General features: G+C 40.1%; 2 protein-coding genes across 3 annotated transcripts; both read right to left on the bottom strand.

Moving 5' to 3' along the window:
• Positions 1 to 36,924: 36,924 nt before the first annotated feature.
• Smpdl3a (sphingomyelin phosphodiesterase acid like 3A) lies at positions 36,925 to 56,032 on the bottom strand. The gene is made up of 8 exons (XM_048425117.3): positions 55,726 to 56,032; positions 49,858 to 50,071; positions 48,469 to 48,613; positions 44,684 to 44,780; positions 41,641 to 41,810; positions 41,124 to 41,304; positions 39,317 to 39,441; positions 36,925 to 37,510 (listed from the first exon to the last, which is right to left on the bottom strand). The coding sequence occupies exons 1-8, from the start codon at positions 55,826 to 55,828 to the stop codon at positions 37,193 to 37,195; spliced, it is 1,353 nt and encodes a 450-aa protein (XP_048281074.1). The 5' UTR covers positions 55,829 to 56,032; the 3' UTR covers positions 36,925 to 37,192.
• A 5,978-nt stretch (positions 56,033 to 62,010) lies between these two features.
• Fabp7 (fatty acid binding protein 7) lies at positions 62,011 to 65,994 on the bottom strand. Of its 2 annotated transcripts, none has more exons than XM_048425315.3 (4): positions 65,821 to 65,990; positions 65,237 to 65,409; positions 64,540 to 64,641; positions 62,011 to 62,351 (listed from the first exon to the last, which is right to left on the bottom strand). In XM_048425315.3, the coding sequence occupies exons 1-4, from the start codon at positions 65,891 to 65,893 to the stop codon at positions 62,301 to 62,303; spliced, it is 399 nt and encodes a 132-aa protein (XP_048281272.3). In that variant the 5' UTR covers positions 65,894 to 65,990; the 3' UTR covers positions 62,011 to 62,300. The 2 variants fall into 2 exon arrangements, with proteins under 2 accessions (XP_048281272.3, XP_085546162.2); XM_085690036.2 differs by lacking the exon at positions 62,011 to 62,351 and adding an exon at positions 62,807 to 63,115 and having other exon boundaries at positions 65,821 to 65,994.
• Between the last annotated feature and the right edge of the window lie 6,095 nt (positions 65,995 to 72,089).

Here is a 72,089-nt window from a genome sequence, read left to right as displayed (position 1 = left end):
ACTAAGTAAATGTGTTCTGCTCTTCTCCCATGAACCTGTCTTTTGTTAGAGGAGATTTGACTCTTATACCTTTGTGCTCCTACATCCTCCCACACATTAAGTTGACATAGAGAGTTACACTTCTAAATTTAACTAACTGCAAAACATGAATTCTGGCATATACTCAATTTGACATTGTAGCATAGAAAATATTTTCCTGGATTCTCTTAGATCACTGGATGAGACTGAACATAAAACTGACAAGGATTAGTTAGGATAAAAAAGCTTAAAATTTTACTTTGTCATAAAAGAAATGGGCATTCATGTAAGTAGTTATTCTTGGTAGTCAATAATTTGAAAACTTACCACTTTTGAATGATTAGATCCAGTAAGCTGAAATAGGGACAACTGATATAAAAATCCTTGACTTTTTCTTAACTTTTGTCAAAAGTCCAGGATTCTTTCACTGTGCCTTCTGGAGCAAATAAGTTATTTTTTTCCTATGACATACTGTTTTAGTTTTATCTCTGTTGTTCTATCAAACCCTGTCATCAAAAGTAACTTGAGGAAGAGAGGGTTTATTGCATTTCATAGGTTGTAGTCTACCATTGAGGGAAGCCAAGGCAGAAATTCAAGGGAATAGCTTGAAGCAATATTGATGTGGAATTCCTTTCTTTATGCTATGAATACGATTGGTTAATGAATAAAGAAACCTATAGCAGGGCAGAACTTAGGTAGGTGGGGAAAACTGAACTGAATGCTGGGAGAAAGGTGATGGAGTCAGGGAGAAGCCATGGAGCTGCTACCAGAGACAGATGTGCTGAAACTTTGCTGGTAGGCCACAATCTGGTGGTGATGCACAGATTAACGGAGATGGGTTAAATTAAGATGTAAGAGTTAACCAATAAGAAGCTAAAGCTAATGGGCTAAGCAGTGATTTAGATAATATGATTTCTGTGTGATTATTTCAAAGCTAAGCAACTAGAAACTGGCAAGCGGCCTCCTACTACAAAATACCACTTATTGGCTTGCTCCCAGGCTCAACTTCAGGTACAGACTAAGAATGGTGATGCTCACACTGGCCTGGGTCCTTCTAGATTAATTAGCAATCAAAAGAAAAGAAAGGAAAAGGAGGAGAACAAAGGATACTGTCTTAGTTAGGGCTTCTTTGATTGCAAGGAAACACCATAACCTAAAATGAAGTGGGAGACAAAAGGGTTTGTTCAGCTTACAGTTCCACAGTTCTGTCCATCATCAGAGAAAGTAAGGACAAGGACTGGGCGGGAACCTAGAGGCAGGAGCAGTGCTAGTTATTGAATTGCTCTCCTTGCTTTCTTATAGAACCCAGAACTACCAGACCATGCAAGGCACCACCCACAATGGTGCCTTCCCCTATTGATCACTAACTGAGAATTAAATGCCTGACAAGTGGGTCTCATGGAGGCATTTCCTCAACTAAGGCCACTTCCACTCTGATAACTCTAGCTTGTGTCAAGTGCACACAAAACCAGCCAGTACAACCACAGATATACCAACAATACAATCCTCAGTTGCCCCAGGAGGCAGTTCCCCAGTTGAGGCTCTCTCTTCCCAAGAGTATCAACTTGATAACCAAGATTACCCATTATACAAACACAGTCAATGGGATTCTACATTAGGTACCAGAAACTGTGGTAAAGGAAAAATATTTCTTTACTCACCTACCACTAGGTTTAATAGAAAACATATTAACAAGAGAAAAGCATAGAGATGTACCTAAAATTGTTCCCATGACATGGAGCATTAAAAAATTAAAAACTCAAAGAAACAAGTAAACCTGTGAAGTTCTTAGTCAGTTTTTAAAAAATTGCAGAAATATGATTAGACAGAAGGGACATAATATAATAATAAATTGGAAAGACTTAGCAAGACTTCCTTTAGAACCTCTGTGTGATCTGCATCTTCCAAGATGAGAACTCTTTTCTGAGTGTAGAGAGGCGACTTCTGGTGTGAGCTTTTGTGACCTGCATCTTCCCTGCATTAGGGTCATGCCCCTCGGACTCCTGTTACTTTCTCACATGTGAAAGTATAGAGGGCAGCATGTTCTAAACCTTATCAACATTTTAAAATAAATCTGTGAGAAAAAAAACTCTTGTAAATGTATATGACGTCTAGTGGATCTATAATTTGTTAACTGGACTAGCATGATCATGGTAATCCCTTATCCTGTAGATTTTCTATGAGGATGCGCCCTTCGGAAAGCTCTTGTGCAGATGGAAGGACAGCTATGAAACAATGTCTTCTTCTAGTTCATGCACTGTTGCTGTGCTGCTGGCTCACCTCCCTGGCCCAGATCCACGGTCCAGGTCACAGTTGCCTCAATGACTCTAGATCCTGTTCAGCTTTTTCCATCCCTGGGACAAGCATGCCTTTTGCTTTATAAAACTAAATATCAGCTTTTTCTGTGGAACTTCTCTACCGTTGAGCTTGGGGAAGCACTAACTGACCTCAATTTATCCGTTCTGGCCTAAACTCATGTTTGCGGGATTCATCATTTTCTAGTACTTTTAATTTTACATTCATTTCTAGACATCAGCACCAAACACAAAACATCCACTTCACACAGAGATTGCTGAACAGAATTCCAAAGGTCGATGCATTATAGTTCCCTTGATTTATAAAATAGACATAAAGGTGGGTGGAATAATAGATGACCCAGTGTTTCTGTATTTCTGTATGGAACTGTGAACACCATAATGAATTGACACCATTATTGATTTTTAAAAAAAAACTTTTTATTGATTCTTTGTGGATTTCACATCATGCCCCCCAATCCCATTCATCTCTTTGTCCCTTCATATCTACCCTCTGCCCTTGAAGCCTGCCCACCAAAACAAAATAAAGTATAATTTAAAAGAAAAATCTCATTGTGGTTGCTATAATGTGACACTGTGAGTCACATAATATACCCTTTAGTCCATACATTTTTACTTGAAAGTGTTCATTTCAATGAATCATTGGTCTGGTTTGAGGCTTAGGCTTCTGTTACACTATAAATATTGGGTCCTCACTAGGCCTCCTCTTGGATATCCTGTTATTGCCTTTTGTCATGGAGATCCTGCAGCTTTGGATCTGTGGAACTGGCCCCATCACATCCTCCAGAACTTCATAGGTATTGGGGTTGGCTAATTAGTAGTCCTTGTTCTGGGCCTGGGTGGTAGGAAGGTTAATCAGTCTGCCAGCTCTCCTTCATCCTCACCATCAGGGTGAGTTGGCCAACAACATCCAAGGATGGAGGGTACCTCTCCCTCAACCATGGTACCACATGGAAGATGAGGAGTAGAAACCAGCTCTCCCGCTCTCATGCCCTTGGGGCAGCTCACCTGCCCACCACCAGCACCAGCACCAGCCCTCTTCCCACTCCATTACAGAGTCAGCTCTACTGTGCTGCCCAGGTAAGATATAGGGCCCACTCTCCCGAGTACTGCAGCTGGTGAGGGATAAGACCATCTCTCCTTAGTAATGCTGCCAGTGAGGGGAGGGGCCAGCTCTGTCCAATCCTATCCACACAGATCCACACAGGAGCCTCCTACATAAACATAGACCACAGCAACAACTGGGTCTCGGACACAGGCATGGCCCTTGGCAGAATCAGGCCAGGATGCCAGTAGGTCTCCCGTGTGGCAAGAAGGGGACATCAGTCCATTCATTAACACCTTTGCCTCTTCAGATCTCTCTCTCTCTCCACAGGCCATAAACCATTCTGCCTGTCTTTCTCTCCCATTCCCTACCATGTATTTGTTCATCATAATGGTGCCTTATGGTGCCAGGCAGGGCCATGGTTTTTTCTACTTGGCCAGGGCATCTGTACCAGGAGGATTACTGGGTGTCCTTCACTCACCTGATCCTCCAATATTGATTTTTGAAATGGCGTTGGTTTAGTTTACAGGTAGAATGATTAAGATGTAGAGCTTGGGGGGAAACCAGTATGCTATTGGAAGCATAACCTTAAAAGGGATTATGAAACCCTGTTTTGTTTCCCAGGTATCAAGTGAACTGCTTGTTCCAGTATTCATTCCTACTCTGATAGACTTCCTTTCCATGCTCAAAGCTACAGGGCTAACTAGTCATGGCTGGGACTGCTACAACTGTGTACTGACCTTGATTTCCTCCTTTGACAGGATGATTCTTTCTTTTATTTGTTAAAGTAATTTAAAAGCTTACTAACACCTAAATCTCCTTTGTGTATCTCCATATCAATGTGTGTACACACATATATGTACATAGTTTGTGTGTGTGTGTGTGCGCACACACACGTGCACAAACATCTGAAAGCCTGAGAGCTATGTTAGTATTGTTCTTCACTTAATTTTTCTGAGATAGAGTCTTTCATTGAAACTGGAGCTTATCAACTTGGCTAGACATGTTTCCAGCAAGGTTCAGAGACCCATCAATCCCTATTTTACCACAGCTGAAATTATAAATACATTTTGTTTTACCCAACTTTTTCATTTGTGCAAGGGATGCAAATTCAGGTCATCTTGCTTGTGGGAAATGTACTGTACCAACTAAACCATCTCTCTACCCTTATTTCTTTTTTAAGCAAGTGGGAATGTTACTTAATTTCCTATGTTTATGAGTTATGCAACTTTAACTCAAGCACATTACATGACTAAATATTACCACCCAAAACTTCAACAGAAATAGGTACATAAATCATTCTTATAGTCTGTGAGTGTATTTGTTACTCTACTGTGATAAGATACTAAGATCCAAAGTAACTTATGAACAAAAAAGTTTACTTTCTGTTTCAAGAGGGTGAGTCCATAATGGGAGGGGAGGCAGGACAGCAGGAAGCTGAGGGACAAATCCTCAACCACAATCACAGAGCAGAAAGAGGACTAGAAGGGTGAGAATATAAACTCTCAGAGCTGACCCGTGGTGATTTACTTCCTCCCACAAGGCTGCACCTCCTCATTAACTCTCCAAACAGTGCTCTCTGCTGAGGAGTAAGTGCTCAGCTATGTGCTCTTGAATCTCTCATTTAATCACCACTGTGACATGAATATTCTAAGTACTAGTCATGACATGGATATTTTTCTTACTACCTTTTTCTTTTTTCCCTTTTTATACCTTTTTCAATAGTAAGCAACTGAACAACATTATAAAAATATATTGTTATTAGATATCACATGGTTGCCAGTTTCTGCTGATACACTAAAATTCTCTCGAGTAAGGTACTTATTCGTTATTCTGACTTATGTGTCAGTGAGGCAAATAGAAGTCAGCTTTGTCCTAGGTTGGGCCAGTCAGGGATAACTGTGCTGTTTTCTCCACCATCCCCTCAGAGATGCTGCTTGTTCTGCTCTACTAATTGCACAGGCTGGTGATTTATTAGAGAGCAAGTGAGAACATGGAAGGCCTGGGGAAGAGCGTCCCTCTTACTCAAGTCTCATAGTTATGGCAACTCACAAAGTAAACTTAGAAGCAAAGGTTGAGAAACTGATTTCTAATTTATAATAAAGAATATTTATTCGATCCTTGCCCTACTTCCAAATATAGAACTAAAACTCATGGAATTTCCAAAGTAGCATGAGACTATGAATGTGAAAGAGTATCTTTTATTATTTATAAGTTTCTTTCAAACGTAACTGAGTTTATGTCAATGTGCTGACATTTGGAAAGTCTCAGAGGAAGGGAGCTGGTTAGAGGATCAGAAGTTTCAGGAAGAGAGAAGGATTAGAGGTTGGCTTTTCATAGTGAATCCCCAATAACTTAATAGAAAGTTATGAAGTCTCCATAGTCCCTGGAGAAGATGAAGTTCAGGGAGCCGGCTGGTGCGCATGTGCTGGGAATGTGGCACATCTCCAGGTGCTCTGGTTCTCCTCCCCAATCTTGCTTGCCCTATACAATTCTACCATCTCATTGTTTCTAAGTTGCAATGTTTTGTGATCTGCTAGTTCCTCATCATGCTTGTCTTCAGGTTCAGTCATCCTCCCAGGAAACATACTAAACGGAAAATTTAAATATTTCAGAAAATTCCAAATACCAAAGTCCTATTAAAAAATCATAAACTTTAAATTTGATTCCAATCTGAGTAATGGTGAACTCCAAGGTCACTCTGCTCTGCATACAAAATAATAAATCATACCTCTGTCCAGTTTCTCCACTCCGTATACACTTTTCGCCCTTTAATCAAGAATTACGGTCAGTGAATCCAAAGTCCAAAACAGCACAAAATGAAAACAACTTTATTTAGGAACACAAATATTTCAGTTCGGGTGTTGGGAGGTTATGGGTTCAGCTATCTCTGAATCAGTATTCAGAAGAAGACAAGAAAACCGTGAGAAACTCTGGGAGACATTAAGGGTTGAGAAGGCTCAAAAATAATAAGACTGATAGAAGATAAAGAAGGGAATGGTCCAGGTGTAGAGATGACCAAAGCTTTTAGGCAACAGCAAAATGATAAGTAAATCTCCCATGTTTATGTTTCCTGACTTGATGTCAAACACATCTTTTAATGGTGTTTTGTCAGCCTTCCCTTTTCCTTCTGCAGAAGCAGTAGACGTAATCAGAGAGACATAGAGTCACATTGCATCATCCCAAGGAAGGTATGTGGCTAATGTCTATTTAGCCTAGTTCATAAATCAAATTTAATTATATGGACAGTAATAAATATAGTACATTTTACTATCTCAGTTTTGAGTATCAACTGGGGACTCTTGGAATGTGAACACTGTGGATATAGGGAGATCATTATAGACTATAGTACAGTCAGTAAACTATTTCCTTGTGTTCTGTGAGTTCTGCTAGCAAACCTGAAGGTCCCAAGATGTGTTAGGTAACGAGTTCAGGGAGCAAAATGCTCCCTGTATAAGCATGAAGACATGACTTGAGAATCCCAGCACCCATACGAAAAGAAACAAAACAAAACAAACAAACAAAAACAGATTTGGTAGTGTGGGTCTGTAAGCCAGAGCAGGGGGCCAGAGACAGTCAGATTGCAGGTGGCTTATCAGCTAGTCATTCTAGCCAAGGAGTCAGCTCAGGATCAGTAAACTTTCTCTCAAATCCTAAGGTGGAGTGAGATGATCTATATCAGCCCCGTATCTGCACATTGACATCCACTGTATCTACATACACACGTGTGGGTATCTCTTCTCACTCTCTCTTACACACACACACACACACACACACACACACACACACACCGCAGAGCCCCTGACTTACTGCTGTTCTGCTTGAACCACTGATGTGGAACTGTGATTCACAAAAAAAAAAAAAAAAAAAAAAAAAACAAAACAGTAGCAGATTGCTGGTCCCTAACCTCTTTGACCTACTGACATGTTTGTGCTGTGTCTTCATTTAGGTGATCATAGAACACCCAACTAGCGTTGATAGAGACACAGAAAAGAAAGCCCATGGCAGATCTCAGAAGTTCAGTGCTGAGGAGTGAGATTTTCCAGTTTCTTAAAACACTTTATTTCTTAGGCAAGGAAAACTATGAAGCTTCCAAGGAAAGAGGGCAGAGTCAGATCCAATCATGTGTTTTATTGAGGTGTCTCTTAAGGATGTGATAGTACGATAGGGTTTCTGTCAACTAAGCACACATATTATAAATACATCCTATTGGAAGAGTAAGCAAAAGTGGAAAGTGATTTTATATCCATTTCCTTTTTCTGGGTACAGATTGTAACATGAGGGGCCGGCTTGTTGGGGTTTCCGTCCCGCCCGGTACCCCAACAGCCGGCAAATCCCAAAGAGAAATTACACACAGGACTCCATAAGGTTATAAACTGATTGGCTCATTAGGTCAGGCTTCTTGTTAACTCTTATAACTTATATTAACCCATTATTCTCATCTATGTTAGCCATAATGGCTCCGTACCTTTCTCAGCTGGGCAAGTTACATGCTGCCTCTTCAGTGATCTGCGCAGGAGTGGCTGAGAGAGCTTCTGCTTCCAGAATACTCCCAGTCTCTTTGCTCCACCCCTACTTCCTGTCTGGCTTTCCCGCCTATACTGCCTGCCTGGCCAATCAGCGTTTTATTAAAATATGATTGACAGAATACAGATAATTCTCCCTCATCAACAGATTCCAAAGAAAAACATTATTTGTGGACGTTGTAAATGAATAAAAACTGCTTTAGTGTAGAAATGCTAATCTATTCCTTGAATTGCTTTCAAACTGATTGCAAAAATCCCACAGTGTTCTATCACCAAAAATATTTTTAATGATCATTACATTGTCTTTAAAAAGTGAAAGTAGATGCTACCTGGCTTATAGAAGAATTTGCTTTCCAATCATTGAAGGTATTCAGTTTTTCAACACTAAATTTTCTTTTCAGTTTATATGTAATGAATTTTTTTTTTTACCCAATAGGTCAAAAAAAAAAAAGCTTGAAATGATACTGAATGGTTGAGAACATTGTCATGTTTTTGTAAAAATAGGAGAAAATACAAACCCAGAAAACTGTCTTCATCTTTTTCTGGGCATGAAGTCATCCTGTCTTCAAGACTTAATTGCTGTCATCACGTAATTCTAGATATAGGATAAATATTTAGAATTTTTGTGAGGCCCTTTCACCTTCATTCAGGCAAACTAACATCATACTTCATATGCCAAGGTTCACAACATTTCTCAAACTTTTGAGCAAGGCCACAGGTTTTTGTTCATTATTTTTGTCTCTGGAGACAGAAGCCAGGACTGCCTACATGCTGTGTAAGTGCAGTACTACCGAGGAACAAGCCCAGCCTCACAGATCCTTACTCCCAGTTTCACGAGAGGGAGATTCAAGTAATTTTCCCCATCTTAAGGAGCTCCTTCATTTTCACCAAGGCCAGATCTCCGAACCTTTCCTTCCCTAAATATAGTTGTTGCAACTCAGTATATAATTTTAAATTCAGAATGCTTCAAAGAGAAGTGCAGCCAAAGGGAAACATGCATATAGTCGCTATGACAGTAAAAGAGGCACAGTAGGCAGGTTTTAAATCTGCTTTAAAATTCTGCGCTCAAAAGCAGTGTAAAAAAATATCCCGTTGTAAAGAGCATGTCTCTTTTGATCATAATGACTTCCTAAGAACAAGAAGCACCAGGAAAGGATGAGAATCGCAGTTCACTGTTGTTACATAAACACTTTTTGTAGCAGTGCTGGGTGCATTCTTTTATTATAATCTCCTAGCTTTAATCAGTCTTCAAACTGCTGAGAATGTTGAAAACACTGTATGTGATTAATTCTGCATAAAATGGTACGCAAAACAGCAAACGCGTAAACAAAGAAAACGTAGTAGTTCTTCCTCTTCCAAGCTTCAAAAGATAGCTGGTAGAGTGCTCACCAAGCATGCATGAATTGGGGGATCTCTGCAACTGCCAAGGCCAACAGAGTAGTGATCAAAGAAAGTAGTTTGGTTCAACATGACTAAGTAGCCAGTGTTGGTTAAAATTTAGAGAATCTGACTCCACATAGTTTATATAGGCTTATTTAAGCACAGCACAATAGGGTGAAAAAAAGTCCTGGTGGCAATCAACTCAATCCTGTGTGCTCAATAAAGTTAATGACTTAATTATATTGAAACTCTTTGTAAAGTACATGTGATGTCTTCCATAAAAGTGGGTTTTACAGATTGTCAAGCTCACAATGAAGGGCTAAGGGCTGATCCAGTGTGGTCTCAGCCACACAGATAGTCCAAAGGTCACCAGATTGGAGTGCACATTATGCATCCCACCCTATGAGGGGAGAACCCTGTGTGTTTAAAATTTCTGTTTCCCCTAGTTCTTATTTCTGAGTACAAGGACCCCTGCCTGTCCCTCCCACACAGGAAGCCTTAGGTTAGATCCCCAGTCTTGTATAAATTGAGCACAGTGTAATCATTACACTCAAGTGGTAGAAGAGGGATGAATAAGAAGTCCAAGGGCATCGTCTACTGGAGGCCAGCCTGGAATACACGGGACCCCATCTCGACAAAAGAAGAAAGAAGAAAGAAGGGGAGAAGGGGTATACTCTAAGGAAACTGTGGCTCATGCTCATATTAATTCTAATTGCTGATCACTGAACTAAAATGTTGGGGGAGGGACATTTTTCTTTCGGACGATTTCAATAATGAAACCAAAACGTATTTGAGAGATTTTGAAAGGGAAAAAAAGCCACGGTATGCAAGACTTTCCATTTGAAAGTGTCAGAGAGAAAGTAAACATGGCTGTGGGAAAAGTGAAAGGAATGACTCATGCAGCTCTCGAACTTGGCCTCTGGGAGAACCGATGTTTTCTGCCTTGCACTTATAGCAGCTAATCCTCATCGGCCCCACAACAAGGCTGGTAAAGAAGCTGGATGACCTCACTGTGTGCCCATATAAAGAAGGATCTGTCTCATTTCCATTGTTTACCGGTTACAAGAGGTTCCCATGGCTCAAGCAGCCTTGCCACAGACAAGGCTAAAAGTGCACAGTGAGAATAGACTCCACAAAGGCATCGGCTCGATGCTGTGTGAAACCTGGGTTAGACCAATAAAGAGGGCAGCAAGAGAGGAAAAGAGCTGTCAAGGATGTGGGATTCAGTCGCTTCCAGTGACATTTCACTGGCTACATAAAGCACCTACGAAATAGCTCCTTTCACTGCAGCAAAAAGAAGAGCTTTTAAAAGAATGCTGTCCACCGAAAAGAACTGTAAATAAAACAAGCCAGAGACCAAAGAATAAAAACAACCGTTGAATTTTTAGTAATTTTTGCTCTCTTTTATTTTGCTTTAAGTTTTTAGCTTGCATGTGGAGGAGTGATATGTGTGATTGAGTTTATCTGTGTGTACACACCTAATGAGATCACGGGATGGTGGAGGTGCCTCAACTGTTACTCTCCCCCATTATCCCTTAACACAGGGCCTCTCACTGAACCCGGAACGTGTCTGCTGGTCAACAAGCCTTAGCAATCTTCCTGGCTCCAGCTCAGCCCACCCATGCCAGGGATTCCTGTGTAGGTGTTTGGGATCCAAACTCACATCCTTGTGCTGCACAGCAGGGGTTCTCACCCAGTGAGTCGTCTGCCACTCAGTCCTGGGGGGATTTTTCACAAATCCACATCTCTACATTTTACTTATAATATTTTATTTGTACAAGTTTACAGATATATACACAGTTGTGTGTATGATAAATTTATGTAATTTAGTAGTATTCATAGTCATGTAAAGTTAGAATACACACAATTCAATCCAAATATCTTTCAGGAGACTGTGGAACCAGACTTGGCTGCTAACCTGCTGGTACCACCAGCATAAAGACCCTGAGTTTGGATGCCTAGCACTCATGTCAAAAGCTTTGAGCAGTTCTGTGTATCTGTTAACCCCAGTAAAAGGGAAATGAAAACAGAAGGGACCCTGAAACTTGCTAGCCAGCCAGTCTAGTCCAGTTGATGACCTCCAGTTTCCATAAGAGACTGTCTTTTTAAAATTTTTTTAATTGATTTTTATTGAGCTCTACATTTTTCTCTGCTCCCCTCCCTGCCTCTCCCATTCCCTTCAAACCTCTCCCAAGGTCCCCATGCTCCAAATTTACTCAGAAGATCTTGTCTTTTTCTGCTTCTCATGTAGATTAGATGCATGTAAGTCTCTCTTAGTGTCCTCATTGTTGTCTAGGTTCTCTGGGATTGTGATTTGTGGGATGGTTTTCTTTGCTTTATGTTTAAAAACTACTTATGAGTGAGTGAGTACATATGATAATTGTCTTTCTGAGTAACTGTCTTTTTAATTGATTTTATTGAGCTATACATTTTTCTCTGCTCCCCTCCCTGGCTCTCCACTCCCTTTCAACCCTCTCGCATAGTCCCCATGCTCCCAATTTACTCAGGAGATCTTGTCTTTTACTACTTTCCATGCAGATTAGACCCATGTATGTCTCTCTCATTATTGAGATTCAATCTTATACCTATATGAATGGCCAAGATCAAAAACATGGATGACAACTTCTGCTAGAGAGAGGTTGTGGAGTAAAGAGAACACTTCTGCATTGCTGGTAGGAGTGCAAGCTGGTAGAGCCCCTTTGGATATCTGTATGACAATTTCTCAGACAATTAGGAAACAACCTTCCTCAAGACCCAGCAATACCACTTTTGGTTATATATCCAAATGATGCTCAATCGTACCACAAGAACATGTACTCAACTATGTACATAGCAGCATTGTTTGTCATAGCCTGAACCTGGAAACAACCTAAATGCCCCTTGACTGAAGAATGGATAAGGAAAATGTGGTACATTTACACAATGGAGTACTACACAGAGGTGTAGAGGGCCGCAACCACACTCTCCACCATAAGATGGCGCTACACCGCCAAGTGAGCAAGAAAGAGCACATGTGCTTGGTAACTTTCCACCACTGCTGTCCCTGCCTACTCCCGAGGCATCACCTAGGACTGGGAGCAGCGGACCAATCCAAGATTGACACGTCCGAAGCAGGGTCTGTTTCATATATAAGGGATGGCTTCCTTCATATCTGGGTCTCCGCCATGTGGCTTATGCTCTAGCTCCCAAGAGGCATTAAAGCTTTTCTGCAGAAGAATCCTGTGTCCCGCGTGGTTCTTGCAGGCGAGACCAAGCACGGAACACAGAGGAGAAAGACTGTTTTTTAAAAATAAGACCTGATATTGACCTTTGGCTTCCACATACATGCATACACACACACATTAATAAGAAATAAAGAATAATGTAATAAAAACTACCAGTCATTCTAAACTGGGCAGTGGTGGTGCATGCCTTTAATCCCAGCACTTGGGAAGGAAAGACAGGTGGATCTCTGTGAGTTCGAGGTCAGCCTGGTCTACAAAAAGTGTTCCAGGACAGGATCCAAAGCTACACAAAGAAACCCTGTCTCAAACAAACAAACAAACAAATCTACCAGTCATTCTAAATGCATTCTTTATGGAAACTGTTCCATTCTGGGATTGCGTTTTTCCATAAATTCTCTTTAGACTCATTTAATTTGGAATTTCTTACGGCTTTTCCTAACAGGACACTGCTGTTTTTTGACCATCTCAGGCAAATTGTCTCATAACATATGCTTTAGCCTGAATGTGAGTTGTATCCTTAACTGTGCTTCTGATGTGCATTTTAGACAGTGCATCCTTTGCACATCACATCGGGATGCCTGGCATTGACACCAACAATAACAGCACTTACGATGAACCCTCACATAAGGAGGTTTCTCTGCTGCAGCATTACGATTTTACTGTTTACAAGTCATTTCTAATTTTCAGAGACATTTTGAGCTGGTGAAATACACTGTCCCTTTTCATATGATCCTCCAGTCTGTGGCCAGGAAATACACACCGGTAAACCAAGCCCTTAGAAAGCAGAGGCAGTGGAACGGACATTAATACTATCCTGGACTACATTGCGAGAGTCTATTTCTAAACTCCAAACATTTATAGGCTTTCCCCCAATAACTTTAGTTTGATGATACTCATTTCAAGTATTACCGTGTTAAGAGAAATCTCATTCCGCTACCTCCTGCAAAACAATTTTGTTACTTGAAATTTTAAAAGAATTTTAGATCTGATCATTTCTCATTTTCATACTTTTTCAAATATTGAGAAATATATGGACAATTCAATCAAATACGACTCAACTGAATTTTTGAGAAATATAAAAATTCATCTTTCCCACATGTATGTCTTTGTGTGAAAAGTCTTTCACCATGTGAGAATACTCAGATGAGTGTACAAGGCTGTGTGTTCATGTGTGTGTGTGTGTGTGTGTGTGTGTGAGTGTGTGTATGTGTGGCCATGTGTGTGTGAATGTGTGCATTAACAGTATGTGTTAGTATTCGTGCCTCCTAAAGTAATTCCAAGGCAGACAAGCAGAGTAGCATATGCCTGTAAACCCAGTAGAATGAAGGCTGAGGCAGGAGGATGGTGAGTTCAAAGATAGCCTGAGCTACATAGATTTGAGGAAGGGACAGAGGATAAAAGAAGAAAGTACAGAGGGAAAGAGGAAAGAAAGAAGGTCTGGGCTATAATATCAATTAAATACAGGTACATTTTTCTCAATATAATCCTTTTTATTTTTTCTTGTAATTATAGGATTTTTTTAATCTTCTGAAGAAAGAGATTGGTGAGTTCCTGCCCAAAGAATAAATTCTTTTTAATGTAAAATAGTTTGAAGTCCTTGATAACCTAGTGTGAGCACAGAAACTTGAATGTTCCATAAATTGGAGTAATTAGGTTTATTGCAACAGATTATACATTTTGCATAAGATGTTTAATAGGCCATGCCAAATGAATATTTGGCTGAGCCCCATTAAACCTATAAAGGACTGTCAAAGTATAAAAATAAGCTTGTGGCACTGAAGAGATGGCTCAGTGGTTAAGAGTACTGGCTGCTCTTTGCAGAAGACCTGAGTGCAGTTCCCAGAATCTACATGGGCATCAGTAACCCCAGTTCCAGGAAATCTGAAACCCTCTTCTGGCCTCTGCATGCACCAGGCATGCAGGTGATACATACATACATACATGCTCATGCAAAATAAATAAAGAGTTATTTTAAGAAATAAAACTTTTCATCAATGTTCTTGAAAATAATCATACATTACTATATGAGAATCGGGACTATTTTTTAAAAGAACTATAATTTGAAAGACTATTGTAACATGAGGGGGGCTGGGCCTGCTTGTTGGGGTTTTTGTCCTGTCCTGTTCCCCCAGCTGTTTAGTCCCAAAGTAAAATCACACAAGATCTCTGTAAGTTATAATGCTGATTGGCCCATTAGGTCAGGCTACTTATTAGCTAACTCTTACATCTTGATTAACCCATTTATCTGATCTATTTTAGCCATGTAGCTCAGTACCTTTTTCAGTGGGGCAGCTCACACCCTGCTGCTTCGGTGATCTGGGCAGGAGTGGGGGGAATCAACTTCCTCCTCGCCAGAATTCTCTTGCTCTCCTTGCGTCATTTCCACTTCCTGTCTGGTTTTCCTGCCTACACCTCCTGCCTGGCCAATCAGCATTTATTTAAAACATGATTGACAGATTACAGATAATTCTCCCACACCAGACTATAATTTGCCTATTATGACGTCTGTACAATATAAAATTAATCAATAAATAGAGATCTACTTCCTAGAGAGGCACTGGTAAGAAGCATGGGTATTTACCAATTAGAAGTCAATGCATAGGGCTAGAAAGGTGACTCAAGAGTTGCGACAGTTTGTTTGCTGCCCTAGGTTTAGTTACCAGCACACACATCAAGTAGCTCACAGCCACTTGTAACTCTAGTTCCATGACTTCCAACACCTTCTTTTGGCTTGGCAAGCACCTGCATATATGTAGCACACATTAATACAAAGACACATAGTCTCAAATGCACATGCATGCATGTACAAACACACATACACACACTAAATAAATAAATATGTAAATAAATATATACTTTTCAAAACAGAACAAAGTCAATGGATTTACATCTTGTAATCCAAAATCATAGTTGTAGGAAGCATGGAGGTCTTTGTATTCACAGGTACGCTGTAGGGGAACCTGGAATATGAACCCAGAGAATTGTTCCTTCAAGGGAAGAAATGCACAACCTATTATCTACCTAGACATTTGGAAGCCTGATAACCTTGGTACCCTCTGCAGAGCTGAAGCTCACACTGGGCCCTCCTTGAGACCCATAAGCCTGTTTTCTTAGCCAATATACAGACCTCCTATCTATGGAAGGTGTTACATGTACTTTACAAAAATTCCAGTGCAGTCATGTCCAATCTTTACTTAGCTTACTTTGTACCTCAAAAAGATTTATGTATGCATTATTGTGCACATGGGATTGAGTTTTTTATCACCAGAGACCTTTTCACCAAATTTGGCCATACTTAAAGATCCCTAAAATAACTACTTGGAGGTCAGACTCCAGAATCTGAACCAACACCCACTATTTTGACCCAGATTGCCTTCTTGCTTATTTTGGATTATTACTCTGTTGGCACGGAGGTTGCAGAGATGCTTGGCAAGTGTGAGAACCTAAATTTAGATGGCCAGCGCCCACAGAAAGCTGAAACTGTAGTATTCATTTGCAGTGCCAGTACCAGTAATCCTGTGGAAAGACAGAGGTTGAAACAGGGGAATCCCTGGAAGGTTTGGGACCAGCTAGCTTGGCACATATAGCAGAAAACAGAAAGACATCATCTCAAAGAAGGTAGAAAGCTAGAATTGACATCCATGTTTGTACTCTGACCTCCACATGTATGCTATGGTACACTGTTGTTCACGTTCACACACACACACACACACACACACACACACACACACACACACACACACACACGCAGAAAACGATAAAAAGAGACAGAGAGGCAGAAAGAGAAAGACAGAGACAGAAATGAGACAGAGAGGGCTCTTAAAATTCTAAAAGTCTAAATAAAATTTCTTGTTTCTAAATCATTACTGTTTATATCTGGCAGAACTCTTCACTCAAGCTGTTGTTGGCAGCACCTCTAGGGACATAGAACTTGTGCTTCTTGAGAATATAAGGTCTGAAAAATAGTTATCATTTTTTTTGTTTTCTATGATTAGTCACTAAAACTTATACTTAAATGTTCACATTTAAATCAAGAAAGGCAAGATCCCAGCACTGAGAGGAAGAAGTAAACATGTTCCCACTCCTGACAAAGAAGCCATCTCCAACTGACACCTGATGGAAAAGGAAAATTTCTTTTTCTCTGGTGAAATCTCTCTAGCTATATTAACTGCACTTTTGGGGGACACCATGCAAAGCAGTAGATGGCCAACACAAAATGAATTCAATGGGATTTTTGTGTACTGTCTCAAATTGCTTTGGTTGAGCATTTTTTTGCCTAAGTAGTCTTTTGCTTGCATATTTTGATTTCTGTTTTTGTGGTGTGTTTGTGTGTGTGTGTGTGTGTGTGTGTGTGTGTGAGAGAGAGAGAGAGAGAGAGAGAGAGAGAGAGAGAGATAAATATGTTGGTTTGCTTGGTTGGTTGGCTGCTCCTTTTGTTTGCTTGGTTGTTTCTAAGGAGAGAAAGAAAGAAACAAAGGGCGTGAAGTTGGGTGGGTGGAGAGGCAGTGAGAACCTGAGAAAAGTTGGGGAAACAATTAGGCAGACAATGGCTAGGGAAAAGGCTAACATACTTATAGTAAGTCTGTGTGTCATTATTTGTGAGCTGATGATACAAAGAAAAATCCACCTACACATATTTCTAAAATGATTCATCTCCTGAATTAAAAAAAAAAAGACATGTTAAAATCTTCAAGTAGAGGGGTTGGGCACATGGTTCAGTGGTTAAGAATGCACACACCTCTTGCAGAGCAGTAACGTTCAGTTCCTAGCACCCTATCTAGAAGCTCACAATTGCCTGTACGTCCAGCTCCAGTGTATGCAGCAACTTTTTCTAAATCTCTGGGCACAAGAACGTGTGTGCACATACATGATACACATACACACATAAATAAAAAAAATAGCAATAAAAGGCTCAGTGAAATAAAACACAATCCTCAATTAAAGATTTTAAAAAGCAAAACTCAAAAACTCCCAAAGCTTGAGCAAAATTGACACATAAATCAGTAAGAGCTTTTTCCTCTGTGATAATTTATTTTTCTACTTATAGATGCATGTTCTCTTTTGTTTTCTGTTTTAATTACCTTTGAACTGCCAAGCATTTAGTAGGATTGCAGATAATGCTTTTCTATAAAAGAGCTGTTGATATCTTCAGCATACTCCTTGAAAAAAATAAACGGAGCCTCTAATTTACTATTCGATGGCCTACCAGCCTTAAATGAAAAAGACAAATAGACTCTTGAATGTGTTTTTCCTCAGAGGGTTTTCTTTTGCTCTTAATGCATCAAGACTTCAACTTAAAGCTTTGGGCTCTTTCTAATAGAGAAAGCATCCGCATTGCAATATAAATTATCAACAAATGCTGCTTGGAGTTTTTAAACCCATTTATTTTATTTCCAAAATGACTTTTAGATACAAATATCCGAATGCAACTGCTACCACCTCTTCCCACTTTCGGCATAATTAGAATCCACGGCGATTTCAGCTGCATGTTTTAGAGAGATTGTCAGAGGGTGATTAATGAATTATCGGGGGAATAGAAGCTGCCTCTGTTTGTTGCCATGGTGCTTTGACGCCCCTTGGCAGCAATTTGAGAACTTAACAGGAAAGAAGACAAATGAGCTCTGTAGCAAACGCTGCACCGAACATTGTTCCCAGCACCGTTCCAGCGTGTCCACGGAGACGTGAGAGTAAATGCTTCCGAAGCACATCCCCAAAGGGAATTTTATAAGTACGGGACAGGTTTTTCCACACTGACCAAAGAAGCAATGAAATCTTCCAGAAATACTAATCAGAAGGTGGGGGGTTCTTCTGTATTGTGATAGCCATCTCCATGTTGATATAATTACATGGTCTCAGAAAAAAAATGGCAGTTATTTCAGTTATTTTTGATTATTTTTCCCCAAGTATTCAATACTTAAGTGGACTTCTTTGTGACATAGTTGGCAGGGCTTCCATTAACCAGTTCACAGGAAATGAAATCTATGGTAATGAATGGAAAAAGTACATTAACTATTAACAGAAGCATTCATTATACATAGCTTGGCAAAAATGCCAGTGTTTCCTTTAAGCTACACACACACACACACACATACACAAACACAAACACACACACACATACAGAGGCATGCTTCCTCACCATGAACAGGTAGGTCCATTGTAGGTAACTTCACCAGGACAAAAAATTATGTCTACTTTGCTTATTGCTGTACACAGGATATGGGAACTGAAATGAACTAGCTGGTTATCTGTGGAAAGACTGGGTCATAAAATGGTGCTTGTGGCTTTATTGGGACCCAGGGCTAATGGTCCCCAGAGCCTGACTGAGGTGTGAGATTTTGTTTCCTTTCATTGCAGCCTCCACTTTTCAATAGCTACATGATATTTGAAACAATCTATAGCTTTCCTATTTTTTTCACTGCAGAAACTTTGTATTTTTAAGTCACTAATAAGAGGTTCCATTATGAGGTTTCATATGTGTATATATTGGTTATTTATCTGTTGCTGTGGTAAAACAATATGATCAAGGCAACTTATAGAAAAAGAGTGTGTTTAAACTTTGTTCCCGAAGGCTAAGATTCCATCCTTGCTGTTCCTCTGCACTCTGCAAGTTCCCAAAGTGCTGTTAGTAACATTAAGTGACAGAAGACCTGTAACAAAGATTGTTATAAATTGATTGACAAAGAACAGACCGCCATATTGTACCTACTATAAACTACAAGTCATCATCAACTCAATGAACATAACTCAAAAATACTTTAAGTTAAATTAGATTTAAATGTTTGTTGATTTGTAAGAAAGTGGACATTTTTAATTAGTGAACTGAAACTAAGTATTGCATTTAGTAACAGGCAACTGTTTTGTTACTGCTGTTATTATTAACAATATTGTTCTGAAAACTTGAAGGTAAGGTGGATGCCAGGGGTCCTACTGGACTTTTGATCAAGAAGAAAAGTAAAAATTTCCCCTCCAGAGAAGTTAATGAAGCAATAAGAAAACAAAATAAAGTTGATTTTAACAATTGAAAAAAAGAGTCTGTTATAACAGGGAATCATGGCAGCAGGCCAAAGGCATGGTAGCAGGGGTAACTGAGAGCTCACATTTTGAATTGCAAGCAGGAAACTGAGAACAATAGAAAAAAAAAAGAAATGGGTCCTTTAACTCTCTGTCCACCTCTAGTGATATACTTCCTCCATCGAGGTCCTGTCTCCTAAGCCCCTTGAGTAGTTCTACCAAGTGGGATGGAGTATTGGAACCTGAGCCTATGGGGGACATTCTCATTCAAACCGCCACAAAATATGTCAAGAAACTTTGTTCCTATTCCTCCCCCTCCCTTGGCACATTCCCTCAACCTCCTAACTAATCCCTATGGCTGGTTCCCTTCCTCCCCCAAATAGTGTCCCATGTGCTTTTATGCCATATGTTTTCCCTATTCTGTTTATTCTCATTGCATCCCTTTTAATTTATCCCTCCTTTTTCATAGTTCCCTTTCTACTGTCAATACACACACAGAAATGAACATACTCATGCAGAGATTTAAATCTAGAGAACACCTATGAAATAAAATATGAGGTCTTGGCTTTTCTGAGTTGGTTTATTTCACTTAAACGTAATGATCTCCAGTTGCCTCTATTTTCCTGCACCAGTCATGATTTCATCGATTTCTTTTAAGTCTGAATAAAATTCCTTTGTGTCCATGTACCACATTTTCCTTCTTTATTCATATGAACATACAGGCTGGCTCCATTTCCTGGCTACCATGAACAATATAGTCATAAATGAGAATTTGCAAATATCTCTGTGGTATATTGGCCTAGAATTCTTTGGATATACACCTCGGAGTATTAGAGATACTTCAGCTTTCAGTTTATGAAGAACATCCACCCTGGCTTCCATAGTATCCACAACAAACTCTTAATAATGAATGAAGGTTCCTTGACTTTTATGTCCTTGCTGGCATTTGTTGTCTCTCTGTTTCTTGACAATAGACATTCTCACTAGAATGAGGTGCAATCTCAAAGAACATTAAATTATATTTTCTTGATAACTAATAATGTCGAACATCTTTTAAAATATGCATTGGCCTCTGTGTTTCTTTTGGGGGAAACTGTATGTTCAGCTCACACACCTATGTGATTTGTTTTTGCCATGTATAAGCTCGGTAGTTCACAATGCATACTAGATCCTAATTCCTTGCCTGATAGATGGCAGCAATGCTTTCTTCCCGTTCTTTAGGCGTATTACTCCACACTAGTGTCTTTTTCTTTTGCTGTATAAAAGGTGCTCATTCTACACACTCCCATGTGTCAATTCCTGTGATTATTTACTGTGCCACTGAGGTCTTTAGAAAAGCCAACATCTTATTGTCTTTACTTTGTTGTTCCTCTAGGAGTTAAACTTCAAATTCAGATCTTTGATCTATTTTGAATTATGCAGATTTAGTGTTTTAGGTTGTCACACTTCTGATTATAGAAGAAATGCTCTCAGTTTTTTTTCCCATTCAGTATTGTGTTGGCTAGAGTTATGGCCTTATGTTGAGGTATGTTCCTTCTATTCCTAGTATAGTCAAACCTTATATCAAGGGAAAATTTTAAATTATTGTATTTTTATACATTAATAGCTTCATATATATATATAATATTATATATATATATATATATATATATATATATATTATTTTGTCCTCTTCTTCTCTTGTGTTTTTCCTGTTGAAATCCTTTTTCTAATAAGTTCCCTTCTTATTTTAATGTCCTTTTTGTGTAAGACCCACTGAATTAAGGAAGGGCTGCCTGCATGAGCATGGGGAGCAGATTGTTTACTAATGCATGGGTGGCTAATCAGTCCCTTCATCCTGGAAGAAAGGGACACCCATTCTTTCAGTCACCACTAACTGCCAATAGTCCTTGTGGTGTTTCAAATGCGAATGACCCCCACAGTCTCAGATATTTGAATACTTGATCCCCACTTGGCAGATCTATTTGGAAAGGGTTAGGAGGTTTGGCCTTGTTGGACAAGGTGTAGAGTTGTTGGAGGAGGTGTATAATTGGGGGGTAGGCTCTGAGGTTTCAAAGCCGTAGGCAATTCCCAGTGATCATTTTTTCTGCCTCTTGCTGTGGATCCGATGAGACCTCTTGGTTACTTTTCCAGAACCAAGTCTACTTGCCTGTTGCTGTGCCCTCTGCTGTGATGGTAATGTTGTCTAACTCCCCTGGAACCATAAGCCCCAAATTAAAGGTAGTTTTTTAGAAGTTACCTTGGTCATCATATTTTGTCACAACAATAGAACAGTAACTAAGAGAATCCCTCAGGAAGGGATGATGACATGTATACGAATCCTCTTTCCTAGATAGAATGTAGACAGGCTCAATGTACAGGTCTTGGGTTTCTGATCGAAATGTCAATGAGATCTTAAGTGCATAGACATGTCGTGTCCAGGAGACACTGTTGCTCAGCAGTCTTTCCTGTCCTCTGGTTATTATTGTCTGTTTATCTGGCTTTTTGATACAGGGGTCATATAAATGGCTCATTCACGACATGAAGAGAGATGGGATTTTTATACAATTACAGTTAGCCCTGGTGTGCTGGCAAATGCCTTTCATTCATCCCAGTGAGCTGGAGCCTCTGGCTCACTCCTTCATGATTCAGAAAGCCCCAGTCCTCTCTTTCCAAACTCCACCTTCTTAGAGAATCTCCAAGAAAGAAGAGGCACCAAGAGCCCAGTTCCAGCCAGGAGGTAGTGGTGTATGTCCTTAATCCCATCAACCGGGAAGCTGAGGCAGAAGGATCTCTGTGAGTTTGAGGCCATCCAGGTCTACAAGAGCTAGTTCCAGGACAAACTCCAAAGCTACAGCGAAACCCCATCTCGAAAAACAAAACAAAATTTTGCATTTTTGGCAACTGCAGCAGCTCCTCCCCTGAAGTTGCCAGTAGTCCAAGAGCCCGCCTAAAGCAGTTAGCTTTTGACCATAACCATACTTGGGCACAAACCCAGCTTGTGGAGGACACACCATCACCCCTCACATACAATATATAAGCTCCCTGCTTTAATTTGGGGGCATGACTTTTCCTACCTGTTCTTCCACCTCCATCTCTGAGACTGGAGAATTCATTTGGGAGTTGCTTTGCTTAAAAAAAAAAAAAAAAAAAAAAAAAACAAAAAAAAAACACCATTCTCCCATTCTTTTACTTTTTTGATTCTTCATGATCTGGCTTGCTGCATCAGCGGAAAAACTTATTTCCATTTTACAGTAAACCTATTACTCAGGACTTGGTAGACAAAGGCAGACAGATCTTTGTGAGTTCAGGACCACACTATCATAGTCTACATAGCAAGTCCACACCAACCAGGGCTACAAAACGAGACCCTGTCTCAAAACAAAACAAAACAGAATGCAATTAAGATTAAACAAGGTTAAAGGATGGGACCTGATTCTGCTGTGTGGCTTTTTCGTAGAACCAAATGTTTCACAGCCCGGCTTATATAACCCAAGAATCTAAGATACCAAATATGCAGGCCATCAAAGATCATCCTGAGACAGTAGTTCCTAGTGTGTGTTTCACATCAGTTAAAATGAAAGACTCAGAATTCTATGGGAGTAATCGCAATAGAAGCAGGCTTCATTAATATCCAGTGTTACTGCTGAGCAGTGGTAAACTGAGGGAATATAACAACTGAAAGAAAAGTGAGAGGGAAGAGATTCTAAGAGAGGAAAAAAAAACACTGAATTTCCTCTGTTTAGGAATTTGATAGAGCAATGGCAGAAACTAGACAGAGGCTAAGGGAATCTCTATTGACACTGGCTCACTCGCTGAGCTATCAAGGACTGGGTGAGTAGAGGTTCTCCTCTCTCTGAGAAGATCATGCCTTGTTCATGTGCTGCCCACTCAGTTAGGGGTTAGGCCCTCCCTGTGCACATTCTGACTACAGTCTTGTTAGTGAGTGCCTTTGACTGTTGGTGAGCTGTTAGTCATATGACTGGTGTTTACTCCCTCTGACCTTGCAGCTGTCTCAAGAGCAGTGAGTTATACTAAGATCCAGTTTATCTCACATTTGCATGATCAGTTTGTAGCTTTGCCAGTCAGAGGGTTAACTCTGCCACAACCTCCAGGATATAGCTATGATGTGTCTTGGTCACTTCATATTTAGTTTTTTGTCTACATGGTAGTTTCAGAAGGTCTCTTTCTTGAAGCAGGTACATGTAGCAGGCTTCCTTGGGCCACCAACCAGCTCCCAAATCACGACACAGAGATTTAATGTTAGTTATGAATGCTCAGCCCCATCTTATGCTTGTCCAACTAGCTCTTGTAACTTAAATTAACCTATTTCTCTTCATCTACGTTTTACCTCAGGATTTTTTTAACTCTTACATTCTGTATGTCCTACTTTGTGTCTAATTGGCTAGACGCTGCCTGGCTAGCTCTCTTTCTCCAATGTTTTCTCCTTCTCTCCTCCTCCAAAGCCTAATTCCTCCTTCTATTTATTCTCTTTGCCTACCAGACCTGCCTGTTCTTTTACTGCCTGGCTATTGGCTGTTCAGCTGTTCATTAGAGTAATCAGGTGCCTTAGACAGGCAAAGCAACACATCTTTACCTGGTTAAACAAATGCAGCATAAACAAATGTGACACATCTGTGCTTGGTTAAAATAATATTTTGCAACAGGTGTAGGCATGCTAGAAGCTATTTTCGCCTACAATTCAGTCTGTTACAAATAGCTGTATTAGAAGCAAAGATTTATGAAAGGGTAATAGAGCCTCAAGGATTTGAGAGAGCCAGCTGGCCTGCCTTCAATGGCCCAGAGTCTTGTCTTTCCTCTTATATGCCTGACTTGGCTATCTTACGCTCAGCTGCACATCTTTTTATTCATCCTTTTCAGCACTCTGAACTCTGTAGCTTTAATCTTCCGTTCAACTCCAGCATCCGTTCTCACCAAAATGAATGTGAGCAACTTGCGGTTACTGACAATGGGCCTTGTCCCCCTTACTGCCTGCCCCATTTCTTCTGAAACAGTGTGCTTAACAGAGAAAGAACCAAGACCGGCACACTTTTGCCTTCTTGGTTTCTGCCTCATCCACCCACCCATACATCAAAAGAAAGAGACAACTATGGGACAGAAAGCAAGGACGAGTTTCCTCATCAGAAACACTGAATCCGTCTTGCAGGTACATGGACCTTGGACTGCCAATCTCTAGAGCTGTTAGAAAAGAAATCTGATTTGTCTAAAACCCAGACACCAAATCTGTGTATTTTGTTGTGTCCCTTGGGAAGACTAAAAGGCTACTTGTTAAGCACTCTACTACATAATAAGGATACAGACTCAGTAAAATAGAGGCCTTATCTCTTTAATTAGTGTGAGTGAAGGAAAGAGGGGAAAAGAGATATGATCAATACTACTAACAAAGCTGGGTAAGAAGATATCATGGTAGCCTTCTGGAGGGCAGAGGAATACTGACTGAGCTGGGAAAATTTTGACAACAGAGGCAATTTATAATGTTGAGTCTTTCAGAAAACAAGTTGGGAGAAAAAAAAGATATAGAGTAGTTTTTAATTAAGACATGGAAAAAATAAAAGGAGAATATGGATAATTGCATTTATATAGAGAAAGTAAAAAAATCCATTCAGATTAGAACATGAGCAGTAATGAGAGAAGCAGGAAAACAATGAGGCAGAGAAAGGCTACAGAAATCAATCGGCTGTATCACATCCAGGTCTTGCAAGGAAGTCCCCAGAGCTACATGATAAATGTCAGGGACAACCATAGACATTTTCCTAAATCTCCAGTTGTTAAAAATAAGGAAATAAAACCTTCAAAACATGATGCATCGTGTATAAATTTTCCAGAAACAGATACATTTTATAGAAAACTTCATTCCATTCATAAGAAAAGATGCCAAGCCAAAGTTCATTTAATGAGTATAATTTTGTAAGTAGAATCAATTGGTCTGAGAAAATGGAAGTTAAAGTACAATGAATGAACTCAGTGTCTTTTCTTTCTTTTTTTATTAAAAATATTTGTAGTACAGTCTTTTCTCATTTTACATAGCTGTGCCTATTCCCACTCCCTTCCCTCCTCCGCCCCCCCCTCCCCCGCCACTTATCCACTCCTCAGAAAGAGAGTCAACGAAGTCTGACACTTCACTTCAAGGGAAGACCAAGGCACCCTGCACCATATTTAGGCTAAGCAAGGTATCTCTCCAAAGAGAATATGTTCCAAAAAGCCAGTTCAAGCACTAGGTATAAATCCTGGTCCCATTGCCCGAATCTCACAACTGTCCCCCACATTCAGTAGGCCTAGTTTGTTCCTATACAGGTTCCCTGCTATCAGTCCAGATTCAGTGAGCTCTCACTGATGACACAGGGCAATCGGTAATGAAAAATCCCCAGACTATCTTACAAAAGATACAGCTTTAATAAAAAACAGAAGGGAAAACTTACACAGAATCTCACCCTGCTGGACTGCTGGATCCAAGCAAGGAGAGGGAGAGAGAGCGCGGGGGGGGGGGGGGGGGGGGGGGCTTTCACCCGCCAAGTTTATAGGTAAACGTTTGCCTTAGGGCCCCACGAACAGAATGTGATTGACTGAACTACCCTATCATCTCAGTAGTTCAGGTCAGCTGTTTCTCTGGGTATCCCCATCAAGGTCCTGACCCCCTTGCTCATATTATTGCTCCCTCTCTTGGACTGGTCTCTGGAAGCTCAACCCAGTGCTTTGTCATAGATCTCTGTATCTGCTCCCGTCAGTTGTTGGATGAAGGTTCTATGATGACAGCTATAGTAGTCACCAATCTGATTACAGGGGAAGGTCAGTTTAGGTGTCCTCTTCAATGCTGTCTAGAGCTTTTTCTGGGGTCGTCCTTGTGGATTCGTGGAAATTTCCCTAGGGCCATGTTTCTCACTAGCCCTGTGATTGCCTCCTCAATCAAGCTATCTCTTTCCTTTCTCTCCCTCTCTGTCCTCCCCCCTTCTTGAGCATTCCATTCCTCATGTTCTCCTCCTCCCTTCCCTTCTCCCTTCTCTCTCCCCTTCTACCCTCCCTGCCATATTCCCATCTTTTCAGAAGATCTTGTTTGCTTCCCTTCCCAGGGAGATCTATGTATGTCTCTCTTAGGGGTCACCTTGTTACCTAGCTCTCTGGGATTGTGGATGATAAGCTGGTTATCCTTTGCTTTATGTTTAATATCCACTTATGATTGAGTACATACCATGTTTGTCTGTCTGGGTTACCGCATTAAGAATTTTTTTTCTAGTTTCATCTATTTGGTTTTTTTGTTTTTTTAAATATTTATTTATTATGTATACAATATTCTGTCTGTGTGTATGCCTGCAGGCCAGAAGAGCACCCCAGACCCCATTACAGATGGTTGTGAGCCACCATGTGGTTGCTGGGAATTGAACTCCGGACCTCTGGAAGAGCAGTCAGTGCTCTTAACCTCTGAGCCATCTCTCCAGCCCCCTAGTTTCATCTATTTGCATGCAAATTTCAGGATGTCATTGCTTTTTTTTTTTTTTTTACAGCAGAGTAGTACTCCATTGTATAAATGTACAACATTTTCCTTATCCATTCTTCAGGTAAAGAGCACCTAGACACACTGACCCTCACTGAAGAGAAAGCAAGAAGTAACTTTGAACACAGGGGCACAGGAGACCACTTCCCAAATATAACACCAGTAGCACAGACACTGAGAGCAACAAATAATAAATGAGATTTCCTGAAACTGAGAATCTTCTGTAAGGCAAAGGAGACAGTCAATAAGACAAAAGAGTAGTCTACAGAATGGGAAAAAGATATTCACTAAACGCACATCAAACAGAGAACTGATCTCCAAAATATTTAAAGAATTCAAGAAACTAGACATTGCTCCTCCTACCCCATCCCTGCTTTCAGCCAGGAACCCCTTCCCTTCCTCTCTCCCTTTTTCGGGGCATAAAATCCTCCAACTAGCCTGTGTGGGCACCGCCAGAACAGGGCGGTGAGTGCAAACTGGAGGGAGTTCCTTTGTTTTAATAGCCTGCCTGCAGCAAGGTAAGACTGCAGGCAGGGAGATTTCTGACCAGCAAGTGGCACTGATCCTGTAGCAGAAGATACAATGGAGGGGTAAGTGTGCTCCTGACCCGCCACACAAACCCTGTAAGGGAACACACAATTTTCTCGCCATCCTTGGTATTCCCTGGGTATTCTGAAGGGACAGCTTCCCCCAGCTAAACCCTCTCTCCTCCTACCCCATCCCCGCTTTCAGCCAGGAACGCTTTCCCTTCCTCTCTCTCTTTTTTGGGGCATAAAATCCTCCAACTCAGCCTGTGTGGGCACAACCAGGACGGGGCAGTGAGTGAAAAAAGGAGGGAGTTCCTTTGTTTTAATAGCCTGCCTGCAGCAAGGTAGGACTGCAGGCAAAGTGATTCCTGGCCAGCAAGGGGCTCTGATTCTGTAGCAGAAGACCCAGCGGAGGGAAGAGCCATTGGAGAGCATCTGAAGGAAGAGATGGGCAGGCGCCAAGGCAAGAATTCCTCCAACAATCTGAAAAACAACATGAAAACACCAGATCCCAGCGATCTTACGACAGAAGGACTTGAACACCTTATTCCGGAAGAAGTGGAAAACAGTGTCATTATGACAGCAATAGAGTCTCTTAAACAGGGTATGTATAACTCACTTAAAGAAATAGAAGAGAAATATAAGAAAAAGATTGAAGAAATGAGTAAAGAAATGGAAGAGAAATATAACAAAAAGATTGAAGAAATGAGTAAATTCATAAACGATACCCTGGGAAACCAAGAAAAAACAATCAAACAGGTAATGGAATCAGTTCAAGAATTGAAAACTGAAATGGAGGCAATGAAGAAAGCACAAACTGAGGGCCGGCTGGATATGGAAAATCTAGGTAAACAAACAGAGACTTCAGGAACAAGCATAACCAATAGAATACAAGAGATGGAAGAACGAATCTCAGATTATGAAGACACCATAGAGAAAATAAATGCTCTGACCAAAGAAAACAGCAAATCCAACAAATGCTCATCACAAAACATTCAGGAAATCTGGGACATAATAAAAAAAACCAAATCTAAGAATAATAGGGGTAGAAGAAGGAGACGAATTGCAGATCAAAGGTCCAGAAAATATATTCAACAAAATTATAGAAGAAAACTTTCCCAACCTAAAGAACGATATTCTGATGAAGGTTCAAGAAGCATACAGAACACTGAATAGACTGGTTCAGAAAAAAACATCCCCTCGCCATATAATAATCAAACACAAAACATTCAGATTAAAGAAAGAATATTAAGAGCTGCAAAGGAAAAAAGTCAAGTAACTTATAAAGGTAAACCTATCAGACTTACACCAGACTTCTCTATGGAAACCATGAAAGCCAGAAGGTCCTGGATACAGGTACTTCAGAAACTAAGAGACCATGGATGCAAGCCCAGACTACTATACCCAGCCAAGCTATTGTTCACTATCAATGGAGAAAACAAAATATTCCAGGATAAAAACAAATTTAAACAATACGTAGCTACAAATCCAGCCTTACAGAGAATAGTAGAAGGAAAATCACAACCCAAGGAATCCAACATTGCCAACACTGCCGACAATAACTCAGACATCTAGCGACCCTTCACAACCACAACTCAAAGAACAGAAACACACAAACTCTACTACACACACACACACACACACAAATAACAACCAGAATCAACAACCAGTGGTCATTAATATCACTTAATATCAATGGACTCAATTCACCTATAAAAAGGTACAGACTTAGAGATTGGATACGAAAACAGGATCCAACATTCTACTGTTTACAAGAAACACACCTCAACCACAAAAACAGACATCTACTCAGAGTAAAGGGTTAGGAAAAGATTTTCGAAGCAAATGGATCTAAGAAACAAGCGGGTGTGGCCATTCTAATATCTAGCAAAATCGACTTCAAACTAAAATCAATCAGAAGAGATGGAGATGGACATTTCATACTCATAACAGAAACAATTCATCAGGAAGAAGTCTCAATCCTGACTATCTATGCCCCTAATATAAAGGCACCCACATATGTAAAAGAAACTCTTCTGGAACTTAAGGCAGTCATCAAACCACACATACTAATAGTAGGAGTCTTCAACACACCTCTCTCACCAATGGACAGGTCAATCAGACAGAAACCTAACAGAGAAATAAGAGAATTATTGGAGGTATTGAATTAAATGGACTTAACAGACATCTATAGAACACTCCACCCAAATAGGAAAGATTATACCTTCTTTTCTGCAGCTCATGGAACCTTCTCGAAAATTGACCACATACTCGGTAACAAAGCAAACTTCCACAGATACAAAAAAATATTAGTAACCACCTGTGTCTTGTCAGATCACCATGGATTAAAGATGGAATTCAACAACAATGCTACCCCCAGGAAGCCAAAAAACTCATGGAAGTTGAACAGTCAACTACTAAATCACCCCTGGGTCAAGGAAGAAATAAAGAAAGAAATTAAAGTCTTCCTTGAATTTAATGAAAATAAAGACACAACATACTCAAACCTATGGGACACTATGAAAGCAGAGCTAAGAGGAAAGTTCAGAGCACTAAGTGCCCAATTAAAGAAAACACAGAAAGCACACATTGGAGACTTAACAGCACACTTGAAAGCTCTAGAAAAAAAAGAAGCTGATTCACCCAGGAGGAGTAGAAGACTGGAAATAATCAAACTGAGGGCTGAAATCAACAAAATAGAAACACAGAAAACAATCCAAACAATCAATGAAACAAAAAGCTGGTTCTTGGAAAAAATCAACAAGATCGACAAACTCCTATCCAAACTAATCAAACGGCAGAGAGAGAACATGCAAATTAATAAGATCAGAAATGAAAAGGGGGACATAACCACTGACACAGAGGAAATTCAGAGAATCATTAGATCTTACTACGAAAGTTTATATGCCACAAAGTTGGAAAATGTAAAAGAAATGGACATTTTTTTAGATAAGTACCATATACCAAAGGTTAACCAAAAGCAGGTGAACAATCTAAATAGACCTGTTAGACGTGAAGAATTAGAAGCTGTTATCAAAAATCTCCCTACCAAAAAAAGCCCAGGACCAGATGGTTTCAATGCAGAATTCTACCAGAACTTCCAGGAAGAGCTAATACCTATACTCCTTAATGTATTCCACAATATAGAAACACAAGAGTCATTGCCAAACTCCTTTTATGAAGCTACAGTTACTCTGATACCAAAACCACACAAAGACACAACCAAGAAAGAGAATAACTGGCCAATCTCACTCATGAACATCGACGTGAAAATTCTCAATAAAATACTGGCAAACCGAATCCAAGAACACATTAGAAAAATTATCCATTATGATGAAGTAGGCTTCATCCCAGAGATGCAAGGCTGGTTCAACATACACAAATCTATCAATGTCATCCATCATATAACTAAACTGAAAGAAAAAAACCATATGGTCATTTCATTGGATGCTGAAAAAGCATTTGACAAAATTCAACACCCATTTATGATAAAGGTGTTGGAGAGACTGGGGATACAAGGATCATACCTGAATATAATAAAAGCAATATACAGCAAGCCGACAGCTAACATCAAATTGAATAGAGAGAAGCTCAAAGCCTTTCCACTAAAATCAGGAACACGACAAAGCTGTCCACTCTCTCCACACCTCTTCAATATAGTGCTTGAAGATCTAGTAATAGCAATAAGACAACATAAGGAGATCAAGGGTATTCGAATTGGAAAGGATGAAGTTAAACTTTCGTTATTTGCTGACGATACGATAGTGTACATAAGTGACCCCAAAAACTCTACCAAAGAACTCCTAAAGCTGATAAACACCTTTAGTAATGTGGCAGGATACAAGATCAACTCCAAAAAATCAGTTGCCCTCCTATACACAAAGGATAAAGAAGCAGAGAGGGAAATCAGAGAAACATCACCTTTCACAATAGCCACAAATAGCATAACATATCTTGGGGTTACTCTAACCAAGGAAATGAAAGACCTATTTGACAAGAACTTTAAGTCTTTGAAGAAAGAAATTGAGGAGGATACCAGAAAATGGAAAGACCTCCCCTGCTCTAGGATTGGGAGAATCAACATAGTAAAAATGACAATTCTACCAAAAGCAATCTATAGATTCAATGCAATCCCCATCAAAATCCTATCAAAATTCTTCACAGACCTTGAGAGAACAATAATCAAGTTTATATGGCAAAACAAAAAACCCAGGATAGCCAAAACAATCTTATACAATAAAGGAACTTCTGGAGGCATTACCAACCCTGACTTCAAACTCTATTACAGAGTTACAGTATTGAAAACAGCTTGGTATTGGCATAAGAACAGAGAACTCTACGTTTGGAATCGAATAGAAGACCCAGATATTAACCCACAAACCTATGAACACCTAATTTTCGACAAGAGATCTAAAGGTATACAACGGAAGAAGGAAAGCATCTTAAACAAATGGTGCTGGCATAACTGGATGTCAACCTGTAGAAGAATGAAAGTAGATCCATATCTATCACCATGCAAAAAACTCAAGTCCAAATGAATTAAAGACATCAACATTAATCTGTACACTTTGAACCTGATAGAAGAGAAAGTGGGAAGTAGTCTACAAGATAAAGGCACAGGAGACCACTTGCTAAGTAGAACCCCAGTAGCACAGACAATAAGAGAAACAATGAATAAATGGGACCTACTGAAACTGAGAAGCTTCTGTAAAGCAAAGGACACTGTCAGTAAGACAAAAAGGCTACCTTCGGACTGGGAGAAGATCTTCACCAACCACTCATCAGACAAAGGTCTGATCTCCAAAATATACAAAGAACTCAAGAAACTAGACACTAAAACTCTAATTAACCCAATTAAAAAATGGGGTACTGAACTGAACAGAGAATTCATAACAGATGAACTTCGAATGGCCAAAAGACACTTAAGGTCATGCTTAACCTCCTTAGCGATCAGGGAAATGCAAATCAAAACCACTTTGAGATACTATCTTACACCTGTCAGAATAGCTAAAGTCAAAAACACCAATGATAGCCTATGCTGGAGAGAATGTGGAGTGAGGGGAACATTCATCCATTTTTGGTGGGAATGCAAACTTGTGCAGCCACTGTGGAAATCAGTGTGGCGGTTTCTCAGGAAACTGGGAGTCAACCTCCCTCAGGACCCAGCAATTCCACTCTTGGGAATATACCCAAGAGATGCTCTATTATACTACAAAAGCATTTGTTCAACTATGTTCATAGCTGCACTATTTGTAATAGCCAGAACCTGGAAACAACCTAGGTGCCCCTCAATAGAAGAATGGTTAAAAAAGGTGTGGAACATATACACAGTTGAGTTTTACTCAGCGGTAAAAAACAATGACATCTTGAATTTTGCATGCAAATGGATCGAAATAGAAAACGCTTTACTGAGTGAGGTAGCCCAGACCCAAAAAAAGGAATATGGTATGTACTCACTCATAATTGGATTCTAGCCATAGTTAAAGGTCTTTGAGTCTATAATTCATGATCCTAGAGAAGCTAAATAAGAAGGTGAATCTGAAGAAAATCATATAGTTATCCTCCTGGATATTAGAAGTAGACAAGATTGCCAGGCAAACTTGGGTGCACGGGGGGTGGGGGGGGTGGAAGTAAGGGAAGATGGTTAGGGAGAGGGGAGAGGGGGAGGATTGTGGATGGCTTGGGGAAATGGGAGGGGGGAGGGAGGAAGAATGGTTATGGGAGCAGGGAAGTTTATATCTCAGCTAAGGGAACCATTTTAGGGTTTGCAAGGGACTTGATTCTGGAGGGGTTCCAGGCCCAAGGAGAGGTCCCCAGATTGTTCCCTGGGCAGCCGAGGAGAGCGTGCCTGAACTGGCCTTGGCCCATAACCATACTGATGAATATTTTGCATATCACCATAGAACCTTCATGTGGCGAAGAATGGAGATAGAGACAGAGACACATATTGGAACACTGGACTTAACTCCCTAGGTCCAAATGAGAAGCATAGGGAGGGAGATCGTGAGCAAGGAAGGCAGAACCAGAGGGAACCTTCATCCGATGATGGATTGAGATAGAGACGGAGACCCTCATTGGAGCACTGGACTGAGCCCCTAAGGTCCAAATGAAGAGCAGAAGGAAGGAGAACATGAAAAAGGAAGTCAGGACCGCGAAGGGTGGCGTTCACCCACTGATACATGGGGACTGATCGAATGAGAGCTCACCAAGGCCAGCTGGACTGGGACTGAACGAGCATGTGATCAAACCGGATTCTCTGAATGTGGCTGACATGGGGGCTGACTGAGAAGCCATTGACAGTGGCACTGGGTCTTGTTTTGTCCGCATGGACTGGCTTTTTGGTTTCCTGGTCTGTTTGGATGCTCACCTTCCTGGACCTGGAGGGAGGGGGGAGGAACTTGGATTTCCCAAAGGGCAGGAAACCCTGACTGCTCTTGGGTATGGTGAGGGAGGAGGAGAGGGAGTGGGGGGAGCGGGAGGGTATTGGGATGAGGGGAGGAAGTAGAAATTCTTTAAATAAATAAATAAGGAGAAAAAAAATAAACTAGACATTAAGTTACCAAATAATCCAATCAAAAAATAGGATCAGATCTAAACATAAAATTTCCAAAAGAAGAATTGCAAATGCCAGAAGGACCCTTAAGGAATTTTCCAACATCACTAGCCATCAGGGACAGGCAAATCAAAATGACTCTGAGATACCCTTTTACACCAGTCGGAATGACTAAGATTAAAAACTCCAAAGATATCTTATGTTGGAGTGGATGTGGAGTAATGGATACACCCCTTCATTGCTGGTTGGAGATCAAACTTGCACAACTACTTTGGAAATCAGTGTGGTGGTTTCTCAGAAAATTGGAAATCAATCTACCTCAAAACCCAGCAATACCACTCTTGGGCATATACCCAAAGGACACACACTCATATCACAAGGTCATTTGCTCCACTGTATTCATAGCAGCTTTATTTAGTGTCTTTTTATTAGCTTTTCCAGTGTTCTGTACAGCGCTTTACTGACAGTTGCTTGCATGTGTAGTTGCTGCATTGGAAAAGATATTTAAGTAGGAAATTCTATTTAAGGGATCCACTCTTAGAAAAATAATGATGACTCATCAATAATTAAATCAATACTAATTATTAGTCCCTTACTAAGATGCCTGTCAGTGGTTTGCCTAGAATGGTTTCAGTGAGAATTGTACCAGCAGAGAAATATGTAGAGGATGCAATTTCTATAAGTTATTAACAAATGTAAAGTCTCAGTAAAATTATTATTGTATTCACAAATTCACTGTGCAATGATTTGGCTTCTTTCTTTTTTGTAGTTAAAGTTATTTATCAAAAACAAAAAGCTTTAATATCCTAAATTTAAAGATAATTGTATTGTTTTATTTATTTTTCCACTGTTGTAATAAAATACGATAGCCAAGGGTACTTATAGAAGAAATGGTTTATTGGTTTATTTGAGTTTACAATTCTAGAGGATACAGTCCATGACCACCATAGGCAAGCAGCAGGCATGGCAGCTGGAGCGGAAGTTGAGAGTTCATATCCTGAACCACAAATATGAAACAGAGAGAAAACACACAGGAGATGGCATGAGTCTTTGAAATTCTCAGTCGCCTCCAGTGATGTCCTTCCTCCAAAAATGCAACACCCCTAAACCTTCCCAAACAGCCCCACCAACTGTGACCAAGTGTTCAAATGCTTGAGCCTATGGAAGACATTCTCATTCAAGAACTTACAAGTGGGGACAAACATTTAATGAACTCGAGTAATTCTTAGGTATGCTAAGCTTGCTGTAGCAAGTAACAATGCTCTTAATTTGTTGTTCTGACCATCAGATTTTGCCATCAGCCTTAACTTCTTTCAGTAAGCCCAACTCCCTTCTCATATTACCATCCATTGGATGTTGCTGGATATTTAATGATGCAAAGATACATTGCATTTGTTTAATTATGTAAAGATGTATTTATTTATGTTGCAGAATATCTGTTTAACTGTGTAAAGGTATGTTGCATTTATTTATATTGTGGGCTATTTGTTTAACTATATAAAGAAGTAAGTGTTGCATGTATTCATGTTGTGAAATATTTGTTCAGTTTAAATTAAGTTAAAGGAGCTAATGGGACAACCCTAAGCTAATACTGAACGTTCATAATTAATAAAAAATCTTTGTGTCTTTATTTGGGAGCTGGTTGGTGGCCTAACGAAAATGTCAACTTAATTGGATGCTCAGAACTCTGTGTAGTTATCTTTTACATACAAACTATTAATCAAACTGTTTATAAAACATCCCAGGAACTGGTTGCCACCACCTCAGTGCAGAGACAGCCTCCTCTTAGCTAGAGTATTTTATTTTTCCCAATGTCTCTTACCTTCACCTTAAATCATCCTTCAAAGAAGAAATAACCCATTCATTTTTAACAGCTAGACTTCTATATCCCTACTAAAAGGGATTGTGTGAGGTATATTTATGGTTTATAGGTTTGGCTGCATTGTCATTTTTACATAATGATGCTCTGTGAATTTCTTAGCCTATCTTTTAGTAGGTATTTTTGAAGCCTACTTTTAAGTGTAACTTTAGAATCAAATTACCAAGTATTAAAGAATTATACCTTCAACTTGGCATTGGAAACTGAGCCATACAGTGACTCACTCGGAGAACACGAGGTCATTGCCATCATAACTTTGTTTATCGGATGAAATTGGCAATTCTCACCATTAGTAAGCCTTAGATCTTAGTTGGAAAGGAGGTACAGAGTCAGCTGCGCTCTCCACACTGGAGCCCACTGAAGCTCCAGGTTTATGCTTTTGGCAAAAACACATTAGTAAAAGGAGTCATCCAAAGAATATGTGAAAGTTTTCAAGTGACAGCGGATTATCTGGGATATAAAATCATGGCAAACCATCTGTAATGAATTTGCAATAAGTACATCCTATGAGATTCTCGTTCTTACAGATCAGTAGTACTAGAATACAGAAAGAAGAAAGCTGGGCAGGGCATGCCTACGACACTCCAGAGACCTAGAGATGGCCCGAAGGAGACCTTGGTGCTTTCCCAAGAGTAGACAGGACATACGAACAATGTTAGTTTTCATTTACACATGGAATGACAACCATTTGAAGTACAGTATACACATGAGGTTTTATCAAGAGAGAATGAAAGGACTGAAAATTTTATATTAAAAGAATAGGAGGCATTAAAAGTAGCACCAGGCACGGTAGCTTATGACTATAACCCCAACGCTTGGAAGGCTGAGGCAAGGGATCACTGGTGAATTCCAGGCCAAGCTAAACTAGACAGTGAGTTCCTATGCAGCTTGAACCATATATAGCATGAGACCCTGTCTCAAAAACCATAACGAAAAAGAAAACAGAACTCCATAACATCCATAGAGAAGTCACCTGCTTTATTACATAGATGACAATTTTTACAAGGGCATAAGTTAGGTATCAGTGTACAAGGTATTCGTGTCCAGATATCACTCTTCTTATGAACAATGCATATGTAGCCAATGTATAAAAGTTTTGAATGTTACAGATGTCAGCATCTGAGACTCACAAGTAAAGCACAGAGAGTGACTCTTCTGACTTGAGTCAGTACTTTCCAAACTGATCGCTGAAGCACCATGACATGATTTTTTTCCTATGAAAATATTAGTGGCTGTGCTTCATAAAATGTCGCTTAAGACAATCATTATAGGAAACACTATCAAGATTCATAATTGCACAAATCTGTAGGGTCTTGCACTTCTGATCACAAGTCACACTGCTGTCAAAACTCACAAAGAAGTAATGGTAGTATTTCAGGAACTGTTTGCTGTCTATGGTAGCAAATTGTTTAGTCAATTCATGTAAGCTCCTTGGCTGTAGATCTGCAATGCCGTAGGCCTGAGTCAGTGTGTACTCCAAGGTCCAGTTGGATTCTCCTTTTAGGTTTGCTTCTGTTAAGTTCAAATAATACTGCAACATGTCCTATATTAAAGACAGTAACAACCGCAGTTCAGTGAGGTTTAAATATAGAACCCAAATACATTCCTATAAGAACTTCACTTCAGTTAGGCAATGGTGATGCACACCTTTAATCCCAGCCCTTGGGAGGCAGAAGCAGGTGGATCTCTGTAAATTCAAGATTAGCCCGGTCTATAGGACAGCCAGGGCTATACAAAGAGAAATACTGTTTAAATAAACAAACAAAGACTCACATACACTCACAAAAAGATCACTTTCTTAAAATTTTAAAATACTGAAAGAATATAATAGTACATCATCCAGATATACAGTGAGACGTACAAAATAAAGAAACTTAAATTCTCAATGCTTAGAGATGACCACTACAGTTTGTAGGTGGAATGAACCCAATTTCTGCCTCTGGGCTTTTATTAATTGTGCTACAGCAGCTGGTAGAAATCAGGTGGGTGCCGGAGGCAGCTGAGACAGACCCTGAGCAATGCCTGAGGTTTTCACATAGACTGAGATATCAGTTTGGGCAGTCTGAAATTGTGATGTGGCCATTTTTCTGGGATGAATGGTGCGCATCACCATCACAAAACGAAAGGGTCAGTCTTTTAATATCAAACTGTTCTAAAGTACCGAGCCACAAATGTGCGCCAGAGAATTTTTGTGACAAAAATAAATGTTCAATTTGAGTTTTTGTTTTAAAAACTTAACTTTCACAAACCTTTACTGAGCACTGAATATGAGCTAAGCATTATTCTAAATACCTTTATCGATTTCTTTTCATGGAACCATCTTAGGAACGCATGAGTTGTGCGCACGTGGCACACATAGGTATGTGCAGTATGTGCGGTATACGTATATGCATTTTCTGTGTATGAATGTGCATGCATAGGTCCTAGTGCTGTGGAGGCCAGAAGACAACAAGGAATTGCTCAGTTGTCCTCCATCTTGTTTCTTCTGAGACAGGGTCTGTTCACTGAACCCGGAGATCTCTTTATCAGCTAGATGGATGGGAACAGATCCTGTCTCTACACCACGGCACTAGGGATCCTGACATGCAGAGCCATGCCTGGCATTTTAGGTGACTACTGGGTTTCTGAACTTAGGTCCTTATGGCTACACAACGAGCACTTTATCCATGGAGGCATCTCCTCAGCTCACCCAGTCATACCTCAATTCCCATTTTAAAGAGCAACAAGTTAGAACACAGGGGAACTTGGTAACGGCAGAAGACAGAACCAAAATCTGGGGCTTATGCTTTTCCAAATAGTTGGGGTGGATAGAAGAATAATTAATGTTTATTCTTAGGGAGGACAATAATATATATCAACATGCACAAATAAGACTACATCCAGTGAAAATTTTTTAGAAAGTGACAAGATTAGGGTTCGGGATGTAGCTCAGTTATTAAAGCACCTACCTGCCTCACATATATAAGGTCCTGAGCTCAGTACCCAGCACCCCATAGATCTGGGTATGGGAGCACACACCTGGGATCCAAGCTCTTGGGAGACAGAGGCAAGAGGATCAGAAGTCTTAAGAATACAGCACATTTTAGGCCAACCCTGCACTACAAAAAACATAATCTTAAAATAAACATATAAAAAAGGTCAGGAAGCCCTTATAGAGATGGTGACTTCCCACAAGCTAGCCTTACCTACCCACCCATAGAGATGACAGCAGACAGAATATCTTTAAGTAAATACACCATGAGATAGCAACATCAAGGGCTTGCTGAGAAACATTCTCCTAAATGAATGAAAACTTCAGTGACATATATAAATATGTACAGGTGGGGTCAACTGAACTGCTCCAACGTACCAGCAATGTATAATCGCCAGGTTTGTACTGAAAGAGTCGGATGCCAGGATTGTTTGTCTCTTTTTGTAAAACTCCTTTCACCGGGGTAACAGCAGGGGCCACAAATGCCGAGTTTATTGGACTTCCTGGACCAAAAACAAATCAGGTATATATTATAACATTTTAATTTAGCCGCAGAAATATGAATAGGTAAGAGAACAATAGACAAATATTATATGATCATTGATTAATCCTCCAATTGTAATTGCCTCAAAACAATTAGTGTTCCTTTTGAGGAAATGAGGATATTTAATATCAAAACCAAAGAGCTATTACTAATTATTACTAATTTTGTTAAGCAAATTAATGTTATTATGTTTATATATATTGTGTATATTTTCTGACAATGAATATAGAATTATACAGATCTATAACTGACTTTATGTTTGAAAGTCACTTTTACATACTTCAGATAAGTAGATGGCAGATAGATTAGAGATGAAAGACAGATAGTTTATAAATTACATACATAAATGGTGATAGATAGATAGATAGCAGATAAATTAGATATAGATGATAGTGATGACAAAGATAAGAGAAGATGGATAAATGATAAATAAATACATCAAGATCTTGATACATATTTAATACAAGTGATAAGTAAACAGGGATTTGCTGATCATATTTTTAACCTTTATATATATTTGAAATTTTTTCACAAAAAAACAAGTCTACCACAACTTACATGCACATTTAAACAACAACAGCAACCACAACAAAATGATCTGGTTTTTATTATTTGCTTAAAGCAAAGTTTCAATAATTATATAATAATCTGATTGACACAAGCTAGCATTTCAGAGACAGAGGCAGGTAGACATGAGTTTGAGGCTATCCTGGTTTACATAGTGAGTTCCATGCCAACCAGAGCTCCACAGTGAGACTCTGTTTTAAAAAAAAAATCAAAATATTAACATATTTTATACATATCTACTATAAGAACCACAAACCAGTTTTATGTTTGGGCATAGAGGCATATGCCTTTAATCCAGCTCTGGAGTAAGTAGAGGCAGGTAGATCCTTGTGAGTTCGAAGCCAGCCTGGTCTACATAGTGAGTTCCAGGTCAGGCAGAGTGCCATAATAAATCTCTCTCACTCTCAAAAAAAAGTCATATTATGATCTAAAAGGATCAAACATTAAAGTATTCATTGATATAAGATAATCTATTTCTAGATGAGAGATAAACATTTCAAAAATATTGTCAAAATATTGAAGAAAATGCAACTTCTTTTCCTCTTATCTAAACAAAATCAAGCTCTTATTGTTTCTTGTTATAACTTCTCCTAATGTTCCTTTCTTTTATTGTGAGCAACTGACAAAAGCAATTAAGAATGTGCTGAATATTTTAAGGCATTCTGTGAATTGTGATCTGTCCTTTAAAGCCTGAGAAAAAAAATAAACAAAGTCTTATAAAGAGAAATTTGAACCTAGCAGGTAAATAACAAACAGTATTAGTTCTGCACACTCAAGAGTCTAACAGAAACTTGGAGTGAGCTAAGATTTCAGAGACTTTGTACGGATAACAAACAAGCAATACTGGCCCTACCCAGCTGACCAGAGCCAGAGCTTGTGGTGCAGAAATCTAGTCACGTGTCTAATCCTATTAGTTGGGCACGCCGCCTATAACCATTCAAGATAAAAAAGAAATGGCAAGGGACTTCGCTTTCAGACAAAGCTTTAAATGCCCTAATCCGTGAGCACACTGGTCAGGCACAGCTGTGCTCTAGGAAGCTGGACTGGGACCTGCATGCAGGTCACATTCATTACCGTTTTGATCCGAGAGAACCATAAGGCTGTCTCTGTGGGTGTGGCCATAGAACTGCCCCGCGATGACAGAGCTGTATTTTCTGAAAATCTCCACCAATTTCTCGTTATAGTACTGCCTCACTGCTGGGGTAGCCGTTGCGTAAGGAAGATACCCCACTGGAACGTGTGCTATGATGTACACCTGAAAGGGAACAAACGAGGAGACACGTGACCGCTTGTCTGAGTATTTTCCCATTACTAAATGGCAGCTGGATACTCATGACTGAACATACAGTAACTAAAATCTAGAAAGCAAATACAGTTTCTATCATGTTTCTGGGAAGAAAGGAAAGAGCTGCAATTATGCGATGATGCATTATGGCGTCTGTCTCATTTGTACTGTATGGATGATATAAGAATATTGACCTCAGTCAACTGAATTCTTAATACTTTTATTAATTCCTAATTCTGCCCCAAGCTCAACAAACAAACTTAGCCTTCCGTTAGTCCACTGCTAAGTCTAGTCTCTAGGATCTACCTTCTCCTTATTTTGCAGAGAGCTGTTGAGTGTATTTTCCAGCCATTCAAACTGATTTGCTGGGTCTGTCTTGTTCAATGTCATGACATTTGGGCCATAGTAAAGGTTCGTGTTTAGGCTGATGATCCTCAAGTCTGGATTACTGATAACTTTCTGCGAGTAAAAGCCACCTGTAAAAACAAATGCAAAATACACTTTAGGAACATGAACACACAAACATGAAGATACTGGGAACGTGAGTCTTAAGGTCGACAATGCAGACTGGCGTTCTCACCGGGTAAGAATCTAAGTTAGCATTAACTGAAAAGGTACCATGTGTCAGGTCCAATGTGCAAGATTAGGAGGGAAGAGCAGATGCATTCAAAAAAAATGCCTGGGAAGTGGGAAATGAAATTAATTTTTTTAATAGTAATTTATATTACAGTAAACCACAACTACTCAAAATGCAGAGTTGTGGAATTATGTCCCAACTGTCACATGTACAATACAGCTCCTGAACCTGAGTTTCAGGGATCACTGTAGAAGACAGGGAAGAAAGATTGTAAGAGCCAGAGGATCGGGGAGATTGCAAGTCTTGGAAATGTCAGAGAAACTACACGTGAAGTCTCACCAATATGGCTGCCTAACAAGGACAACACCAGTAGACATGCTAACATGGAAGGAGAAAAGATCACAGACCTCATAGGCACCAACCTTTTATAAAGAACCATAACAAACTAAGGAATAATGAAAATGGGAGAAATGGTTTTTCCTGCACAAGAGTGCACCACCTGGTTATCCAATAGTAAATGCTCAGCCCCAGAAACATAGACATAAAAGTAACACTACATAGACTGAGCAGATTTTGTCTATGTATTTAGAAAGCTATAGCTCCATCTATCCATCCACTCACCCACCCACCCGTCTGTCTGTCTATCTATCTATCTATCTATCTATCTATCTATCTATCTATCTATCTATCTATCTATTTATCTACCTATCTATCTATATTCTATCATCTATCTATCCACATAAGTAACAACAAAGAAAAATACATGCATTTAAAGAGCAAAAGGGGAGAGACAGATGGGAGAATTGGAAGGAGGAAAGAGAAAGAAGAAACTATGCAACTATATTTTATTTTCAAAAAATAAAAAATAATAATGTATGCACTAGCTCCTAGTTTTAAATAAAAGGACTTAAGAGATACTATGAGACATAAAAATCTAAAGAATGAAAATGCACAGGACCCTGCAAGGCACTGCCAGAAAAAGAACACATCAGACCCCGCATGCCTCGCCCTTGAACCAGTGGAGACAATAGCAGAGATCTGTCTCATTTTGGAGCATTCAGAGTGAGCCCCTCTATTCTGGTATCTGATTTCTTTGTCTTGTGCCCACTCCCCAAACATCTATTTCCTTAGCTTTCAATCATGACTAATCACACGCAGTCTCTTTAACTTCCATTTTCACCCCTTTAGTCACAATGTATTATGATTTTTCCCACAGTAATAGTAGTGTGTGTGTGTGTGTGTGTGTGTGTGTGTGTGTGTGTGTGTGTGTGTTGCATGGAGAGTCTGGAGACCAACCTCTCTAGTGCTATTCCTCATATGTTATATATCTTATTTATTGAGACAGGCCTCACTGGCCTGGCCTTCAGTGACCTGGACTTCACTAGGTTGGCTAAAGGAACACAGAGCCCCAGTCCACCTGTATTCACCTCCAAAAAAGTTAAAAAGGATTGAACTTTACATAGTTACAACATATAAAAGCAAAGGGGATACATTCTGCTACAGTTTAGATTTGAAATATTCCTCAAGTTTATGTGTTGAAGGTTTGATCCCTGATGAAGGTCTTACAGAGAGGCTACTAAATCACCAGGGGGCATGAGAATCACCCCACTGATAAGCTAAATAGACCATTGGAGGTAGGGCCGAGTCAGCTACAGGCAGCAGAACGCAGGACGAATGTCTTCAGGGAATGTCTTCAGGGAATGTCTTGTGTCTGCTCACAGAGATTCCCGTGTTCTCTCTCACTCTCTTTATCCCTCCTTCCTTCCCTCCTTCTCTCTTTTTTCCATCCTTCCTCCTTCCTTCCCTCTCTAGCTCTCTCTTACCTCCCTACCTCCTTTGCTGATAGCCATGAAGTAAGAACCTGTTCTCCACCATACCCATCTGCCATGCTCTCTTAGCTTCATCAGGGGCCTGAAGCCCTGGGGCTAGAATACCATGAGCCAATGGACCTTGGAAAGCAGGAATTCAAACGAATCTTCTTCCCTTAAGATGTTTCTCTCTGGTATTTTATAACAGGGCTGATATGCTTACTAAATACACATTACCATTTCAAAAGAGGAATGGGAAAATAAGAAGGAAGGCTCAGAGAAAAGCAGGATGACATCAAGCAGGATAAACATTAAATCTTAACTCTATGGCTGACATGGAAGCTGGCAAGGCAGTGGGTTATCAGCTTCAATGGGGCAGCCCTATGGCCTTCCTGACTGCATGGGTGGGCTCTGCTTGTAATTACATCTTCCCTTGGAGGATGTTCCACATCCCTGGCATCTTTAACTTCTGTGGTCTCACGCACCTTCACTCTACAGCTTCACACATCATCACCTCATGGGCTGCCCAAGGGAGGAGAAGGAGAGACTACACCCGGGAGAACTCACCATGACTCTTCATGCTACTGGCTATACACGTCAGAGCCCATCTGAAAACCTCAGGCATTCTCACTTTACCAGCTGCTCCCTCATAACATTGGGTTTTTGAGGTACAAGTATCCACTCTTTCCTCTCAATCCATTTTCCATACGCTTTTATTTTTACTCAATTCAAAATTCAGCTTTTTCTTCATGTGGAACATCTTGGTTAAGGATGGGACAGGAAGGCAAAGAGCTCTTTCATAAGGTAAACAGGTTCACATGTGTTCTAAGGCCTCATTGCTGTTTTATTGGCTTTCATACAATGTGGACACAAAGACTATCTAGAATCGGAAGACCTAAACAAATGTTAAAGATTTACGTCTAAACAAGTAATAAAAAAGGAAGCTAAACAGTGTTTCACTAACCTTTCCTTAACGTGCTAACAGCGTCTTCATCCAGCCATGGTTTCCAGAGGTCAGCTACAGCACTGTAGACCTTGCTGGTGGCTATTGGCAGCTGGTCCTGGCCACAGAGAAGACAAGCCGCGATTGAAACTTTAAAGATCTTTGGATTAATTAAAGGGAGCATTTCTTGAGTGCTGACTATGTTAGTTATCTGTACACACTACGTTCTCAGTCTTTAAGGAAGGCCTATAACCTAGCCAAGAAAGGGGAGGCAAAGGTGACACGCTAAGGGTACGATATGTTACCAAGCGCTACCAGGAGAACAAAACATGACATCATGCCAAGCAGGAAGTGAAGGTAGCATTTAGAGTAGGAATGGAGCAGTAATTTCAAGTCAGCATTAAAGCAAAACAAATGGTCCAGACACAAACACAGCTGTACAGAGGTGTGTGCTAAGAGTTGAGAGAAGCTCATGCTAAGGGCCTGGGCAGGGTCTAGATGGATGATGAGATAAAGAAATGTATTTGAGACAATGAAGGCAAGTTTGAGCCTGAACATGCAGGACTGGTGTAGCATGCTGTAGGATTAGAGAAAACTTAACGACTTAAGATTTTAATGAAGTCATTTAGAATGCTATTACGAAACTGCCCCGGTCCTTCAAGATTCAGGTTTATGCCTGCGGGCTTGTAACTTGCACTAACCTCTTCGTGGCAGGCTAAGTTGCAACAACATATTGTGGTTTAAAAGAAATTAAAATACATAAAAATTTAGTAGCTGAAGAGACAGCTCAGTAATTAAGAACATGTACTGCAGAGGACTGAGTTTGGTCCTCAGCAGTGTTGGGTTTGCTTACTCTACCTGCAACACCGATCCCAAAGGATCTGATGTCTCTGGCTTATTGTAAGGAGAGAGTCACTTGTTGGTTCCTGGCCTGCCAGCTAGCTTAGATCTGAAATAATCACACAGAAACTGCATTAATTAAATCACTGCTTGTCCCATTAGCTCTAGCTTCTGATTGCCTAACTCTTACATATTAATTTAACCCATTTCTATTAATCTGTGTATCGTCACATGGCAGTGGCTTACCTGCAGTGTTTTGGCATGTCTGGCTCTGGTGACAGCTCCATGGCATATCTCTAACTCTGCCCTTCTTTTTCCCAGCATTCAGCTTAGTTTTCCCTGCCTACCAAAGTTCTGTCCTGCTATAGGTCCAAAGCAGTTTCTTTACTCATTAATGGTAATCACAGCACACAGAGTGGACTCCCACATCACTGGCTTCTTTGAACTTCTGCATCTATGTGCACATACAAACACACATACATGCACACCACAGGGAGAAGAGAAAGAGAGAGGGAGAGGGAGGGAAGAAAAAAGGAAGGAAGAAAGAAAGAGGGGAGGAGATAGTTAAAAATAAAATCTTTTCCTTTTGGGCTGAGATTTGACTACCGTAAAAAAAAAAATAGCTATAATAGGAAGGTCCCTTACCTATGAGATTGGCAGCACCAGTCTCAAATGTGTAGAAGTAAATAGAGACCCTGCTCCATACTGATTATTTGAGCAGTATGGGAAAGAATTCCAGGGTAAGTGCTTCTGATTAACAGGTGAAGTCCTTGCACATTTCTGTGTACATTTATGGAGTTACCCTGCAGGTTTAAAGGCTTTCAATGAAGAAATTCTACTCAGATTTTACACTAGAATTCTCCAAAACTATATCCCAGATAGTAACAGTCTTTAAAGAAATTTGTTCTAAAATTTTCATGTTATATTTGATATATCTAAAGCTGCAATGTGAAAGAGTGTGAGGGAGCAGAACAAGGGTTGGAGAGGGAAGAAGAAATCATGGAAATGATAGAAATACAGTACACATGCATCAAACAGTCAAAAACATGTTTTTACATTAAGAAAAGATCAGGAAGGCATGGTAGTGCACACCTTTAATCCTAGCATTAGGGAATCAGAGACAGAAAGAAAAAAAAGTAATATAAAAAAATCACAAGGTAGAAACTGGAAATTAAGTTCAGTGTGAGAGCACATGCTTAGTATGTGGGAGACCCTGGGTTTAATCTCCATCAGTATAACCCATAATTTAGAAATAGGAAGAAATGTAATTTGTATATATGTAGCTCAATTTACCTACAAATAGAACAGTTTATAGAAGTTAGTATTTATAGCTTTGACTTGCTTTAATATTTGACTCGAAGAAAAACAAAGATGAAGATAAAATAAAGCAATATCTCAAAGAAATCCAAAAGGAACTCATGATTTAATAACCAACACTTCACTTACTGAAGGCTTGGGAGTTGCCAGAAAATACATTACACTCTCTTCATATATTACAACTAATTTGCACAAAAGTTTTGCAATGCAAATATTGTTATTCTTGTTGGTAAATGGGTGTCATATGAAGGAGAGTCATGTGAATTATCCAAAGATAACCAAAGTTTCTGAGCACTGGAGATAAAGCTGTAATTCTCATGAACAAATCTCTGTACAAATTGATCTCTTTTTTGTTTTGGGGGATTTTTGCTTTTGTTTTTTGAGACAGGGTTTCTCTGTGTGTTGTGAAGAAAGCTGCTTTTTGGTTCCTGGCCACTTAGTCTCAAAATAATCACACAGGGGGCTGGAGAGATGACTCAGCAGTTAAGAGCATTGCCCGCTCTTCCAAAGGTCCTGAGTTCAATTCCCAGCAACCATATGGTGGCTCACAACCATCTGTAATGAGGCCTGGTGCCTTCTTCAGGCATGCATGTAGACAGAATATTGTATACATAATAAATAAATATTTTTTAAAAATCACACAGAAACTGTATTAATTAAATCATTGCTTGGCCCATTAGCTCTAGTTTTTTATTGGCTAACTCTTACATATCAATTTAAACCATTTCTATTAATCTGTGTATCTCTACTGGTTAAAGTTCTGGAGTTTGTCTCCAGTGGGGCTGCATGGCTTCTTTCTGACTTTGCCTCCTTTCTCCCCACATTCAATTTAGTTTTCCTACCTACCCTAAGTTCTGACCTATCAACAGGCCAAGGCAGTTTCTTTATTCACCAATGATATTCACAGCATACAGAAGGGAATTCCGCATCATCTTTGTAGCTCTGGCTGTACTGAAACTCTCTCTGTAGACCAGACTGGTCTTGACCTCACAGAGATCCACGTGTGTCAGGATTAAAGGTGAGCACCACCACTGTCCTGCTTGAGTTTTACACAGCGGGAACAGAACACTGCACCATGACTGAGTATGCACAGGCACCTTAACAAAAGGCTCCTGTGAGTGGCTGGAGTTAGGTCACATCAAGCACTGAATATCCTGAAAATCATTTTTGTCTTTAATCATATCTGAATCAGATAAGCAGGACTGGAACAGGGACCTTGGCTACTTTAACAGTTTTACTAGCTGTGTTCTTAATCTACCTTGAATCAGAACATGCTGGTCTTCATATGTCCAACAGGCTCATGTAAATGCAAACACTTGTCAATATTAACCTTGCTTGCTAAGTCTATCATGGCAATGGTAAATAAATAAGAAAACACACTGAAAGGACTGAAGAAATTGATGAAGTTTATAACAGCAACAACAACAACAAAGAATTAAAAATCCACAAACTATGAAATCTGCTACTACAATGTACTATTGGCATAAGATTTTATGAATTGTTTTTTTAATCTTTTGAAAATGCCCCAAAACCTTCCTTGATAGTTATCACAGGAGTACTTCCTTGAGACCCATCCTTATGCCCTACCCATGTCATAATCTTGACAGAGAAACCATCTAAGCTCTTCTGGAAGCTGAGGTCAGTTTTACCTGTGGCCAGTAGTCATGATTTCCCAGTGCAGGAAACACCTGGAGGTTCGGAAAGAGGTTCTGGACCGTCAAGGTCATGTTAGTGATCACCTTTATGACAGTGCCTGTTGAGAGTTCAGGTACTGGGACATGAGGCGGGCTATCCCTGAAAAGGAGACAGAAACTCTGTAATGAGTAACTTCCTAGACTTATGCATGACAACTTGTTGTAGCTATCAGTATAAATGTCTACTTTAGAATAATAAGGTAAAATTAAAGAGTCAAAGAATAGCCAATGGTTCAAAGGTAATGGCAACCATAGTGCCAACTATTCAGCAGACTAAAGTAAGGGATGAATTGAGCCAAGTATTTAAAGATCAACACGAACTACATAGCAAAATACAACCTCGAAAGGGGGTAGGGAAGTGGGGTGAGATACTCTTCATCTACCAACAATACTACAAAAAGAGGAAAGGGAAATACAGGAAATTATAGTCTATTTTATTGGCTGACTGAAGATTTATAAGAAACTCACAGGATTAGTAATGTATAGACTGAAGGACAAAAAGAATAGATTCAAATCTCTGTTTTACCAGCAAGTAATTATATATATTTGGGCAAGATGTTTAGAATCTCGGTGTCTTCATTTCCTTGCCTCTAACACGAAAATAATATGATCTAGGGATATAAAGATTATTAAGTAGGAGAATAGAAATTAATTAAAACAGGACCCCACACAAAATAAATACCTTGCAAGGATTAGCAATATTTCAGGAACTATATGGACCTTACCACGGTAGATGATGGGCCTAGTTAATCCCACCATAAAACGATGCTTCTCAGAATTATTCTCACAAGTTAACATTCATTGTTTTCCTTTGTTCTTAATTGTTTAAACAAAACTTAAAGTTATATTATTCAATATGACAAGATATTGATGCAAGTGTGTTATTTATGGAATCATTTCTTAGTTAACACAAACATATTTATTAAGTCTATACCACAGGGAAAAAACCCTACAGGATGTATAAAATAGTTTATATCACTAAGAATATTGATTATGTGGTCTAGTAATTTTTACATAACACACTTTATTAATTCTGAGAATCTAACATATGCATACAATTTACTTTGGTCACAGTCATTCCCCATCCCCCCCATCCCCACTGACTCATCCTAGATCAACACCCACCTTCCACTCCCTCCCAACTTCATGTCCCCTTTTTTGGTTTTTATCTCACTGAGTTCAATTTGCACTGCCTATATACTCATAAGCGTGGGACCATCCACTGGAGCGTAAGACCTAGCACATTTTGACACAAGCAATTCTTTATTAATTTGGCACACGAACGAAGATTACCATATCCTGTAGGACAATATTGCATAATTAAGAGTTTATATATGTACTTACCCTGTCCATATCATGAAAGATGCTTCTTGTCCTGAATTCTTAATAAAATCAAATGCTGACAAAATAAGTTGATATGGAGAGTCACACAGGACATCTCCAAAAGGGCCAGGATTGGAGGCATTTGCACCTTTAGAGGAAGCACACACCTTGGTGTGGTCGTCTGTAATGTGGTAAGTGGGATCCAGATGCAAGTCAGTCACATGCCAAAATTGCCCTGTTGGTTAGGAAGGAAATACTGATAAATTTGTGCTCAGAGTATGACTGAGACAGCTGCTCTCCTCGCCGCTGAAGGAAGCTGTCACAATTTCAGACTTCTTACACCAGGAAGTTAAGTGCAACTCTCTTTTATGAGAAACATACATAGGAACAGAGGAACATACAACTTACACGGGTGAACCAATGAGCTCAGAGTTAGCATAACTACTCAACAAAGACTCTAATGCACAACAAAATGTTTGGTGCCAACTTTCTGAGAGGCCAGTGAGCTCATCTCATACTGTGAATGACTTAAAATATCATCAACTGTACCAAGACTGTACTAGTAGATAGAGTACAGAATCAGGAAATATTTACCTCCGTTAATTTTTATATTTCTCTCAGCATTAAAGGAAGTAGCCATATGACAAATATTCAGTTTCTTAGATATTCTTTAAAACTAATTAATTAGAAGTACAAACATCATACAGTTGTACTGAATGTTAATATTGTGGGAAGCAATTCTTAAAAGAGAATTTTCTTATTGGACTCAGGGAAAAGTCAAATATTTATTTAACAACAATCCTCAGAAATCATATTTGCTGTGGTCCATGGGAATCATGCAGTGAGATTTCAACTGATAGAGCAGAAGGCTGACTCACCAGAATGAATGTGTTCCACTGGAGATAAACCCAGTTTGCAAGTATATCAGTTGATTCTTTCAGTAAATCTCTTGTGAAGCCATAAACACTCTCCTTTGGTCCCAAATTCAGCCGAGTTTGGATTATTGGGCACAACTCTTTCTTATGTACTGATATATTGGGTCAACCACACACATACTCTAGGACCTCCAGTGGAAAATTTAGTCACACAGTCAGTAACCTTGGTCCCCACAGTCTAATCTTCGCTTTGTTTCCTGAGATACATTAGAAGGCACCTCCCACTGACTATATTCCATTTGGCAGGACATGCAGTCAGGAAAGGAGTCTTTCATATAGATCACATTTGGGGCCTTCAAAGATAAAGGGGAGTCTAAGTTCAGAGAACTGCCTTTGTTTTGTGTGTGTACATAAACTGGAAACTTTGCAGAACAGAGAGAACAGCAGGAGAAGAATAAAGAAGCTGTTGCAAAAAAGTACGTAGTGGAGAGTTCATTTTGCCCTCAGACCTAAGTCCTGTGCTTTCTCTAAGTTTTCTGAGCCTTGAAGGGGACACTGAGGCCGGCAGTCGGAGGTCCCCGATACATACTAAGCAATATTACTTCGCTGAAGAATTACTAGAACAAGTCATAGTATCTTTCACTATGGATCTGTGTTACATGCAGGTGTGATTTATAGGGCAGATGTGGTATTAAGAAATTTGTATATGTTGTATCACATCATTTTCAAAGGGACTTTTGATAGGGGAGTTCAGCCAATCACATTCTGTCTGTGGGGCGTGTTGCCTTAAGGCAAAAGTTTACCTATAAACCTGGCGGGTGCACTTCCCCTCCCTCTCTCTGGCCTGGATCCAGCCTTCCGGATGGTTGGGATTCTGGTGTAAGTTTTCCCTTTTTTTTTTATTAAAAGCTAAATCTTTTATATAGTATTGGTCTGTTTATTCTATCGATCGACCACGCCCGCTACAGACTTTAAGACGTTGGACTTACCATTTTGAGTTTATAGCAGAGAAACTAATGGTGAGTGTGGTGTGAATGAGAAATATCCCCCATAGGCTCAGGAATTTGAATATTTAGTCCCCAGGTAGTAGAGTTAAGGGACCTTGAGGAGGTGTAGCCTCGGTGGAGGAAGTATGTCACAGTGGGAACAGAGTTCATAGCCTCACTCTGCCTCTGCTTCCCACTTGTGGTTGAAAATGTGGTCATTGAGCTTCCTGATCCAGCTTCCTGTGCTATGCCTTCATCCTGGAACTATAAACCCAAACAAACCCTTCCTGCTGGAAGCTGTCTTCAGAGTGGCATTTTATCACAGCAACAAAAGCTAACTAATACACCGACTCAAGTGGAAAATTCAGTAAGAATACACAACGTATATGACCCCTCACATAAGGGAGCCTATATGCTGAAGAGTCCTCAAGTTTCCTCACATATAATCAACCACTGTGCTGCGTTCTCACTTATAAGTAACTTCTTCAACACTGAGATTTGTTCAGCTTTACCACTCATGATGCTTTTTACTTCTCTGAAAGAATAGAACTCTTTAGGGCAGCAGAATTAAATTTTGGAATCACAGAAGAGAAAGCATTTTTCTTATTTTGTTTTAATTCCCATACAAATTTAGTGAGTATATTTTTTGCATACTTTTCAGCTTGTTCTCCTTAATTGCTCTTCAAAATAGCCTTCCAAATACGCTATGAAAACATACTTAAAAAAGTTTCGAACTCATTCTGATTCCAAGTTGCATCCGAAATGCATCGGAAGGGACATAGCAAAGCAAGTAGAATAACTGCAAGCTTTTTAAGCTGTGCGAAATTGATAAAAATAACAGGAAAAGTGAAGTGCAAACAGTTCCGATGGTGCTTTGACTGTTGATCTGGGGCGTGCCTATGAGGAGCTCTTGAGACTTGATGTAGAAAGACCCTGCCCACAACGGAGGGAGGGCACAAGGCCCAAGACAGGCAATACTGGATTGTGGAAGTGTGGAAACAACTGGGCACAAATAAGCATGCACTATTTGTTCTCTGTCTACTCTTGATGGTGGATGTGACCAGCTGCCTTAAATTCCTGCTCTGACTGCCCAAAAACAATGGGGTAACTATTTGATTATAGCCACAAACAAGAAATTAAGATAACAGTGGACTTGCTAAGTAGCAATGACAAGTTATTGTTTTGATGGTCAGTTCTTGCCAATGTCATCATAATTGTATAGCAAGGGTTTATAAGTAAGAAGTAGAAGGCATGAACGCCAGATGAAAGTTGACATGAAATATTATTCATCATCAGTTACTCAGCACTTAGTCAGTATTTTCAAACAGCAACAGAACATAATTTCTTTCTTCCCACAAAGCAGAAAATGCCCTAAACTTTATCTTGAGTTCAGATATACTCTATCCCAGCACAAAAAACAAAGGAGACAAATGGATTGGAATTATTATGTGGGTTGCCCTTCTATCTCATTTCTGTGTATACTTGTGTTTAGATTATTTGTAGAAAGTAAATATGCAGCAAAACACATAAAACAGAATAGTGTTTGACAGCAGAGACAGACAACCTGACTTCCATTATAAACTCTACCACCCAGAGATTCAGTCTCTGTGATCTTGGTCTGTCAGATGGGAATGTAATGTTGTCACCTAAGATAACAGGTAATTTAACACTAGCAGAAAGCAAGTCCTTAAAAAGCACATGACTCTGAGGAAGCCGCATGTTAGCTTTGCTATCATCATTTTATAAAGCCTGCCATCTGAAATTAAATTTCCACATTTGCTTGTAACCGTTCAAGTTCAAGTCCTTAGGACATGTTTAGTACTGTTCTGTAGGCTTTTCACCATTATTGCTAAAGCAGACAGGGAACTGGAGTGTGCGGGATTAAATCGAAGTCGAACACCAAAAAGAACAGGGCTGAGACACTGATTCGGGAATCTCACCACAGAACACATGTGGTTTATAACCATTGTACACTGCCTTGCACATCCTTAGTCAAATGGGCTGCCTGCCATGGAAGTAGATAATGTTGTCTACATGTAAAACATAGTGAAGATTAAAGTGAATGAGATCATAAACGTATTAAATTTTCATAATCCAAAACTTGAAATAGACTAGGGCACATCCCTCTGACAGAACCCAGTACCTGGTTCACAGAGTTCCAAAAATGGGAATTTGTCTGACAGATTGGGCCCTTAACAAAGAGGCTTTAAATTATAACTAATGACATTTAGGCAAAGGCAAATTTCAGGATTCCCTCCCTATCATGTGACTAGTCAGTGAAAGCTGAGCTAGAGCCAATTTCTCCAGATGCCAAGATCCTGCCATATCACACTGCTGGACAGACAAATGATGGGGCAATAGTTTCACTGATGGATGGCTATAAATGTGTTGGAACCTCTAGAGGCTTTACATCCTAGCTTTAATAAAATTGTACATATGTGTGTGTGTTTCTACCAATCTGGTCTATGATACATTCAGTAACACACTGGAGTCAAAATTTTTTACCACACACTCCAAAGTTCTTTACCAAAATCGCCCACCTCTTCTCCAGTTAATCTTTTCAAAGATTTCTCAAAATATATGTGTTCAATGTGTCTGGATAGAGAAATGCTCAAAATTTATCTAGACAGATGCTCAAAATTTTTAAAAAGAAAATTTAAGTCAAAGAAAGTTTAATAATTTTTCCTAACAAACCCAATGAACCACAACTGTATGGACAACTGTATGCAGTTGTTTCAACAGATGTTGATTAATCTGTTTAGCATGTTGCATGTTGCTGTGGGCTAAATACACCAAAAGGTGGCAGTATGTTAAATCTAAAAAAAAAAAAAAAAAAAAAAAAAGTCAAGCAACCCTAGGGTGGTTGTCTGTCCTCTGGCAACCTGAACTTGGCATGGGAAAAACTAGGACTGGGAGTTTAAACACAGTTAGGAAACAAACAGAAGCCGGGCTGGGTTGAAGTTGTGGGCGAGTACAAGGGAGAAATGAGGGGATATCATCGAGTAAAATGACCCATGCTTTGTGAAACCACTGAGTCAACACATCTGGACTTTACAGTTAGCCTCTCTCCCTTCCCAGGCAATGGGAGGTGATTCAACCCTGTCACCTCTCCTACCAAAACAGGAAGCTAAATGAGGCAGATTCATATGACTCCCCCCCCCCCCCCAGCAAGTTTGCACGAAGACTTTCAACAATTAACTCATTAATGCTAAAAAAGGATTTTGCCTGTGGTGCAACCTGAGACTTTTTTAGGTCAAAATCCTGAACAGTCACCGATTTAAATAGCAAATTCCGGGTGCTGAGGTAGCTGTCCTACAGACACAATTCCAGCAGAATATAAAAAAATAAAAATAAACACAAGGCAACAGTATGCATGTATCCACATTTGGGGACGGGGTGTTCTGTTACGATTGTTATTTGCCAGAGTTTGCAAACCAGACATGCAGTTGTGGCTGGTAAAATTTTGGCAATAAGTCACGCGCACTTCATGTTCGGGCAAAGAGACTGGATCCACCCCCAGAATATTCCTAAAGTCTTCTGCAGATAGACCAGCAGCTTAGAGAGGCGAAAGGCAGCAGGAGAATTTCAGGCCTGAGCAATGACCAACGTCTCCAGGACAGTTATCTCCTCAAATCAAAACAGAACCCTCGCTCTTAGCAACATCACTCCAGAGGCAGCAATTATTTTTAAAGGAAGCTTAAAATGGGAGATGTGCTCTGGGCACACTGGATGACCAAGGGAATACCCACAGCAATTCTTAGCTGCCTTTTCCATGGGACAGCAGCTTCGGCTGTCCTCCCCTGGGAACCAAACAACACAAACCCAGAATGTAAACAAACGCCCAGCAGACTGTTCGATAGGCTCGCCCACGAAACTCCCCTACGATGACCCAGTCCCAGCGACCTTGCTGTCAGGCCTTGGACCACACAGTAGCCAGCGTGGCCGCGTTCTATGCCCAGCCGCCCACGCGCCGTCGGCGACTTGGCTGGCCCCTTCCACAGTCCAGTGAACAATCGCGATCCACTCACCCACAGCTGGAGCGCGACCGGAGGGCGTCAGGGGCACCCCGAAACTCGGGTCGCAGAGCCAGGCAGTCAGCAAGTAGCAGAGGAAGGTGGCCAGCAACGCCATGGCGAGCAGCAGCCACTGTCCCGGGAGGCTAGGCTAGGGCTAAGGCGCCGCTGGGACCCACAGGCCCCGGGGGTGGGGAGGAAGCCAGAGTCACTCCGGGTGTAGACGCCCAGATCACGTGCAAAGACAGATTTCCCCTGAGCAGGAGTTCTCCTGACCTTCTGGACTCTAGTTTTATTTTAATATGCCTCCTTATTTCCTAGGTCACTGGGAAGGAATATTTTTGTGCCAGCCCCGTGCATATTATCTTCCCTGAACGCCAGGAACACCTACCTGACAGGGCCACTTAGGACAGGTGCAAGAAGGGGGCGGGGAAAACCCTGAAGTGTGCTTAAGACGTCTGAGTTGCAGAGTGGATCTGGATTTCCTCAGTATCTTCACCAGCAAGGGACTCAGGATTGAAATGCAAATTCCCAGGCCTTTGGCCAGCTCTGTGAATCAACATTCCAGGAATGGAATCCAGCAGTGTGTTGGCTTCACTGACCTCCAAGGTGATGGGGCAGGTGGAGTTTGCAAACCACGTCCCAATTTCACCAGGCCGAATGTTTTCCCCCACAACTGAGTTACAGCATGCCCTTATGCAATATACCTGGTAAATACACAGAGACTGTTGATTTTGCACTCCAAAGGAAGTTTTGAAAACTATTTTGGCAAACAAGCCAGAATGCTCAAACTGTGTTTCACATGTATTCTGTGTTCTTTCTCTTGGCTTTTATGAGAATGCGGTCTCTTTCAAATAAAGCCAATGATTTTGGTTTATAAGGCGTGGGGTTTATATGGAAGAGCGTACCTTTGAGAAACATTCGCCTCATAAAAGATGTCAGCTGGAGCACTGGAGCACCTTGAAGCTGTGCTGTGTAAAGAGAGTCTCCAAAATACTTTGCTTTAACTGAGTGCAAGGGAATTTACTGTGGGAAAATAGATATTTTAGGTGGAAAGCCAAACTTTTCCAGGGATCTTTTGGCCCCTTTAATAATCAGTTGCCTTAACCTGTATTTCTAGTATATCACTCTCATGACTAACAGAGCAACTTAGAATACATTACTAAGATTAACTGCTCTTTAGATTCCTCCAGCCCTAAAATTAAGAATACTACGTCTAAACCCTATAGATTCTCTACTTGAGTTTATATTTTTCTACTATGAACATAATTGGTAAAAGCATTGATTTATTACTTCCTTTGTTCTGTAACTACACAATTTTCTATAACCTATTTCATGCTGGAACAATTTAAAGAAGCTTGAATTTGTGTTCCCATCTGAGTATCATGCATAGGTCCAGAATGTATTATTTTTATATTTTCTTCAGGTAATTTTGCCAAAGTATTTTACAGATAAGTTTTTCATCAGAGAAAACCTTATTTTATATCCTGCATGACCTAAGAATTGTATCTCTTGAAAAGGATTTTTAAGTGCACACAGACTCCCTTTTCATATCCTGCCAGACTCCTCCCAGGCTTGCTTTAGCTTCCCTGTGTTTCAAGTGGTACAAAAAACACAGAAGCTGGGTGGTGGTGGCGTACACCTTTAATCCCAGCACTCAAGAGGCAGAGACAGGCAGATCTCTGTGAGTTCAAGGCCAGTCTGGTATACAAGAGCTGGTTCCAGGACTGACTCCAAAGCTACAGAGAAACCACAGTGATTTCCAGTGGCAGACAGTTTCTCAGCCTGCAATCTTAAGAGCCTAGGAAAAGAGAACCAGGAAAAAGATAGTGAGCCTGAGACGAAGAGCAAATTATTATTAGTAAAATAGCATAAGTATGGCTGTTTTAACAGAAAACAAGCAGGTTATAACAATGTCAATGTTTGCTAATTCTTGTGGGAACCCTACCAGACAGTTTATAGCCAATTAGAAGGGCTTTGTTTGTTTGTTTGTTTGCTTGTTTGTTTGTTTTCCAGCTGGCTATAGGACTATAGTCAGGTATTCAGGACTTAAGTGTATCCCAGAGTATTTAAAGCAAGACTCTTTTTAAGGCAAAAACCACAAACTGGTATCTTACTCTGCAGCTGCAGGGGCCAAGATGCCCCAGCTACTATAAGATAAGTTAGCTGGGGCATCTTGGCCCCAGGTCCTAAAGTAGAGTTGGGTAATTTTCCACAAGAGTCTCCATTAAGGAGATCAAATTCTAGTTAAACCTGAAATGACCTCTCTGTGCTATCTTACCCTGTCACACGCTTTTTCTTCGGTTTTGTTTTCAATTTCTAAGGCATATTACTGGAAGTAAATTGGTTGTGAAATAATTTTTCAGTTAAGAAGCCAAATGCAAGCTAGGTGATGGTGGTGCATACCGTTAATCCCAGCACTCAGGAAGCAGTGGCAGACTGATCTCTGTGAGCTGAAGGTCACCCTGGTCTACAGAATGAGTTCCAGGACAGTTAGAGCCAGGGCTCTTATATAGAGAAGCCCAATCTCCTAAAATTTAAAATAAGGAAGAAGAGAAGGTGGAGGAGGAGGAAAATGCAACACACATATTGTGAAACCTTGAAATGCTTGAAATCCGAAAATGCTAAAGTATGAAATGAGTGGTGGAAGCTCCAGCCTCTCGTCTACTTCACCTTCTTTTGTTTTCCTTCCTACTCAGTGGGAACCTCCAGGCGTCAGTGTCCCACATGAGAATGTACAAGCAATGGAAGCCTGAATCAGTAGGTCTCCTGGCCCCAACATTCATTTTCATCTTGTTCTTCTGGAACAGGGAAAAATGGAACATACAGACAAAAAAAATATTCTGATGACTGACTGTTGGTGGTTGTTACAGTTTCATCTCTGCTGCCAAAATGAAATATTCAACCGAAAGAGTTCATAGTTGGTGTCTTAGTCAGTGTTCCATTGCTGTGGATAGACACCCTGACCACGCCAACTCTTAAAAAGCATTCAGTTGGAGCTAGCTTCCAGTTTCAGAGGTTTATTCCATTCTCATCAAGGTGGGGCACATGGCAGCATGCAGGCAGGCATGATGCTAAAGAAGTAGCTGAGAATTCACATCTCCATATGAAGACAATAAGAAGAGAGCACCTCTGGGCCCAGCTTGGGCTTTTGAAACCACAAAACCTACTCCCCAGTGACACTTCCTCTAACAAAATCATGCCTCCCAATCCTTTCAAAGAGTGTCACTCCCTAAGCATTCTGAACCTACGGGGGGGGGGGGGGGGGAGGAGGTCATTTCTATTTAAACCACTACAGAAGAAAAAGGTTTCTTTTATAGACTACAATCCATCATGAAGGGAAGTTAGAGCACAAACTCAAAATGGTGCCTGAAGCAGAAACTGAAGGAATGAGATTGGCTCTCCTATAGACTCAAGCTTAGCTAGCGTTCTCATAGAGCCCAGAACCACTGGCCTAGGGAATGTGATCACTGACAGTGGACTAGGCTCTCCTCTGTTAACAATAAAGACCCTACATATATGTCAACAGGCCGATCTGATCTGGGTAGTCTTCCCATTAATATTCTTCTCAGGTGAACTTAAGCTATGTCAAGTCGATAGCTAATGCTAACTAGTACAGTGGTCTATGACTGGATTTTATAGAACAGCTTTCAGAATGGTTTGTATATTTGAAAACTTGAAACTTCCAAAGTGGTGGTTCCTTCATCTCTTGGTCAAATTGCCCTTGGTCATGGTAAATATCCCCTTTTCTTTAGCAATCTGTGTATGGGGAGAAGGGAGTGCTGAAAAGTTAGTAATATCTACAGATTATTAAGAAAAATAAAATTTGATTTGAAGAAAAATGAGTTCCGACTACTTCTTAAAATTTAAGAAATAGAAATATCTATTAGTACTATTTCTATAAATATATACATACCCTACTACTGCAGTTCTCAATTATTTTTATCCCATTGTGATGTCATTTCCCACTCGGACCACCCAAACACCTTTCTATTCTTTAATGTTTTGAAAATGAATACCAGTAGGCTGTGTTTTAGTTGTACTGCAATGATCTGAAGAAAAATTGCACCCTTAGTTTATCAAACCAGAGTCCATGCTTCCAAAGCAAGTGTCTGCAACAGAGACAGTGGCTGTAGCTCTATGGAATGAACACCTTCTCAAGGTCCTGTTTTTAATTTTTAAAAAGAGCAGACTTTGTAGAACCAACAACTTTAGTAGATAATCTTACTTTCACAGTAATATTTGTATATTTAAATGTTCAATTTTGTATTTTTTGTGTGCTATATTAAAGTGTATGTTGAGTGGCTAGAGAGATAGCTCAATATTTAAGGGCACTTATCCTCTTTCAGAGAACCAGAATTTGGTTCCCAACACTTAAAATTGGTGCCTCACAACCACTCCAAGATATCTGACACCTTCTTCTGGCCTCCGTGGGAACCCATGTGCTCTTACATGTAGGCATACACACAAATATGTGCAATACACACACTCAACTTTATAAAGTATTCTAAAGTGCACATTGTGTACCTTTAATACAGAAATTGGAAATTTCTCCGAAGTCCCCAACTGACGTGACACAAAGGGGAGATTCAATATCAGACTTTACATGCTGACTCTAGTCAAAATTCAAGTGCATTGTAATATTTTACAAAATTGCTTCCAAGTATGTGAAAAGGGTGCAAATGAAACATTAATGAATTTTGTGTTTAGGTCTTATTTCTAAGATATCTTGTTATGTACATATATATCCCATAATGCAAAACCCTTTTGATCCCAAGTATTTTGGGTGGGGAACATTGAGCCTGTCATATAGCAATCAGGTAGCGGCATCATTGTAGTGAACTACATAAATTATAGGACATTTCCTCGCATTTTATATTTTGACCTTGAGTTCACTTATAAAAATGTAATGAAATCACAAGGTTGCATTAACTGAGCATTACGTACTTTCCCGATAAAGATATGTCCCACGTAGAGACTTATGTACTAAAGCCAACGGAGGAAAGTCTGCCTAGGGAATAATCACAATAAAATCTTGCAGTTTTGTTTTAGAAGGAAACTTGGCTGAGATACTGAGCTCCAAGTGGATATAAAGAGAAACACTGAGCCTTGCCATTCTCAGTATTATCTGCTAGTCAGGAGAACTTAGCTAGGCAGCTTTAACCCTTAGTTTACTCCTTTGGTAGAATACATACAATATTCCTTGCCTTGTCTCATATCATGGGTTGAGATAAATGACTAAAGAACATTTAACAAGTAACAAAACATAGTCTCATTTCTTCATATCACAAGTGCAAACCAGATATAAAAGGTATTTGTTTTGGTTTGGTCTGTTGCCATCTGTCTCTTTATCCCACTTCGCTACTACTTCCCCCCCCCCATCCTTCCCTCACCCTCCTCCAGTCCTAAGAGAAGGTAAGGCACCCTGCCCTGTGGGAGGTCCAAGGCCCTCCCCACTACATTCAGGCTGAGCAAGGTGTGCATCCAAATAGAATAGGATCCCCAAAAGTCAGTACATGCAGTAGAGACAAATCCCAGTGCCATTGTCATTGGCCCAACTGTCAACCACAGTCAGAGGGACTAGTTTGATCCCTTTCTCGTTCATTCCCAGTCCAGTTGGAGTTGGTGAGCTCCCATTAGCTCAGACACACTGCCTCAGTGGGTGAACCCCTCGTGGTCCTGTCTTCCTTGCTCATAGTCTCCCTCCTTCTGCTCTTCAACTGGACCTTGGGAGCTCAGTCCAGTGCTCCGATGTGGGTCTCTGTCTCCTTCTGCATCCGTCGCCAGACAAAGGTTCTCTCCGGTTCCCTCAGCACTGCCATCTTAACATTCTTGACTTAGTAAAGCCCAACACAGTGAGGTGTCTGGGGATTCACGATTGGAACGGAGTATAAGATCAGCTTCCTTTTTCTAATTGTCTTTACTTAAAAACTTTGATAAATGATATTGTGATTGCATGGAATTGGGTCATATTTATTTTTATCACATTTTAAAGCCTATCATTTTCCCCCTTTGGACCGTTTTTTTAACAGTAAAAGGTGATTTCTGTAGACCAACTCATTGTGACCAATTTCCTTAGATCCTGATCAAATTTATTGATTCAAATTTCTTGGTCAAGGTCACAAAAAATGTGGCATCTCCACATTTTCTGGGTCACCCAGTTATTTTATGAATGAGTATTTTATACAAGGTATTACTTTTCCAACCTTAGTTTATGCTATAAGAACGCAAATATGTCAATGAAAACTCTCTAATAGATAGTTCCTAGATGGACTTATGACATTAAAAACAACAGCCAACTTTTTATGTGTGTATACTTTTTATTCCAATTGGGTTTGCATTCCAAAGGAAATAACAATGTGTGTTCCCATCTTTATAAAAAGTTATTATAAATTGTAGCAAACTAAAAAAAAAGGTTGCTTTGCATATCAAAATTCTATGAGCTGCTTGGGGTAGCACATCTTTAAGTTATAATTTTCTGCTTCCACACCATAGACAACCGTCTAATGTCTAATGAGTGACCAGAGTTCCAGTAGCTGGTGAACTCTGAGACTCCAGCAAACCGAACTTCCAAAGAACCGTCATCTTCTCTATGCCTTTTCATAACAGCGCACCGCAACAACATCGCCAAAGGTAAGAGTCTGAAATAGTTAAAGGAAAATTGAGTCCTTTCACCCAGGAACATTCATGGATGAAGTTTTTTAACATTATCGTGTATATGATTTCAATATTAAGCCTGACGAACGAAGACATTTACAACCATTAAACATTGCATATATACTCTTTCTTTTCTGACCAAACAAACAAACAAAACCACAAGTGTTTAATGAGTAAAACACATTTTCACATTGTTCTGGTTTTTGAAAATGAAAAGGGAGCAGAAACTGAGTTTGCAATTGAAATTGCAGGTTTTTGCAGAACTCCTTTTGTGTAATTATTAAGGCAACCAGAACAAATGGGATGCAAGGAAGGCACATGCTGGTGTCTCACTGCAGCCTCGACTGTTGGCTTTGAAAGGGAGTTACATTTATGATAAATTTTCATAACAGTTTTCAATCTATAATCTTGGCTGACTTTTTCAGAAAACACAATCATCTGAGCTCATGGTATCTATAATGGTTTATTTTAAAATTAGCAACACAGTATTCTCTCTACTTTGTAATATTTTGCCCATGTTAACCTCACCCAGGTGGTTATGTGGCAATAGCACTGAATGTTGACTCTCTAACTCTGAACTTAAAGAATTACTGTAAAATCACTCTAAAATATTAAGGTGTGTGCCCATGACTTTCAAACACTGATGTGATCCTCAGAATACAGCATGTCTTTGCTTTAATCTCCATTTCAGAATTCAGTCACGCCTGATCACAGTCATAGTTCCCAAAGTTGAGCTTGCTCCATCTGTCTATAGACAGGAAAGAAACGGAGGTGGCATCATAAAAAAAAATAGATTCAGGGTTATTGTTAGAAATAAACTCTTAGTTGATGATTCGAGAAAAAGCCCTGCTTTCTGCTCCCCCAGCCTTACACATGTGAGAAGAAGTACGTGCGTTTCAGTTCAGAATAACCCTGACTGTATTATTAAAGAAGAGGGTAATCTGTTTTGTAATAGCAATAGCAAAGGCGTTTTCTGATTTTATCATAGCAGGAATTTGTAAAGGAACCCCAGACATGAACAAGAGCAATGAGTCAGCTTAAAAATATCACTATCATCTAAATAACTCTTCTAATTTTAAAATGGTCTCTATAGATAGCTGACCCGAGCTCATGGATGCTCATAGTCTCTGGTCCAACAATTAGGGACCCTGCATGGGACCGAACTAGGCCCCCTGCATGTATGTGACAGTTGTGAAGTTTGGTCTGTAAGACTCCTAGCAGTGAGATCAGGACCTGTCCCTGGTGTTTAGCTGGCTTTTAGCAACTTGTTCCCCATGCTGGATGACTTAGCCTAGACTTTATGCAGAGGGAGGAGCTCAGTTGTGCCTCAACTTGATGTGCTATGCTTTGTTCAAGCCCATGAGAGACCTGTCTCTTTCTGAATGGAGATGGATGGAGCAGGGGAGAGGGAGGGGGAGAGGTAGATGGGAATGGAAAGAGAGAAGGGAAGGGAAATTGTAATCATTATGTAAAATAAATAAAAAAGTATTAATTACATAAAACAAAAATGTAAAAATGCTCACTATAAGTCTAGATAAAAGCTTCTACAACTAGAGAAATTATTTATAAAATTGTTTTTTTTTCTATTTTAAAACATTTGGATGCCTCGCTATCATTGAACACATGTTAAAGACTCAGCTGATTCATTTAAAAAAACTGCAAGGAAGTAACATCAAACAGTTCTAGAAGAAATTAAAGCTTTATCTTTTCTTCAACTTTAAATTATTTGCACTGAGCTTCTATAAACTGGAATGTAAAATGTTTAAAATGTTCTTATGACCATATCTAATAAGTAACTTCTCTTGGTTCAGTTACTTTATGGTTTAATATCAGCTATCTTCATATATTCTCCTGCACAATATTTTACATTTAAGTTTCAGGTGAAGGTTGGAGATCCATAGTAATCCTATAATGACAATTCTTGACACACACTTCTGGGTAAGTTGGAGGATAATTTCAAAAGTACACATAAGCCAAGCCAACAACTGTCCTGTTCTTTTCATTCCTCCTGTTTTACATGGTATTAATGGACTTTGACAGGCACACAATGTTATAGAAAGAAGGGAGGGAGCAAAAGGAGAGAAGCTTGGAAATGGGTGGCAAGAAGAAAGGAAGAAAGAAAGAAGGGTAGAAGGGGTCATGGGCAGAAAATGAAGAACTGCTAGTACTTACCACAACCATTTTGCCATCCTTAATTTCTCTTACACAGTCTGTTTCTTTGCCATCCCACTTCTGAACATGGATGAGTTTGTCTCCGTCCAACCGAACAACAGACTGAGATTAACAATAAAAATGTGGGTGATTAAGAGATAGGAGTTGATTTCCCACAGACGGGGAACGACAGGACTTTGGGGAGTGCCGTGATTGAGTGCGTCACTGTGATTGCTCTAGAAGCACTTCATCTTCTATTGCTTTGAGAGGCACTGTTATCCACAGATGTGGCCACTTGTAATTTGGCTGAAATGTATACAACCAGTTACAAAAAATGTTCAATATTTGAAATAAAAACCCAGAACAACTCACGCTTCCTGTTGAAGCAAAGCTTCAGTGTAAAAATGATCAAACTGAGGGGATCAGAGAGAAGAAACAGGGTGCTGTCTTTTTTTCACATAAACCCTGTTCAACACTCTCTGGGTAAAGGTTGCTACCAAAAGTAAAAAGTGTTGGACAAGGGGAAAAGAGGCTGGGACTTTGGCTATGGAAATTACTCCGTCTAGAATACAACTTGTGTACACTGGAGTGATAACTCTGGTTCCCTCCCCCTGAATGAAAATTCTGAAATCTTCCCCCTCTCCACATGTACGCAGCAGAGGGACTGAGCATATTCATCTCGCTTCCACATCCTCACCCTGAAAAGGTGGCTTCTTACCTTACAGTTCCTGTCATCGATGCTGGTTTCCTCAAACTCTTCCCCCAGCTGGAAACTGATCTCTGTGTTCTTGAAGGTGCACTGGGTCCTGATCACCACTTTGCCGCCTTCCTGACTGATTATCACCATGGGTTTAGTCACATTTCCCACTTGCCTGGTGGCAAAGCCCACACCTGAAACAGCAAAAGTAGCTAGCGCAGGTAACAGTGACTTCCAAAACAGTTCATAAAGCCAAAATCTGCTTGCCACTCGGAGAATCCAGAATTCTAAAGTGTAGGTTCTGTTCAAACCTGATTGATGGTTAATTAGTCCATTAGCCATGGAACAGCTGAGCACAAACAAAGGAAAACTGAACACCCCCCCCGCCACACACACACACACAAACACACACATTACAGAAGCTTATTTGGTCCTGGGCAAGAAGGTAAGAAAATGCCATATTAAAAATTCATTTAAGTGGGCTCTGCATAGTCTAGCATATTATGACAATGTGCTCACCCTGTCTCTCAGAAGCCTAGCAAGTTAATTTCTAAGAATCAAACTACGGAACTAAAAAGAGAACAGCAAGTCTTCTTTTTACCCACCCAAAGCCTTCATGTACTCATCAAAATTCTGACTGTCTGTCAGCTTCCAGGTGGCACAGAAGGCGTCCACCATCCTTGCCTTTCCGGTCAGCCGAAAACAGGGAGGAGCTGGAGGAACTCAGGTCTTCACCGCCACTGTAATCCACGAAAACGCTTTGCACCTCAGCAGCAACCCCTGCCTTCTTATTTGGAAAAGAAGCCGGCAAAAAGCCAATTATTTGAATGGCTAACTTGTCCCTCTTTCCAGTAGGCTGTCACGGGGGAGGGGCTGGGCAGATGGCACCAATCCTTCTTGTGATTTGCTCAGGCCACTGGGTTATTGGAGTAGGTCAAGATCCTCCCAGTGCACGCACTACAGTCCGGATGCCTGAGAACACTCTGTAGGAAGTCAGTGGGGCCTGAGACCAGAGGACTAGAGAGAGAGGGGGTTTTTCAGGTTCAGAAAAACAAAAACCTTGGCAACTGCAGTCTCAAACTGGGAGGAAAGGAAAGAGAAGGACAATAAGACATTCAGATTGGTTTCCTTAACAAACATGTTGGTTGCCAATGAAGACCCCCTTAAAGAAAAAACCACTAAAATGACAGATTTTTGAGACAAAGGCATCTGAATGTTGTATTTTATTTTCTTTTATATTTACATGGAGAGCAAAATGCAGACCAGAATGTGCCAAACTGTGAAAAGATACAGGGGATAGGCGGAATGCAGTCCCTAGATGCACTCTGTTTGAGACCTACTCAGGGTATCAATGAAACATGACAGTCTGGCTCCCTCTCAACACAAACACAATGAATTTAAAGATCCTGTAGTTCTTTCTAAGAATGTAAGAACCAGACCGGAATGGAAAAGGAACCTAAGTGTGGTTAGGATTCACTAATGAGTTAGAGAAACAAAGAGGCGAGTGTTCTCATTCACCTCCTTCAGCAGGCTGTAGAATCAATGTGGAAAAGCTGTACAGAGGATCATTTAGTAAGATCTTAAAGGATATTTTTGCTTCCTGGGGCCACATCAACCTAAATACAATGCAATAAGTAGGGAGACAGGAACTGGATGGGGTGGTGGGAATGTGGAGAGCTTTGTCTATAGTTAGTTCCAGTTCAGTGTACAACAAGAATGCACAAGAAGGACGGAATATCTGGAAGGTTCTAATAGAGGAGTTAGAGGGGGCTCTGTGAATTCCCCCTTCACCTTGAGATTTTCCGTGCTTTGTAGATGTAGGCCCCAGTGAAATGGCATTTTCTGCAGCTCAGAGAGGCAGGAGTTTGTCAAGGCAATCCCTGCTTCTCTACTAGACCAACTTGAGCCTGAACTCACAGTGCCTATACTCCATTCTGCAGCACATATAGAAGACAAGAGCTGAGAACACAGCCTATTGTTATGCAGGGTAGATGATAGCGCGTTACACTGTTTCCCATAAAGACCTGAACTGGTTCTGTGCCTGTTTGCACAATGTATGTGGGTAGTTCCATCAACGTGTTCAAATGAATAAGACAAAAATTTACCAGCTGTTTCTTATAGTTTACTCTAAATATGACAGTGTGAAGGCCTGGCTCATATGGCTTCTTAATGCAGCCACTCTTGGGCTTCACCTAATTCTATAGCAATAACTATTTTACCGTTTTGGTGGCTTCTCTGGAAACCAAGCGACCTTTTCAAAGACAAGTCTGCATTTCCCTCATTACTGAGGTCATTGAGCACTTTTTTTTGAGCATTGGTTTTTTATTGATTTTTATTGAGCTCTACATTTCCCTCTACTCCCCTCCCTGCCTCTCCCCATCTCCTTTCAACCCCCACTAAGGTCCCCATGCTTCCAATTTGCTCAGAAGATTTTGTCTTTTTCTACTTCCCATGCAGATTAGATCTATGTAAGTCTCTCTTAGTATCCTCATTGCTGTCTAAGTTCTCTAGGATTGTGGTTTTTAGGCTGGTTTTATTTGCTTCATGTTTAGAAACCACCTATGAGTGAGTACATGTGATAATTGTCTTTCTGTGTCTGGGTTACCTCATTCAAAATAATGTTTTCTAGCTCCATCCATTTTCCTGCGAAATTCGAGATGTCGTTATTTTCTCTGCTGTGTAGTCCTCCGTTGTGTAAATGTACCACATTTTCCTTATCCATTCTTTGGTCAAGAAGATTGAGGTTGCTTCCAGGTTCTGGCTATGACAAACAAAGCTGCTATGAACATAGTTAAGCACATGTCCTTGTGGCACGATTGAGCTGTGATTTTGTGTATTTTGTATATTTTTGATACAGTAACGATTTAAATATTTTCTCTGCTTCAAGGTTGACTTGTTTTTCAGGCTGTTGTAGCCACTCTTTGTGTATATTATTGGGGGTGTGTGTTTGCAATTCTGCGTTTTTTGGGTTAGAACAATTTTCTCATCAATATGTCATGCTTCATTAAGTATGCATATTAAATGGGTCCAATTGAATTTGTGATAATTATACCACAGTGCAGTTATTTTAAAAACACTCAATCTGGAGTCTGGTGGTGGCGCACGCCTTTAATCCCAGCACTTGAGAGGCAGAGGCAGGGGGATCTCTGTGAGTTCGAGGCCAGCCTGGTCTACCAGAGCGAGTTCCAGGACAGGCTCCAAAGCTACAGAGAAACCCTGTCTCAAGAAGCCAAAACATAAAACAAATTCTCAACCTGATCTTATGTTCTTATTTAAGCCCTTCTATATGTATTCTTCTTGTTCTCAAGTTAAATACAGAAGCATAAAGCATCACCTAAAGCAGCCTGGCCCTACCTTTGGAAGAATCAGACTGAGAAGCCAAACAACGTGGGAGACAGGGTATATGCTAGACACCTCAGCTCAGTGAGCTGAAATGTTTGTCCTTACACATTTCTCCCCTCTATTTTTCAGACTAAGAATATGGCAGAAAGATTTCAATTAGACTATGTCTATTCTAATTAAAAGTTCATACTAATATAATTCTTTTAAGGAGGTATTTGGGGGTTTCATATTGATACAGAGAAAAGAATATTGTTACATAGATATCTATATTAGAATTTTTGGAAGATTCCGTCTATTTTATGACTTCCTCAATCAACACCTGTGCAAATTTGAAATGCTCAATATATAACATATTAACACTGAATAATTCCTGCTTGACATAGGAGTGTATTTGATTCTCTAGAGAGAAAGTCAGAGAGCAGAACCTGTGTTGTTCTAAGGGAGGTTCAATTCCCTAAACTTTGCAGGAATGTACGAGCCATCTGGAGCTTTGATAATGTACATGCCTCATAAAATCAAGAAGGAAAAGTGATGGATTGACAAACTGACATTTCTCTTAGAGCTAACTCTTGTATGTTTTAACTAGTGGCAGTGAAACCTCTAAGCATTTCTGTAACTGGGAGGGCTGGTGATGGGATTCAGTGGCAAAGTATGTGTCCAAGGCCCCATCTTCAGCAAGCCAAAGGGGAATCAAGAAATCCATTATAAAGATCTATTTATTCTAAGTAGTGAAATTAAGAGGGAGAGGGGACTTTGAAAGGGGAAATCTGAATACAAGGCTGAGTCTCTCAGGCCTGCTTTCTAGTAGCTTCCCCCTTTGTTAAAAAAAAAAAAAGAAAAAAAAAACAGAGAGTGACCATAATTCCCACAGGTAGCTGCTAAGGAAAATAATCAACATTCAAGACCTTTTCTTTATGAAACTATACAAAATTCTAATGAACATCTTCATGGATGAAATGAAATATGATTTGTGCTGGTAGTGCTGGTGATGCACAGCTCTCCTGCTATTGGTGAGAGAGAAAAGACTAGACACCACCCCCACAGTGGCACAGACATTCTCGGCACTCATCTGTCTGTCTTACCTACACTTCCCAGACCCCACCCCCACAACCAAGAAACTAAATCTGCTCAGTGCCCGCCCCAGTACTTGGAGTAAGAAAGATAGGAACCTGAAAGGGTGTTAATGGAATTCTGGCAATTGAATGTGATAGAGAGGGGAACCAGTGGCCCATCTATCCCTTCATGATGTCAAGTTTGTGTTTTGTAGCGCGTGCAGAAAATACCTAGCCTGGACTAGAAAGGAAGTGGAACTCTGTGTGGCATAGCTTGAGGAGGTTAGGGAGCATTTCCTTTAACTTCTTTTCCACTTCCTGCCATTTTGAACTTTCTACCTTCCATAATCTAAGTGTTCTATTCCCCATATTTTCTTAAACATTAAATGTAAAGGAAGTCCTTAGATTCCTTCCAGATCGACAAAATGACTCAGAAGACAATTTCTCTTCTACCACAATTGTTATAAAAGTTTCAGGATCTTCCCTCCGTGGAGTATTTATGTGCAATATCTCTGCCAAAAAAAGCTCCCTTATTAATTTCTGCTGTCATTTAACATTTAGCTCATGTATCAGTTCCTCACAAGAGACCAATTTAGTAAACCTTAAAGTTTTGTCATCTAACGTCTTTCCCACATATCATAATTTCAGTTCAATATGTTCACAGTTTATGGTTTAGAATCTTTCTCCCTCATAGAAATAGAAGTTCTCGATTCACCTGTTGTAATCTGCAGTATATTTCTTGCTTATTGCCCAGTATAATATGAAATCTACAGTGTGTGCTCAAGGAGCACTAAAAGAAAGAACAAAATAGAGTGAGCACAGGGAAACAAAACTCAAAAAAAAGATATATTAATATCTACATGATCTTTTTCAGATCCTTATTCCAACATTTGTCTCTGAAAATTGTATGTTCCCCAAGTCAAGATATCTAAGCATCCTCTTCATTCCCATTATGTTAATACTTAGATATGTCACCACTGTAGTTGGTAGTGTGAATCTGGGAGATCAGAGCCTTAAAATGAGATATACCAAGTGTTAGGATTAGGCAGTGTGCTGGACCCTGTCACCTGGCAGGATGAATCCAGGCAGTACCCAGGGTCCTATGGCTGCTATGTCGCTATATAGTCTATACATAGATGCAAAAGTCCCTTTAAGAGACAAGCTGTGCCCATTCCCACTCTATATTCATACTACTTCTATTCAGAAGAAGAAGAAGAAGCAGGCTAGTCCTTGCCTCATCTTCCTCTTCCCCTCTGTATTTCTTTTTCTCTCTTCCCTCCTCTTTACTCTTCCCTCAATAAAGTCCTCACTTAAGTTCTGCCTGCATATATATCTGTCTCTTAGCGACAGTGTGGCCCTTTGGTCACAGAGGTCTCTCTTGAGTCCTTTTATAACACTAAGGTCTCATAGTGTCCTTAGTCTAATAGTCAGAGCATTAGACTATTGATATTCTGAGGCTATTCTGAGAGTTAAAGAAAACAAAGTTCACTTGAGTTTAGACTGTATACAGTCACAAGGACAATCCATGTCTGGAAACATCATCTGAAGAAAAATAGAAAGGATGGGCAATCTGAAGCAAGCCCACTCCTACTTATTAAACCTGGGAGGGGCCAGAAGCACCACCAACAACCCATGGTATGGCGCAACAGAAGTCATACGACTTTTCCTTTGTTTTCTTTGAGTTTTCTTACAAGCACTCAGAATTTTCCTCTTATAGTTTCATTCATAGATCGTGATAGGTTTTCTTGAACCCCTGGTAGTAGGTTTCCCCACTGATGCAGTTATCCAAATAGAGCCTAACTAAAAAGTAAAGCACCAGGTTTAATCTGAGCTAAGCACTCCTGGATGACTCTCGGGAAAGGGAGCAGGAGAGAAATCACATGGTGGTTGTTAGTGATGACCAGCAGCGGTGTTTCCTGGTTCTCCGCAAACTTGGTCACCTTGTGCAGCTCCATCTTCGCCTCCTCTAGCCAGTCCATGTCCACCGAATCCACCAGGGGTTCAAAAACAACCTATCAAGACAGGGTAAGTCATTTGTAAAAAAGTTCCTGCCTTTAAAAATGGTCTGTCAGCTATGTTAGGCCTTAGCCAAAGTTGGTTGCTTCAACATTGCAAATGAGACTTTGGGTGATTGCTCAGGTACCCAATTGTCTCTGTCATATATTGCTCACTTTGGAAGCTGCATGATTGCACTTCTTGCCTGCTCAAGTAATATTATTTCCCTTCTCAGGTCTTCGATGGGGTTAAAGATTAGATAGTCGTAGTTACTTTCCTCATGATTTAGCCACGCTTATTTCTGATGCAAGATTTAGACTCCTTGAAACAGAATGCTTATTAAAACATTTGTCATGTGTTCCTTGCTTAATATTACTTATGTTGCTTTTCATTTTATACTTGGTATCTGTTCCTATTGTATATATTTGTATTGGGTTTGGCTCAATCTTGTTTAGACAAAAGGGGGAGTTGATGAGGGAAGCTTT

Source organism: Myodes glareolus, chromosome 1 (genome assembly GCF_982192425.1).
Source record: "Myodes glareolus chromosome 1, mMyoGla1.1, whole genome shotgun sequence".
Taxonomy (NCBI): Eukaryota; Metazoa; Chordata; class Mammalia; order Rodentia; family Cricetidae; genus Myodes; species Myodes glareolus.
Note: the sequence above shows the minus strand (reverse complement) of the source record. Positions and strands in the feature narration are given on the sequence as shown.

Coding starts and splice junctions, on each gene's coding strand:
- Smpdl3a (XM_048425117.3), bottom strand. CDS start 55,828: ATGGCGTTGCTGGCCACCTTCCTCTGCTACTTGCTGACTGCCTGGCTC. Junction 41,811..44,683: donor TGTTAGCACGTTAAGGAAAG/GTTAGTGAAACA, acceptor TTGTTTTTACAG/GTGGCTTTTACTCGCAGAAA. Junction 37,511..39,316: donor CTGGCGATTATACATTGCTG/GTACGTTGGAGC, acceptor TCTTTAATATAG/GACATGTTGCAGTATTATTT.
- Fabp7 (XM_085690036.2), bottom strand. CDS start 65,893: ATGGTGGACGCCTTCTGTGCCACCTGGAAGCTGACAGACAGTCAGAAT. Junction 64,642..65,236: donor TCGATGACAGGAACTGTAAG/GTAAGAAGCCAC, acceptor TGTTAATCTCAG/TCTGTTGTTCGGTTGGACGG. Junction 63,116..64,539: donor AGGATGGCAAAATGGTTGTG/GTAAGTACTAGC, acceptor TCCTGTCTATAG/ACAGATGGAGCAAGCTCAAC.